This window comes from Micromys minutus (assembly GCF_963924665.1).
Source record: "Micromys minutus genome assembly, chromosome: X".
Taxonomy (NCBI): Eukaryota; Metazoa; Chordata; class Mammalia; order Rodentia; family Muridae; genus Micromys; species Micromys minutus.
In genome coordinates, this window is record NC_137970.1 from 108794204 (window position 1) to 108866292 (window position 72089).

Below are 72089 nucleotides of genomic sequence, written 5' to 3' on the forward strand. Positions count from 1 at the left end.
ACTGAAGAGGGGCAGGGGTGATGAGCAACCAGGTGGGTCAGTGGAGAAGAGTACAAGAAAGGACATGTTAACAAGAGGATAGAAGGAGCACACAGAAGGGGATAGAGGGGGAACAAGCTGAAGAATAATGGTAGGGGAAGCGAGCAGGATTGTCAGGGACAGGGAGAGGGGCAGGGAAGAAGCTGGAAGTGTGAGAGTTCTTTGAGGCTTAGCAGAATTAGAAAGATGTGGACATACAGAAAATGGAGGTCAGGACATGATGTTGGGGTGACAAGATACTAGTGAGACAAGACCAAACGAGATATCAGAAGACAGAAGAGCAGATCACTTGTGAGAAAATAGGAAATTATCACAGATGAGATAAGACCTGGAATGAGGTAGATAGTGTTATGTTTAATAGGGGAGTTCAGGGTGTGTCAGGGACAGAGGAATTCAGTTATTTGGGGGGGGGTTAATAAGTTGATAGTGTGGCAGAATGAAAAGGTCAATTTTATATCATGTTTAGAGAGCCAGTATCTGGGGTTTTAAGAATCTATGTAGAAGCTCAGCACTTTGACACAGTGTGGAAGAGCAAGGCAAAATCAGAGACTGCTCTGGACACAGTACTCCTGATTATGGGCAAGATACACACCAGAACTAAAAAGACGGGAATGTAAGAGGGAATAAGTGGTTCCTGGGGAAAGGAGGAATAGTGGAGCAAGGGAGGGGAGAAATAAGGAAAGCGGTGGTAAGAGAAAGTAGAGGGTAAGAGGAGACAGGAGGACCAAATTGAAAATGTGAATGCTGAATGAAGGGAAAATAAGAGCAAAGAGGGTACAGGAGAGAAGGGGAGAGATGGAAGAGGAAAAATCAGTTGAACAAATGGAAGAAAAAAGATAATGTCAGAAAGATGACAAGGGAAGAACATTAAATAGAAATGGGGAGGGATGAGGCAGAGTCAGGAAAGAAAAGTAAGAAGAAACTGTAGACAGGGAGTAAAAGGAAAAGAAGGGAAATGAGTGAGTGGATTGGGAAGAACAGGGAAAAGGAATAAAAACGGCAGGGGAAAAATAATCGAATGTAAGTTTGAAGAGAAAGGATTATGAAAGAAGATGAAAGAAAGAAGCAGATGAAATAGGGATAAAGAATGAGAGAGAAGAGGAAGAGAGAAGGAAGAAGGTAAGAAGCTCAAAGAAGATTGAAAAGGAAGAAGTAAAAGGAGGAATACAGAAAAAAAGAGATGAGTGGGAAGAGAAATCAGGAAAGAAAATAAAGTTAGGGATAGAAGGGGAAATAAATGTCAGAGTGATGAGGAGGGAATACTGAAGAGAAGTGAAGAAAGTCGATGAAGGTATAAGGTAAGGAGATAAGAAAGTGGTAAGATGAATGTGGAATGACAAAGAAGCATGTAAGGAAATGCTTGACATCCATATTCATCAGGGAAATGCAAATCCAAACAACCCTGAGATTCCACCTTATACCAGTCAGAATGGCTAAGAGCAAAAACATGGATGATAGCAGATGCTGGCAAGGATGAGGTGAAAGAGGAACACTCCTCCACTACTGATAGGGATGCAAGCTTGTAAAACCACTCTGGAAATCAGTCTGGTGGTTCCTCGGAAAACTGGATATAATCCTATTTGAAGACCCAGTTATTCCACTTCTGGGCATATACCACAAAGATGCTCAAACATACAATAAAAACACATGTTCCACCATGTTCATAGCAGCTTTATAATAGCCAGAAGATGGAAAGTACCCAGATGTCCTTCTGTAGATGAATGGATACAGAAATATTGGTACATTTAGACAAAGGAGTACTATGCAACTTTTGAAGAAAATGACTTTATGAAATTCCTAGGGAAATGGATGTATCTAGAGAATATCATCCTGAGTGGGGTAACCCAGTCACAAAAGAAGAGACATAATATGCAGTCACTGATAATTGGATACTAGGCCCAGAAATCTCTGAATACCCAAAAATCAACTAACAGACCATATGAAGCTCAAAAAAAGAAAGCCCAAAATGTGGAAGCCTTGGTCCTCCTTAGAAAAAACCCAATAAGTGTATAGGACCCTCTCAGAGGGGAACACCCAGACTTTAAATATTAGTAACTCAAGAACTAAGAAGATAACCTTGTGGCAATGTTTGGTATTTAAAACTCATTATGTTTAACCTTTACACACCAAGAAAAAATTGACTATTCCCATGTCATGCTTTGTTTTTCAATTTCTGTATGCTCCTTGTAACTTTCAGATTTCAATGCATACTGTCAAACCTTAAAAAGAGTCAATTACAGACCAAAATATATTTATAGATTTTTACGCCAAAATGCTTTTAAAAATCTGTACATGAATCTCTGTTTTTTAATTAAGTTGTAAGAAAAAAAGTAAATGATAAGTAAAGATAGAAAGAGATAGTTGTAAAAGTAAAGAAAGAATAGGATGTAACAGAGTTAGAAGATTAATAGAGAAGAGGAGGGAAATTTATAATGTGGAAAAAGTTTTCATGGAAAGAGAGAAACATAGTGTAGAGTGAAGAGGAATCAAAAGAAGATGGAAAAGAAAGTAAAAGGAAAGGAATTAAGAGGTAAAGATGTGGAGGAGCAACAAAGAACAAGGGAAGCAAAGAAAGTTTTAAAAAGTTGGATGTAAGGGAAGAGCTTGGAAGAATGAAGAAAATAAGAAATTGTAGAGAACTACAGACATGGGCAGATAGAAGAGGAATGACATGAGAATAGGAAGGAAGAGAGATTGTTGACACTGAGATTGAGAAAATGACCATTAAAAGAGAAAGAGGAGGGGGGATAAGAGAAGAAGCATGGAGGAAGCACACAAAAAGCAAAAGAAGAGGGATAGTGGAAGAGAGAAGAGGAGGGTAGAAGAGAGAGTAGTTAAATGAAGGAAAGAGAAAGATGAAAAATAGAAAGGGACAGAATAAGAAAGTTGGAAGTAGATGACAGAGAAAAGGGACAGAGAAAAAAGTAAAAATAGATAAATGTGGAAAGAAAAGAAGTGGAAGGAAATGTGGGAATTGGAATGAGGAAGAAAGAAGATGGAAGAGGATTGAGATAAAAAAGAAGAGAAAAAGAAGTCAATGAAAGAGAGAAGCTAAACAAGGTTTAATCGGGATTGATGTAGAATTTGTAGGATAGATAGAACAGGAAAGAGCAGAAAAGAATGAAGAAAAAAGGAGGAAAGAGTGAACATGAGATAAGGGAAATGAGAAAAGAAGTGAGAAAACAGAGGGTAAAGAATAACTAGAAAAGAATGATGATGAAAGAGGAAGAAAGAAAAAATAGACTGAACAGAAAGTGATACAATTGAAGAGGAAGAGTGGAAAGGAGAAGAAAAGAGTAGGTAATAAATACTTAGAGAGGAGCTATTAGTACTAAATAGGGATGAGTATAAAAGGGAGAAATAGAGGTATGAGAAAGCAGAAACAGAGGAAGAGGGGAGTGAAGAGAGAGGGAAGAAAGGTGGTATGGCTACTAGAAAAAAAGTGTCAAGACCATCTAGGAAGAAAATGGAAAGGATTGAGGAGATACCAGTAGGAATCTTTTTTAATGCAGGTAAGAGATATAAGGGAATAAGATGGAAGACTGAAGAAGATAAAAGAATGTTTGAGAAGAGGATTATAGAGGAAGAAAAAGTAAATAAAAGGCAGCAGGTAGATAAAAGAAGTAAACCCACAGAAGAGTTGTCAAAGAACCGGGGGAGCATGAGGGAAAAGTGATGAGTGATGAGGAAAAGTGAGTAAATTACAAGCAGATAAAGGGAGATGGAGGATAGCAGAGAGAGATGGGGGAAAATAGGAAAGAGAGAAAATGGAAGAGGTGTAGGGAGTAGAAGGTAAAAGAAAGAATGGAAGATCAAGGAGGAGAAAAGTGAGGCGGGAGTAAAGAAGATGGATGAGGAAAGACTAGAAAGGAGGGATTATTAGACAATATAAAAGAATAAAGAAGAGAAATGAGAGAAGTGTAGAAAGAAGAAAATGGAAATAAAAGAAAGTATAGAAACAGATGGGGGTGTATCAGAATGAACATGGAGAGAAGGAATGAAGGAAAAGGAGAAATGAGGGCAGTGAGAAGATAAGAGAATAAGATTGAGTGAAGTGAAGAAAAAATGAGAGCTGGAAATCAGCAGGAAGGGTGGAGGGATGAGACAAAAGGAGGAGTGAAACATAAAAAGTTAGTGAGAGGATTAGAGAGAAGAAAGGGAAGGAATAGAAGAGGAAAGAAAGAAGGTGGCAAGAAAGTTAGCGACAGAGAATAAAAGAGGGAAAAATGAAGAAGGAGGAGGAGAAAAGAATGGAGAGTAGTGAAAGGAATTGGAAGGTAACAACTAAAGTCTCAGAACGGCAATGAGGCAGAACAGGGAAGTGGGGATCTGAGAGATTGGTTGGGTGTGAGGAAGAGAAGATGGGAGAAAGAGGTGTCTGAAGAGATGGTAGACAGATAGAAGTAGGTGGGGAAAGCAGTGTTGTGTGAAGTAGAGGGAGGAGAACATGGAATTATAAAAAAGATTGAGGACAAATGGGCATAAAATGTACAGAGAGTAAGAGAAATTCAGAGAGAAGGAAAAATGAGGGAAGAGGAAGGGAGCTGGATGAGAAGAAATATATGAAGAAAGGGATGAGTGAGTAGACAGAATAAAGAAAGAAAAGAGGAAAAGAAAGAAAGAAGAAGGGGAATTATGAAAGTGAAAGAGGGGACAGAGAAGTAGAGTACAGTGAAATGGAGACAGGGGTAATATAAAAGATTCCTGAGAGTAGGGATGAGGCAGAATGTCAGAAGAAGGGCAAGAGGGAACAGAGGGAATACAAAACAGGGAGACACAAAGTGGGAGGAGGAGGGAGGAACAGTACAGAAGAAGAAATTGAAATGAAGAAAGAAAAAAAATAGAAGACTTTGAGGAGGAAATGAGTAAAGAGCAAAGATGAGAGAGAAAGAAGAAAAGAGGGCAGAGGATAAAAACTGAAATAGTGTTGAAGAAGAGTGATGCATGAAGAGGGAATAATATTAAAAAGAAGGTCAAGTGAAAGAAGAGATAGTATGGACCATGCTGGAGTAGAGGAGATCAGAGGGGGGAGAACCAATAGGATGAAAATTGACTAGGAAGGAGAGAGCAAAGAAGCTGGAAAAGGATATACTGGGGCAAAGGGAAGAGGACGAATGAAGGAAGTTTTAGGAAAATGGCAGAAGGATAGAAGAGAAGAAAGAAGGAAAGAGATAAAGGTGATGGGAGAATACATTAGGAAGGAGAGAAGAAGGAATAGGGATAAACAGGTGTCTGAGATGAGAGTAGAGAAGAAAGGTGGAGACATGAAAGGGAGGAAGTAAGGGAAGAAACAGGAGAGAAGGAAAGAGGTTGAGAAGAAAATGTGAGAAAGCAAAATGATAATGTTATAATTGTGAAGATGTTTATAGGAAGAGGAGGCACTTAAGAAGAGGACAGAAGTGGGAAGAGGAAGAAAGAAAAAGGATGACACTATTGGAAGAGAAGTCAGAAAAAATGGAAGAGAAGAGGGGTGAAATGTAAGAAATATGGAGGATCATGAGAAAGGCAGATGAGGGCTGAGAGAGGAGCTGAAACCCTAAATGGGATGGAAGGGGGAAGTGGAGGGAAAGTATGAGGGAAGATGAAAAAATAGGGGAGAGAAGAAATGAATAAAGAGGGAATTGAGGAAGATAATTAAAGAAGGTAAGAGAAAATTAAAGATAGAAGGGTAGACAAATGTCTAGGAAAAAAACAGTGATTAGGAAAAAAAGGTAAAAATCATGGAGGATGAAGGTATGAGTGTCGCGCTCGCCCCACTTCCCACCAGCAGGAAAAGGCGTGCAACAATAGAATTCTTCCGTGAACAACCTTTATTGTACAGCACCCTTGAGCAGGGCACTCCCGTGGAAGAAAAATGCACTGCTTATATCTGCCTAAGAGACTTGTGTTGCTACCTGATTGGTGCATCCTCCAGTAGCTCATTAGCATGCACCAAGAGTGGGCTATGACTTATGTGGTACAATGTGAGCTCCATAAGGGGAAAGGCTATGTTGGCTGAATATAGGCGGGAAGCTGGCGCCATCTATGGGCACCAACGGCTCCCTACATTTCTGCCTTTTCTCTTAAATAAAAACATAAAACATGGCCGATCAACCATCAGGCTCTTGTTGGACCTTTAGGGTTCAAGACCATGATCAGCAATAAATATGGGTAAAGCACCTTCCTGCGTGCAATGGGAACAAGCCCTGCAGGGTGCAAAGGCTGCCTACGTGTAGGATACCCATTCCTGGTACAATGCCTCAAAGGCTCAGGGTGCAAGGGCTATCCAGACACAGACCCATCAATTTTTTTCAAGCATACTAAGCCAAACAGAGGGAGAGGTGCCCATTTTGAGTGCAGCAAGAGCTTGTGCTATGACCACTTTGTCACATTATTGTTGAGTACAAACTTTGCACACCATCTAGAGCAGAAACAGTCTCTCTGCAAAAAAGCATGCCAAAAATTACTTGATAAGGCAAGAGATTTATAATCTCCTAACCCTGCTATCTCCGTGTCTAAGGGCAAGTATAGTACATCAAAGGTTTTAATGGTGTCAAACAAACAAGAAAATAGTTTTGCATTAAGGCATATGTGCATCGGTTTTAGAAACACCGACAGAATCTTCCATCTCGGTTCTGCTTGAATCGTCATGCAGGGCAGGCTCATCTGAAGCAGGTGGAACAGATTCTTGTTCTGGTAGCACTCGACATGTTAGACGTTCTGGGATCCAAATTGAACATTCTTCTCCCTGTGTAAAAACACAAATAGCTCCCCTGGATTGTATTAAAATAGGATCCAGGACTTTCCAATTACCAGTGAGGACATCTTTCCATTTCACTAACTCTTTAGGTGGCACAGGCCATTGTCCATGGCGCTCAGCAGCTGAATGGCCATGAGCATCCAAATTTAAAAAATTTAAGGTAAGAAGTAGAGTAGAAATGGCCATTTGGGGTGTGGGGGTATCTCTTCAATTCCCCCTTTTTGTTTGTTTAAATAAAACTTTAGGGTGTGATGAGCACGTTCAATGATGCCTTGACCCTGAGGATTATAAGGCAATCCTGTCAGGAGTGAAACTCCCATGTGATGGCAAAATTGCTTGAATTTTGCTGAGGTATAGGCAGGACCATTATCCGTTTTTAACACTTTAGGTATGCCCCATGCACTCCAAGCTTCAAGACAATGAGTAATAACATGAGAAGCCTTTTGTCCTGATAAAGGAGAAGCAAAAATAACTCCTGAGCAAGTATTAATGGACACATGTACATATTTTAATTTTCCGAAGGAGGGAACATGGTGACATTCATTTGCCAAACTTGGAGAGGCTGAATGCCTCATGGGTTTACCCCTATATGTGGGGTGATGACAAAGACGCTACAGCTTCCACAGCGGAGAACTATGTCTCTGGCGTCATTCCTGGTGATGGAGAAACGCCTACGTAAGGTTTCATCTGTCACATGAAACAGAGAATGGAACCGGGTGGTGGCCTCTACAGGGGTCAGGACTGGAAATGCAGTAACTCGGGTGGAAAGATCTGCTAAATTATTACCTTGTGACATTGGGCCAGGTAGGCCTGAGTGGGCACGAATGTGCGTGATGTAGCAAGGAGAATGTCTGGATAACAGCACTTGCTGAATTTGCATAAATATGGAAGCAACTGGGCTCCCAGATTTAATTAGAGAAGCTACCTCTAGGGAATTAACTGCATTAACTACATAAGCGGAATCTGAGACTATATTAATGGGACCAGGGAAAGCAAGTAAAACTTCTAGAACAATTTGACATTCAACCGAGGGGAATTTTGGGCAAACTGTTTGGTTACTACTTTGCCTTCATGCACATATGCACCTAGCCCTGTTTTAGAGCCATCGGTATATACTATGTCACCTTTTGTAAGAGGGACTGCGCTTGTCACATGGGGAAACACAAGAGGCTGACAGCGTGCAAAAGTCAAAATTGGGTTTTTAGGGTAATGGTAGTCAAATGTCCCAGAAAAGGCACATACAAGTATGGCCCAATCATTATTAACAGCACCCAAATTCTGTAACTGTTCTGCAGTATAGGAAATAACTATTTTTTTCTGGATAGGTACCAAAATGAATAACAGAAGCCTTTAATCCTCGCAAGGCAAGTTTGGCTACGGCTGATGGATACCATTCAATAGTTTTGGCTGGAGAAGCCTGTGGATGAATCCACAGCAAAGGACATTTTTGCCATAATACTGCAGTAGGCAACTTCTCAGTCTGTAAGAGACGTAGCTCAAAGGGTTCACCAGGGTGTATTCTGATTAGCTGAGCTTTAGCCAAGGCTTTTACTACCTTTCATAAGGCTGCCACATCCTCTGGGGTCAGAGACCATGGGGATGTTAACAGTGGATCTCCTTCAAGAATACCAAAAGCAATCTACAGATTCAATGCAATCCCCATCAAAATTCCAACCCAGTTCTTCATAGAATTGGAAAGATCAATGTGCAATTTCATATGGAATAACAAAAGACCTAGAATAGCGAAATCCATCCTCAACAACAAGAAAACATCTGCGGGAATCACTATCCCTGACCTCAAGCTATATTACAAGGCAATTGTGCTGAAAACTCCATGGTACTGGTACAGAAATAGGCAAGTGGATCAATGGAATAGAATAGAAGATCCAGAAATGAGCCCTCATGTATGGTCACCTGATTTTTGACAAAGGAGCAGTAAACATTCAATGGAAAAAGGACAGCCTATTCAACAAATGGTGCTGGTCCAACTGGCACTCAACATGCAAAAGAATGAAAATAGACCCGTTCTTATCTCCTTGTACAAAGCTCAAGTGTAAGTGGATTAAAGATCTCCACATTAAACCAGATACACTGGAACTATTAGATGAGAAAGTAGGGAAAACCTTAGAACACATAGGCACAGGAGAAAATTTCCTGAACAAAACACCAATGGCTCAAGCTTTAAGGTCAAAGATTAACAAATGGGACTTAATGAGATTGCAAAGTTTCTGTAAGGCTAAGGACATCGTCAAGAAAACAAAACGGCAGCCAACAGAATGGGAAAAGATCTTTACCAACACCACATCAGATAGAGGCCTAATATCCAAAGTGTACAAGGAACTCAAAAAGCTAGACACCAGAGAATCAAATAACCCTATTAAAAAATGGGGTACAGAGCTAAACAAATCATTTTCAGTTGAGGAACACCGAATGGCCGAAAAACATCTGAGGAAGTGCTCCACATCCTTAGCCATCAGGGAAATGCAAATCAAAACAACCCTAAGATTCCACCTCACACCAGTCAGATTGGCCAAGATCCAAAACTCAGATGACAGCAGATGCTGGCGAGGCTGCGGAGAAATAGGAACACTTCTCCACTGTTGGTGGGGTTGCAAGCTAATACAACCACTCTGGAAATCTGTCTGGCGATACCTCAGAAAATTGGATATAGTACTACCTGAAGACCCAGCTATTCCACTTCTGGGCATATACCCCAGAGACACTTTAATACACAACAAAGATATATGCACCACAATGTTCATAGCGGCTCTATTTATAATAGCCAGAAGCTGGAAGGAACCCAGATGTCCTTCAGAAGACGAATGGATACAAAAATTGTGGTACATATACACAATGGAATACTACTCAGCCACCAGAAACAATGACTTAACCAAATTCTTAAGAAAATGGCTGCATCTAGAGAAGATCATCCTGAGTGAGATAACCCAGTCACCAAAGAACAGACATAATATGCAGTCACTGATAGTGGAATGCTAACCCCAGAGGCTTGCACTCCCCCAGAAACAACTCACAGACTGTATGAAGTCCAAGAAATAAAGAAAACAAAAAATATACATATATTCACAAAATAATAAAAAAAAAAGAATATCAAACAAGGGTTTCAGTTCAGCAGTAGAAATCTTTAGGAAAGGCCTTAGCCAATTAATGTCTCCTAGGAGCTTTTGGAAGTCATTTAATGTCTGTAAATGATCTCTCCTTATTTCTATTTTTTGAGGTACAACAAATTCTGGGTGAATGACGGCTCCTAAGAATGTTCCCACTTGTGATCGCTGAACTTTCTCTGAAGCTATCTTTAGCCCAAAATGTTGTAAGGACTTAACTAAATCATCAAAGGCTATTTCTAAGTCTTGAACATTAGGGCCACATAAAATGATGTCACTCATAAAATGAAAAATTGATAATGACGAGTATTGATTTCTAATAGGGGTTAAAGCTTGTTGTACGTATAGCTGGCACATAGTAGGACTGTTTGCCATTCCTTGTGGGAGAACTTTCCATTGGTATTCATTATCAGGTTCTACATGGTTTATGGCAGGCAGAGTAAAGGCAAACCTCTCTTTATCTCTGGGATGTAATGGTACAGAGAAAAAACAGTCTTTAATATCTATAATAATTATCTTCCACAGCTTGGGTAAAGCTGACAGAAGCGGGAGACCACGTTGAACAGACCCAAACAGTTGCATTTGTGCATTAATAGCTCTGAGGTCATGTAAGAGTCTCCATTTGCCTGAGTTCTTTTTTATGACAAAAATTGGAGTATTCCAAGGGGAGCTAGAAGGCTCCAAATGTCCTAACTGTAATTGCTCCCTTACCAATTGATGGGCAGCCTCTAGTTTTTCAGAGAAAAGAGGCCATTGAGGAACCCACACTGCCTTGTCTGGAAGCCATTGTATGGGCATAGTCTCCTCAATGGCCCCTAAGAAAAACCCAAACCACTTCGATAAGATTTTATGGTGGGCTGTATGGGGTCTGTAGGACCTTGATGATGTTTGCCAATGCCTCTTCTGGGGATATACCCCATATTAGTCATCATCTCTTGTGCATGCAGGGAATAATTATTCATAAGTTTAAGACCTAGTTTTGTTAGAATGTCTCTTCCCCATAGATTAACCGGTAGTGGAAGGACATAAAGTGTAAAAGTTCATTTTTGTCCCTCAGGGGCTTTCCATTTTAATGATTTAGAGCTAATAGCGGGACTGGCTTCATAGCCAAGGCCTTGTAAAGAATGGGAAGATTGGTTAACTGGCCACTTAGCAGGCTACCACTTAGTAGATATGATGCTTTTTTCTGCTCCTGTGTCTAAACGTCCTTCAAAAAGTTTTCCTTCCACCTCCAAATTCAAGGTTGGTCTAGGATTCAAATCTACTATTAGATATGATAAGTCAGTTCCTGAAGAACTAAAGCCTTTGTTTTCCCTTCTCACCCTGTTTGATGCAAATTGGGCATGACAGCTGGGGAGGATGAGCAATTGAGCATTCCGATTTCCTGGGGAGATCAGAAACAAACCCCTTGGGGAGGAGCACATAATCTTTAGTTGGCCTTTATTATCTTGATCAATCACCCTAGGGTGTACTACCAAACATTTAAGGGTGGCAGATGTACATCCCAAAAGCAGCCCTATTGAATTAGCCCGTAATGGCCCATGAAAGTCAGAAGGGATAGGCTGAACTCCCATTTGTGGAGTCAGGACTATTCTGGTGGTGGCATGGAGGTCCAATCCCTAGGAACCTGGAGTGGCTCTCCGTGGGGGTTCTCTTGCTCCCAGACTACTAGGGAGCTGGTTGCCCCATATATTTGAGGGCCCTGAGGACGGGGCCCCGCTGTACATTTTTTGACACTTATAGGGGCCTCCCAGTGATATCTTTTACTGATCTACATTCATTAGCCCAATGCTTCACTTTCTTACACTTAGGGCACAGGTCAGGAATACTCTTAGGGTTGAATCCAGAGCTCTGACTTTTACACTCTCTCTTTATATGACCAGGCTTCCCACATTGAAAGCAAATGACACTCTTTTTAAAAAGACCCAGCCACTGTTGCCCCTGTAGTATGGCAGCAGCTAAACCTGCATTAGTTAAAGGTCATCTGATCTCTATGCAGGCTTTAATCCGGGCTTGCAATCCTTTAGCCTTGCAGGGGATGATGGCATTATGACATTCCTTAGTACATTGTTCAAAAATTAGTTGCTCTATCAAGGGCATAGCCTGTTCTTGTTCTCCAAATATTTTTCCTTCTGTCTCTATCATTCGGGCCACAAAATATGAGAAGGGTTCACTTGGACTCTGAATAATTTTTGTTAGATTTCCTGACACTTCTCCCTTATTAGTGAGCGATTTCCATGCCTTTATGGCACAAAGTGCTATCTGGCCATAGACTTCCACAGCATAGGCGGTTTGATTCATCGCCCACTGTCTCTGTCCCGACAACATCTTGAAATCCCAAGCTGGCTATCCTGCGGATGCATTGGCACGAGCCTGGGCCTGACAAGCGTCATGCCACAAGACTTTCCCCTCAATGTATTGTCCCATACTTGGGAGACAAACTTTGGTAACAAACTGCCAATCATCAGGAGTTATGGCTATTGTACTTAATCTTTCTATCAGGAACATGGTAAAATTAGCAGTGACTCCATAAATTTGGACTGACTCTGCCAACTCTTTGACTTGTTTATGTTCTAGAGGCTGATAACTGCGGATAATGTTATTCTCCTCGAACAACGAAAACATTTGCCTGAGGGTATGGCATGTCTCTGTCGAACAAAAGGAGAATTCACACTTCCTCTCTGCATGAGGCAGAACAGCAGAAACTGCTTTCAGTTTTGATACAGTTTTTTGGCTGAAACTGCTCAGCCCCAAATTCTTTTGCCTCTTCTTTTTCTAAATTTTCTTCCTCAGATTCAAATAATTCAGTCTCTGACCCTTCTTCTGCCAGCTCTAAAGCTTTTTGCTCTTTTAGCGGATACAAAGTTTCCTCTCCGGGAAACTTGTACTTTGTTTCCCCGGGCACAATCCTCTCTTATCCTAGCGGTCTTTCTGACTTTAAATTCACTCCATTTCTGAATTGTTTTGAACATGCCTCTCGGAGCCTACCTCTTTTACTTTTTTCTTGTGCAATCCCTTTTTTTATTACGCTCTGTTTCTGACCCGCCCTCTTGGTGCTGCATGATAACTTTCTGTCTAGATAACTTCCACAACAGTAATGTTACAACAGTTACCACAAATGCAAGCAATAACCCTTCTAATGCCTGAGAAAATCCAAGAAGAGACATGCCTAAGTTTTTGGCATGCTTTCTTTGGCACCCCGTAAAATCCAAAGAGGAACATGTCTGTCGGAACTTACCTATTTGCGTTTTTGAAGTTCTGGATACACTTTCGCGGACTGAAGATTCCGCTTGGCGCCACTGGTGTTCAAAACTTCCCGGGATCCAGCACCACTTGTCAGCTGTCCCACTTCCTGCCGGCAGAAAAAGGCGTTAAACAACAGGATTCTTCCGCAAACAACCTTTATTGTACAGCACTCTTGAGCAGGGGACTCCCGTGGAAGAAAAATCCACTGTTTATATCTGTCTAAGAGACTTGTGTTGCTACCTGATTGGTGCATCCTCCAGTAGCTCATTAGCGTGCCTCAAGAGTGGGCTATGACGTATGTGGTATAATGTGAGCTCCATGAGGGGAAAGGCTATGTTGGCTGAATATAGGCGGGAAGCTGGCGCCAGCTATTGGGACCAACGGCTCCCTATATATGAGGAAGAAGAGGAGAAATGAGTAAAAGAGTTCAGTTAAGATAAATTAGAGAAAAAGAGAAAAAGGATATTTAGAAAGAATCCTGGAAGAAGGAAAGACAGAAAGAAGAAAGTGACTGAAGGATGAGGTGGATGTTAAGAGGAAAGAGGGTATGTATATATGTCTGTGTATGTGTGTTCCCCTGTTTGTGTGTGAGTTTGTGTGTGCCTTTGTGTGTACTTATGTGTGTGTGTGCCAGTGTGTGTGTGTGTGTATGTGACTTTGTGTGTATATGTGCCTATGTATGTATGTGCATTCTTGTGTGTGTTTTTGTATTTGTGCATGTGTGTGCCTATGTGTGTGTAGGTGTGTGTGTATATGTGCCTATGTATGTGTTCCTGTGTGTGTGTGTGTGTGTCTGTGTGTGTGTGTGTGTCCCTGTGTGTGTGTTGGGAAGTTCTATGGTTTGAATGACAACTTAAGGAAAAACTGTGAAATACTTTGGTGTGACTCTAAGCAAGTGAAGGACCTTTATGACTAGAACTTCAAACCTCTAAAGAAGAAAATTGAGGAAGATCTCAGAAAATGGAAAGATCTCCCATTCACATGAATTAGAAGGATCAAAATTTTGTTTTCTCTTTTTGGGATTATTTGAGGAATATTAGAATTAGTTTTCCTGTTATATTCTGATAAAATGCTGTATTAAAACCATCTGGCGGTATTTTCTTTGAGGGGAGGACTTTCAATGAATATTATATTCTCTTGGATTCTAGTATAATTTAACTAATTTATCTGTTTAATTCATTGAATCTCTAAAATACTATAGCTCACAAAATTTGTTACATAATAATATATCATGAATACTCGATTTTTTCTTCTTTTTCTTATTTTTCTGGCCATGTTCTCTATTCTAACCACGAAGTAGACATATTGTCAGTTTTACACTACTTGTGAATTTCCATCAGAATGGAAGGGATGTATGTATTTCCATCACTCACAGTGGCCATTTATTAATGGTATAGCGGAAGCCGTGTTAAATCCATATACCCTGATCCCTTTTCAGTGGTGCCTCTGCCTCTCCTCAGTAGGAGGGTTGTGAGGAATTACAGAAAAGGTGAAAGTGGAAAAATGAGTCATATGCAAATATTAAAAAGAAACCACAGAAACCTATGAACAGGCCTCAGGTGGGCCTGATCTTAGTTACACAGTCGGGTTTGAGAACCAAACAGGGATATGAATTTGTTGCAGAATCAGAGAGTCTGACTTATTACTATACAAATGTGTGCACAAGAATGTCATACACTATTCTGAAACCACACATACACACACATACATGTAAACACACACATATATAAACACACACACACACACACACACACACACACACACACACACACACAAATATGTCCACACACCTTTTCTTTTTTTTTTTATTTAAACGACTTTATTTTGCAAAACAAAGATAAATGTAAAGATTTTAAACATTTTTTGCTTAAAATTATACATTGTTGTCAATACTGTTTTTTCAGACATTAAAATAAATTTTACATAAAACCATGTGAATATGTTTTTTAGTCAGTACTTGATTTTTTTCAAGGGCTTGACAGTATGCATTGAAAACGTACTAGTTGCAATAAGCGTAAAGTACATGCAAAACAAAACTCAACATGGGAATAGTCAAAGTCTTCTTGTTTTGTGAATATATGTATATTTTTTGTTTTCATTATTTCTTGGACTTCATACAGTCTGTGAGTTGTTTCTGGGGGAGTGCAAGCCTCTGGGGTTAGCATCCCACTATCAATGACTGCATATTATGTCTGTTCTTTTGTGACTGGGTTATCTCACTCAGGATGATCTTCTCTAGATGCAGCCATTTTCTTAAGAATTTGGTTAAGTCATTGTTTCTGGTGGCTGAGTAGTATTCCATTGTGTATATGTACCACAATTTTTGTATCCATTCGTTTTCTGAAAGACATCTGGGTTCCTTCCAGCTTCTGGCTATTATAAATAGAGCCGCTATGAACATTGTGGTGCATATATCTTTGTTGTGTATTAAAGTGTCTCTTGGGTATATGCCCAGAAGTGGAATAGCTGGGTCTTCAGGTAGTACTATATCCAATTTTCTGAGGTATCGCCAGACCGATTTCCAGAGTGGTTGTATTAGCTTGCAACCCCACCAACAGTGGAGAAGTGTTCCTATTTCTCCGCTGCCTCGCCAGCATCTGCTGTCATCTGAGTTTTGGATCTTGGCCAATCTGACTGGAGTGAGGTGGAATCTTAGGGTTGTTTTGATTTGCATTTCCCTGATGGCTAAGGATGTCGAGCACTTCCTCAGATGTTTTTCGGCCATTCGGAGTTCCTCAACTGAGAAAGATTTGTTTAGCTCTGTACCCCATTTTTTAATAGGGTTATTTGATTCTCTGGTGTCGAGCTTTTTGAGTTCCTTGTACACCTTAGATATTAGGCCTCTATCTGATGTGGTGTTGGTAAAGATCTTTTCCCATTCTGTTGGTTGCCGTTTTGTATTCTTGACAATGTCCTTAGCCTTACAGAAACTTTGCAATCTCATTAAGTCCCATTTGTTAATCTTTGACCTTAGAGCTTGAGCCATTGGAGTTTTGTTCAGGAAATTTTCTCCTGTGCCTATGTGTTCTAAGGTTTTCCCTACTTTCTCATCTAATAATTCCAGTGTATCAGGATTAATGTGGAGATCTTTAATCCACTTACACTTGAGCTTTGTACAAGGAGATAAGAACGGGTCTATTTTCATTCTTTTGCATGTTGAGTGCCAGTTGGACGAGCACCATTTGTTGAATAAGCTGTCCTTTTTCCATTGAATGTTTACTGCTCCTTTGTCTAAAATCAGGTGACCATATACATGAGGGCTCATTTCTGGATCTTCTATTCTATTCCATTGATCCACTTGCCTATTTCTGTACCAGTACCATGCAGTTTTCAGCACAATTGCCTTGTAATATAGCTTGAGGTCAGGGATAGTGATTCCCGCTGATGTTTTTTTGTTGTTGAGGATGGATTTCGCTATTCTAGGTCTTTTGTTATTCCAGATGAAATTGCACATTGATCTTTCCAATTACATGAAGAACTGGGTTGGAATTTTGATGGGGATTGCATTGAATCTGTAGATTGCTTTTGGTAGGATGGCCATTTTTAAGATGTTGATCTTTCCAATCCATGAGCATGGGAGATCTTTCCATTTTCTGAGATTCTCCTCAATTTCTTTCTTTAGAGGTTTGAAGTTCTTGTCATACAGGTCCTTCACTTCCTTAGTTAGAGTCACACCAAGGTATTTCATAGTTTTTGTAACTATTGTGAAGGGTATCTTTTCCCCAATTTCTTTCTCCACATGTTTGTTTTTTGAGTATAGAAAGGCTACTGATTTGTTTGAGTTAATTTTGTATCCGGCCACTTTGCTGAACTTGTTTATCAGCTGTAGGAGTTCTCTGGTGGAATTTTTGGGGTCACTCAAGTACACTATCATGTCATCGGCAAAGAGTGATGTTTTTATCTCTTCCTTTCCGATTTGTATCCCCTTGATCTCCTTTTGCTGTCTAATTGCTCCAGCCAGGACTTCCAGTACTATGTTGAATAGGTAGGGAGAGAGTGGGCAGCCTTGTCCAGTCACTGATTTTAGTGGGATTGCTTCAAGTTTTTCGCCATTAAGTTTGATGTTGGCTGTTGGTTTGCTTTATATTGCTTTTATTATGTTTAAATATGGGCCTTGGATTTCTGTTCTTTCCAGGACTTTTAACATGAAGGGGTGTTGGATTTTGTGGAATGCTTTCTCAGCGTCTAGTGAGATGACCATGTGATTTTGGTCTTTAAGTTTGTTTATATGGTGGATTACATTGATGGATTTCCTTATGTTAAACCATCCCTGCATCCCAGGGATGAAGCCTACTTGGTCATGATGAATGATGGTTTTGATGTGTTCTTGGATTCGGTTTGCAAGGATTTTGTTGAGTATTTTTGCATCAATGTTCATAAGTGAGATTGGTCTGAAGTTCTCTTTCCTTGTAGGGTCTTTGTGTGGCTTAGGTACGAGGGTTACTGTAGCCTCAAAAAATGAGTTGGGTAATATCCCATCTGATTCTATCTTTTGGAATAGCTTGGTGAATATTGGTGTTATATCCCCAATAAATGTCTGATAAAATTCTGCACTGAACCCGTCTGGACCTGGGCTTTTTTTGGTTGGGAGGCTTTTGATGACTTCTTCTATTTCTTTAGGTGTTATAGGGTTATTTAGATGGTTTACTTGGTCCTGATTCAACTTTGGTACCTTGTATCTGTCTAGGAATTCGTCCATTTCCTCCAGATTTTCCAATTTTGTGGAGTATAAGTTTTTGTAGTAGGATCTGATGATTTCTTGAATTTCCTTAGTTTCAGTTGTTATGTCACCACTTTCCTTTCTGATTTTGTTAATTTGGATACTCTCTCTTTGCCCTTTAGTTAGTCTGGCTAGGGGTTTATCAATCTTGTTGATTTTCTCAAAGAACCAACTCTTTGTTTTGTTGATTTTTTCAATGGTTTTTTTTGTTTCTATTTGGTCTATTTCTGCCCTAATTTTGATTATTTCTTGCTGTCTACTCTTTTTGGGTAAATCTGCTTCCTTTTGTTCTAGGGCTTTTAGCTGTGCTGTCAGGTTGCTGATGTGCGCTCTCTCCAGTTTCTTCTTGGAAGCACTTAGGGCAATGAGTTTTCCTCTCAATACTGCTTTCATTGCATCCCATAGGTTTGGGTATGTTGTGTTTTCGTTTTCGTTGAATTCTAGAAAATCCTTAATTTCTTTCTTTATTTCTTCTTTGACCCTGCTATCCTTTAGCAGAGTGTTGTTTAGTTTCCATGTGTATGTGGGTATTTTGTTGTCTTTGTTGTTGTTAAAGACCAGCCGTAGACAATGGTGATCTGAGAGGATGCATGGGAGTATTTCAATCTTCTTATATCGATGAAGGCTCGTTCTGTGTCCAATTATGTGGTCAATTTTCGAGAAGGTGCCATGGGGTGGTGAGAAAAAGGTGTATTCTTTTAATTTAGGATAGTATGTTCTGTATATATCTATTAATTCTAGTTGGTTCAAAGTCTCTGCTAGTTTTGCAGTGTCCTTGTTCAGTTTTTGTTTCCCTGATCTGTCCATTGGTGAGAGTGGGGTGTTAAAGTCTCCCACTATTATTGTGTGGGGTGAGATGTATTTTTTGAGCTTTAGTAGAGTTTCTTTTATGAATGTGGGTGATTTTTTATTTGGAGCATATATGTTAAGGATTGAGAGTTCCTCCTGACAGATTTCCCCGGTAATGAGTAAAAAGTGTCCTTCTTTATCTTCTTTGATAACTTTTATTTGGAAATTTACTTTATTCGATATTAGAATAGCCACTCCAGCTTGCTTTTTGGAGCTGTTTGCTTGGAAGTTTTTTTCCCACCCTTTTACTGTGAGATAGTGTCTGTCTCTGTCTCTGAGATGAGTTTCCTGTATGCAGCAAAAGGCTGGATTTTGTTTATGTATCCAGTCTGATAGTCTGTGTCTCTTTATTGGGGAGTTGAGCCCATTTATGTTAATAGATATCAAAGAATAGTTTTTTCTGTATCCTCCCATTTTTGCTTTTTTGGTTGAGTTGTGTCCGTCTTTTTTTTTTTTTTTTTTTTTCTTCTTTTAGTTTTCTTGTTTAGGAGTTTTCTTGTTTTTACTAGGCTGTATTTTCCCTCCTTGTATTGGGTTTTCCACCTATAATTCGTTGTAGTGCTGGGTTTGTGGTCAGATATTGTGTGAATTTTGATTTGTCTTGAAATATCTTTGTCTCTCCATCGATGGTGATTGATAGTTTTGCTGGGTATAGCAGCTTGGGCTGGCACTTGTGCTCTCTTAAGGAGTGCATGATGTCTGTCCAGGCTCTTCTAGCTTTCATAGTCTCTGTTGAGAAATCGGGTGTGAGTCTGATTGGTCTGCCTTTATATGTTACCTGACCTTTTTCCCTTACTGCTTTTAGTATTCTTTCTTTACTTTGGGCACTTGATGTTTTTACTATTATGTGTCGGGAGGTATTTCTTTTCTGGTCCAACCTATTTGGAGTTCTGAAGGCTTCTTTTATGCTCGTGGTCATCTCATTCTTGAGGGTAGGGAAGTTTTCTTCTATGATTTTGTTGAAGATATTTACTGTGCCTCTTAGTTGATACTCTTCTCCCTCTTTTATTCCTATTATCCTTAGGTTAGGTCTTCTCATTGTGTCTTGTATTTCCTGGACATTTTGGGTTAGGAGCTTTTTGTTTTTTGCATCTTCTCTGGCTGTTTTGTCTATGTTTGCAATGTTGTCTTCTGCCCCCGAGATTCTCTCCTCGATCTCTTGTAATCTGTTGGAAATGCTTGCTTCTGTGACTCCTGATTTCTTTTTTTGGTGTTCTGACTCTAGGGTTATCTCTTTTAGCGCTTTTTTTATTGTGTCAATTTCTGTTTTAATTTCCCTCTTCCATTCCTTTATTTCCTTGTTTCTGTTTTCGTCTCGTTCTTTGAGTTCTTTGAGTGTTTTTCTTGTTTCTTCTTTAAAAGCTTCTGAATCTTTTTGCTTTTCCTCCCTTTCTTGTTTAAGTAACTCTATCAGTGTCTTGAGGCATGTTTTCAGGTCTGTGTCTTCTTTCTCTGGAGTGTTTGGAATTCCTATGTTTGCTACTATCGGAGAGCTGGGTTCTGGTGTTGCTAGATTGTCTTGGTTTCCTTGGGATATACTCTTTCTCTTTCCTCTTGCCATTTTGTTGTCAGTGATATGTTCTTGCCTTTCCCTTGTATCTGGTCTGTGTCCCTGGTACACTTTCCGTGTGCACTCCTCAGAGATCTCTCTACTCCCCAGCAGCCCAGGTTCCGGGTGGCAGCTGGGCCAGGCTCTGCTCTGCGACCTGAAGTCACCTCCGGGTGGGAACAGATGTTCCTAAGATTTGTTCCTGGTCACAGTAGCTCAGCCTGTACGAGCCGCCTTTCCGGCTGGTGGTTGGGCCAGGCTCTGCTCTGTGACCTGAAGTCCTCTCCGGGTGGGAACAGAAGTTCCTACGATCTGTTCCCAGTTACTGGATCAGGGAGGACAGGGCAGGTCAGGGCAGGGGGTGCCCTTTCTGTGTGCACTCCGCAGAGATCCCTCTGCTCCCCCGCAGCCTAGGTCTCCCACTCACCAGTTGCTCAGCCTGTATGAGCCGCCTTTCTGGCTGGAGCCGCCTTTCTGGCTGGTGGTTGGGCCAGGCTCTGCTCTGCGACCTGAAGTCCTCTCCGGGTGGGAACAGAAGTTCCTAAGATCTGTTCCAGGTCTCAGTAGCTCAGCCTGTACGAGCCGCCTTTCTGGCTGGAGCCGCCTTTACGGCTGGTGGTTGGGCCAGGCTCTGCTCTGTGACCTGAAGTCCTCTCCGGGTGGGATCAGAAGTTCCTAAGATCTGTTCCCGGTTACTGGATCGGGGAGGACAGGGCAGGTCAGGGCAGGGGGTGCCCTTTCCGTGTGCACTCCGCAGAGATCCCTCTGCTCCCCCGCAGCCTAGGTCTCCCACTCACCAGTTGCTCAGCCTGTACCCACACACCTTTTCAAGGGCACCTCTCATTTCCCAAGAATACCCTGGTGGAAGAGACTCACAACCAGCCGGTCAAGCCTGAGCTGACCTACAACCCGGCACTGCCGCTGTGTGGGGCTGAAGAGCCCAGGCCAGAGTGGAGGCTGCTCTTTGCTCCTGGCCTCTTTCCTAATGACCTGGGGCAGACAGGCTTCTGTGCCCAGAGGCCCCCGGATAAGCCCTGAAAACAATTCCTGCCGTCAACCCACTTTAGTGCTGGCTCTTGGGGGTAAATCCGTGTTAGTGTGCCCTGTGTGTACCCCTAACCCAAAGGGGGCAATGACATGAGGCCACCACAGGGCAAATTACTCTGTGGCAGCAAAGCATGCACAGGGGGTGGAGGAGTGTTCTATTAAGACAGCATGAATGGGAGAAACTGTTCTATTAAATGCATGCACAGGGAAAGTGTTCTATTAAAAGCATGCAGGGGGAGAATGTATTCTATTAAGAGCATGCATGGGGAAAGTGTTCTATTAAGAGCTTGTAAGGGGGAAAGTACTCTATTAAGAGTATGTATTGGAGGGGGAAGTATTCTGTTAAGAGCATGCATGGGGGGGGGAGAGTTCTATTAAGAGCATGCACGGGGGAGAATGTTCTATTAAGAGCATGCACAGTGGGGGAAAGTGTTCTATTAAGAGCAAGAATGGGGTAAAGTACTCTATTAAGAGGATGCATGGGGGAAAGTGTTCTATTAAGAACATGTATGGGGGAAAGTGTTCTATTAAATGCATGCACGGGGGAAAGTATTCTATTAAGAGCATGCATGGTGGGGTGTTCTATTAAGAGAATGTGCAGGGGAAAGTTTTCTCTTAAATTCATGCATGACTGGGGGTGTTCTATTAAGAGTATGCACAGGAGGGGGAAAGTATTCTATTAAGAGCTTACACAGGCAAAAGTGTTCTATTAAGACCATGCTTATGAGAGAAGTGTTCTATTAAGAGCCTGCATGGGCGGGGGGGTGTTCTATTAAGAGCATGACGGGCTGAAGTTTTCTATAAAGAGGATGCATGGGGAAGTGTTCTATTAAAAGCATGCACTGGGGGGAAGTGTTCAATTAAGAGCATGTAGGTAGGGAAGTGTTCTACTAAGAACATGCAGAGGGGAAAGTGTTCTACTAAGAACATGCATGGGAGAAAGTGTTCTATTAAGAGCATGCACTGGTAAAAGTGTTCTATTAAATGCATGCATGGAGAAAGTGTTCTATTAAAAGAATGCACAGAGGGGGAGTGTTGTATTAAGAGCTTGCATGTGGGAAAGTGTTCTATTAAGAGCATGCATGGGGGGAAGTGTTCAATTAAGAGCATCCACAGGGGGGTGCTATATTCAGAGAATGCACAGGGGTAGGAACTGTTCTATTAAGGACATTGCATGGGGGAAAGTGTTCAGTTACGAGCATGCATTGGGGGGAAGAATTCTATTAAGAGCCAGCAAGAGTGTTCTATTAAGAGCATGCCGGGGGGATGTCTTCTACTATGAGCATGCACGGGGTAAAGTGTTCTATTAAAAGCATGCATGGAGTAAAGTATTTTATTAAGAGCATGATTGGGGGGTACATGTTCAATTAAGAGCATGCACATAGTGAAAGTGTTCTACTAAGGTCATGCAGAGGGGAAAGGGTTCTATTAAGAGAATGCAATGTGGGGAAGTATTACATTAAGAGAATGCATGGGGGAAAGTGTTCTATCAAGACCATGCATAGGGGTGTTCTATTAATACCATGCACAGGGTAAAGTGTTCTATTAAATGCATACATAGGGGGTAGTGTTATATTAAGAGAATGCACAGGGGAAAGTGTTCTATGAAGAGCATGTATGGGTGGGAAGTGTTCTATAATGAGAATGCACTTGGTAAAGTGTTCTGTTAAAAGCATGCACTGGGGAAAGTGTCCTTTTAAGAGCATGCAAGAGGGAAGTGATCTATTAAGAGCATGTATGGAAGGAAAGTGTTCTACTAAAAGCAAGCACAGTGGAAAAGTATTCAATTAAGAGCATGCAGACAGGAAAGTGTTCTATTAAAAGCATGAACTTTTAAATGCATTCTATTAAGAGCATGCAAGGGGGATAATGTTCTATTAAGGGCATGCATGGGGGGAAGTGTTCTACTAAGAGCATGCACATTTAGAAATTGTTGTATTAAGAGCATGCAGAGGGTTAGGTGTTCTATTAAGAGCATGAATGGCGGAAAATTTTCTATTAAGTGTATGCACAGGAAAAAGGGTTTTATTAAGAGCATGCACTGGGGGGGGGGTGTTTTATTAAGAAAATGCACGGGGGAGTGTTGTGTTAAGAGCATGAACTGGGGAAATGTTCTATTAAGAGCATGCATGGGGGAACTGCTCAATTAAGAGAATGCATGGATGGAACTGTTCTATTAAATGCATGCACGGGAAAAGTATTCTATTAAGAACATGCACAGGAAGAAAGTGTTCTATTAAATGCATGCATGGGGCATAGTGTTCCATTAACGATTGCACAGGTGGGGTGTTCTATTAAGAGCATGCAGAGGGGAAAGTGTTCTTTTAAGAGCTTGCATGGGGGAAGTGTTCTATTAAGAGCAAGCACAGGAGAAAGTGTTTTATTAAAAGCATGCATGTGGAGTATTTTTCTATTAAGAGCATTCACGGGGGGGTTATTAAGAGCATGCATGGGAGAAAGTGTTCTATTAAATGCATGCAAAAGGGAAAATGTTCTATTAAGAGCTTGCATGTGGGGGGGAGTGTTCTATTAAAAGCATGCACAGAGGGAATGTGTTCTATTAAGAGCATGGTCGGGGAGGAAGTGTTATATTAAGAAAGTACATGGGGGGAAAGTGTTCTATTAAGAGCATGAACGGGGGGTTGTTCTATTAAGAGCATGCACTGGGGGCAGAGTGTTATATTAAGAGAATGCACTGGGAAGTGTTCTATTAAGAGCATGAATGGGGGCAATTGTTCTATTAAGAGCATGCAAGGGGGAAAGTGTTCCATTAAGAGCATGCATGGGAGGGGAGTGTTCTATTAAATGCATGCATTGGGAAAGTATTCTATAAAGAGCATGCACGGGAAGAAAAAGTTTTAGTAATTGCATGCATGGGTGGTAGTGTACTATTAAGGGTATGCACAGGGGGGTTCTTTTAAAAGCATGCATGGGTGAAAGTGTTCTTTTAAAAGCATGCATGGTGGAAGTGTTATATTAAGAGCATGAACAGGAGAAATTGTACTACTAAGAGTATGCACTGGGGTGGAAGTGTTATATTAAGAGAATGCACAGGGGTGGGAAGTGTTCTATTAAGATCATGCACGGGGAAAGTGTTCTATTAAGAGCATGCATGGGGAAAAGTGTTCTATTAAGAGCATGCACAGGAGAAAGTGTTCTATTAAGAGCATGCACTGGGGGCATAGTGTTATATTAAGAGAATGCACAGGGGAAAGTGTTCCATTAAGTGCATGAATGGGGGGAAGTGTTCTATTAAATGCATGAAAGTATTCTATAAAGAGCATGTACTGGAAGAAAAAGTTCTAGTAAATGCATGAACGGGGAAATTATTCTATGAAGATCATGCAATGGAAGACAAAGTTCTAGTAAAAGCTTGCATGGGGGTAGTGTACTATTGAGGGTATGCACAGGGGTGTGTTCTTTTAAAAGCATGTATGGGTGAAAGTGTTCTTTTAAAAGCATTCATGGGGGGAGTGTTATATTAAGAGCATGCACAGGAGAAATTGTTCTATTAAGAGCATGCACTGGGGCGGAATTGTTATATTAAGAGAATGCACAGGGGTGGGAAGTGTTCTATTAAGATCATGCACGGGGAAAGTGTTTTATTAAGAGTATGCCCTGGGAAACTATTCTATTAAGAGCAGGCATGGGGTAAGTGTCCTCTTAAACACATTCATGGGGGAGGGGAGTGTACTATTAAGAATATGCACATGGAGGGAAGTGTTTTATTAAGAGCATGCACGGGGAAAGTGTTCTATTAAGATCATGCACGAGAGGGGGGTTTTCTATTAACAGCATGCTCGGGTGGGGAGTGTTTTATTAGGGCATGCATGGGGAAAGTGTTCTCTTAAATGCATGCACTGGGGGTGTTCTATTAATAGCATGCATGAGGGAAAGTGTTTTATTAAGAGCATTCATGGGAGAAAGTGTTCTATTAAGAGCATGCTTGGTGGGGAAAGTGTTCTATATTACCACAAACGGAAGGAAAATATTCTATTATGAGGTTGCAGAGAGAAAAGTGTTCTATTAATAGCATGCACTGTGGGGTGTGTTATATTAAGGGAATGAACGGGGGGGGGGGAGTGTTCTATTAAGAACATGCATGGTGGAAAGTTTTCTATTAAGAGCATGCTTGGGGGGGTTCTATTAAGAGCATACATGGGGGATAAGTGTGCTATTAAGATCATGCATTGAAGGAAAGTGTTCTATTAAGAGCATGCACGGGGGCAAAGTGTTCTACTAAATGCATGCATGGGAGAAAGTGTTCTATTAAGAGCAGGCACGGGGGCAAAGTGTTCTACTAAATGCATGCATGGGAGAAAGTGTTCTATTAAGAGCAGGCACGGGGGAAAATGTTCTCTTAAATGCATGCACTGGAGGGAGGTGTTCGTTTAAGAGCAAGCATGCGTGCAGAAGTGTTTTATTAAGAGCATGCACAGCGGAAAGTGTACTATTAAGAGCTTGCACAGGAGGGGGAAAGTGTTCAATTAAGAGCATGAAAGGGGGACAGAGAAGTGTTCTATTAAGAGCATGTACAGGCAAAAGTGTTCTAGTAAGAGCATGCACAGGGAGGACATGTTCTATTAATAGTATACATGGGGACAGTGTTCTATTAAAAGCATGCATGGGGGAAAGTGTTCTATTAAGAGCATTCATGGGAAATGTGTTCTATTAAGAGCTAGCACAGGGAAAGTATTCTCTTAAATGCATGCATGGGGTGGGTGGAGTGTTCTATTAAAAGCATAAACAGGGGGGTGTTCTACTAACAGCATGCTCAGGTGGGGAGTGTTCAATTAGGAGCATGCATGGGGAAATTGTTCTCTTAAATGCATGCACGGGGGGGGTGTTCTTTAAGAGCATGCATGGGGGGCAGAGTGTTCTATTAAGAGCATGCATGGGGGAAAATGTTTTATTAATAGCATGCACGGGGGAAAGTTTTCTATTAAGAGCATGCTCTGGGGGTGGGAAGTGTTCTATTAAGACCATGCACAGAAGGAAAGTATTCTATTAATAGCATGCAGAGGGGAAAGTGTTCTATTAAGTTAATGCATGGGAGTAAATGTTCTATTAAGAGCATGCATGGTGGGGAAGTGTTCTATTAAAAGCATGAACTGGGGAAAGTGTTTTATTAAGAGCTTGCAAGGAAGAAAGTGTTCTAGTAATAGCATGCACGGGGGAAAGTGTTCTATTAAGAGCATGCATGGGAGGGTAGTGTTCTACTAATACCAGAGACAGAGGGAAAGTGTTCTATTAAGAACATTCAGAGGGGGCAAGTGTTCTTTAAAAGCATGCACTGGCGGGGAAGTCTTACATTAACAGAATGCATGGCGGGAAAGTGTTCTGTTAAGAGCATGAACGGGGGGGGGGGATATTCTTTTAAGAGCATGCTTTGGGGAAAGTGTTCTATTAAGAGCATGCACAGGGGAAAGTGTTCTATTAAGAGCATGCACAGGGGCGATTGTTCTAGTAAAGGTATGCTGGGGGCGTGTTCTATTAGGAGCATGCATGGGTAAAGTGTTCTCTTAAATGCATGCACGGTCGGGTGTTCTATTCACAGCTTGCATGACGGAAAGTGTTTTATTAAGTGCATTCATGAGGGAAAGTGTTCTATTAAGAGCATGCATGGGGGAAAGTGTTCTATTAAGCGCATGCACGGCAGGGGGAAAGTGTTCTATCAAGAGCATGCACATGGGGGAGTGTTCTATGAAGAGCATGCACAGGGAATATGTTTTCTTAAATGCCTTCCTGGGGGGAGTGTTCTATTAAGATCATGCATGTGGGGGGAAGTGTTCTATTAAAAGCATGCATGGGGAAATTGTTCTAATAAGAGCATGCATATATTTATGTATGTATGTGTATATGTGTATATGTATGTATATATGTGTATATGTATGTGTATATGTGTATATGTATGTATATATACATGATTTTTTATTTTCCTTTTACTTTTATTTATTCAAATCACATTACAGTCACTGCTTCTTTTTCCCCTTTGGTGAATCACGTGTTTCTGTTCGTGGTCCATGTTCTGTGTAGAAACTTGGAACCCCAGTTTAATGCTCACTGCTCCAGAGCCTCACCAAACTTTGAGTAAAGAGACTCTGGAGATTTGAACATGTGAAGTGACATGAGTTGTGTGTGAATCACGCCAGGGAATTTGCCAGCAGGAAAAGGGTACATGGCTTTAATCAGAACAAACAGCTATTTTCTTTTTGCTTCTGCTCTTATGGGGGTGCAGAGGCCAACATGCAAGTGGTCAAAAGGTAACTGGACATGCAAGTGAGCAGCAGGCTGCTACATGCTGACTTGTGGCTGTGTGTTGAGTGTTGACATGCCAGCAACACGCTGTGTTGACATGACTCATAGAAGCTGCGAGGAAGCTGGTCTCATACCAAGTAGAGGTCTAGGAGAAGCTGGGCAGATAACACCAGTCATACCCTGGAATGGACGAAGTCTGGCACCCTGAGCACAGACACTTGCACACTTACACACTTGCACACTTGCCATGCTCTGCATATACTGCTTAGGGAGGTGAGCCTGGTGCCCTTCTTAGTGCCTATCTGAAGAAACATAGAGTGGCTTCTGCAGGGGATGAGATTTTTCACAGAAAGTTCCACACCCTGGTATATGGGGATCCAATGTTGCTTCATCTGCTCAGATCTGCGCTTAAGTTCCATCTGCTGTTCCCCTGCTTTCTGAGCTCAACCAACATAAATGTGTTTGTTGTTCAAAAATAAGATCGTCATGCTTAATTTATACCCAACAAGAAAATGGTTTCCATGTTACGTTCTGTCCTACCTGTACTTCATGCTTATGGTAACTAGTGGGATTTCAATGCATGCTATCAAACCTCTAAAATAATTAAGTACTGACAAAAGTATTCACATAATGTTATGCCAAAAATGCCTTTAAAAATCTTTACATGTATTTCTCTATTTTTTTAAATAAAGTGTAAGAAAAAAATGTGTTTTGCATTGAGTTCCTTTCCCTTCATCTCACCCACAGGATTCTGCGCATCTTCCTACCTTTCAAGTTGACAAATCCAAAGGTGTCATTGGCCCAAACTTGCAGAAGCACTCTCTCATCATCCATGTCTTCTTCAAAGCTCCTAAGAGAAACCCTGCTGAGCTCTTTCACTCTGGCTCCAAGCTCTGCTTCTTGCTCCTTCCAGGATGTAAATCATCTGATGGACACTCTACTGCCATTTTAAAAGCATTCCCTTTATTTTCCAAATAGCCCTTTTGTGTTTCAAAATGTACAAACCCAAAGACCCTAGAGCCCTTTTCATCACAAGCCACCATACATGAAAGGGTGTCATTACCAAATGCAGAAAAGGTACCAAGTTTTTTAGGAGGTGGGGGATATTCAAAGGACTTTTAGATTTTTTTTTTTTTTTTGATTTTTTAATGGCAAATGTGTGTTCTGAGCCCAGAGCACACTCTCCGCACCCTGCCAGGGAGAAGGGGATGTTGTTACTCTTTTAAAATGAGAAATGATTTTATTCTTAATGATGTAATAATTCCTACAATTGTGACAAGGAACAACTCTTTGTCTTCATCTCAATCATAAGTATTTTCAATACTCTTATCTTTATTAAACTATTGTGCATCAATTATCATATACAACTCAAATAACACTAGAAATATTATGTTTAAAAGTCTCTCTTAAGCAGCATTATTTTTGACTTCACCCACCCCCCCTGGGGTAATCAGTGATTGTTAGCAATTCAGTGAGCAAACTGCCAGGTAACCCAGTGCCTTCTGTGTCTCTTACTGTGACTCTAAAATCATGCCAAGCTGTCTCTCTTCTTCCAGCACCGCTTCTTCATACTGAGAAGGAAAGGCAGTAGGGTCTGACCCATGAACCTTGGCCACAAACTCCAACACCCTCATCTTACTAGTTTCTGCCTTAGCCCGCGGCCCCCACACAAATGCACACTGCATGGGATCTGTGTTGCCCAGTGGCTGGCGTGCCAGGTACCCCTCCATCACAAACTCATGCGTGATCAGCTCTCTGGGTTCACCAAACATGAAATGATCCATCCCAGGATAGATGCCCATCGGGCTCAACGCTTCCCAAATGTCCTCCTCGGTCACATGGTTGCCCTTCATGAAGACGACGCCCAGGATGAGGATTAGGAGACCGGTCTTGGGGAAGCTGAACTCATGGCTACGCATCCCATCATAGGTGAGGCCTAATTTGATGAAGATGGTGTAGAAGTGGTTGATAGCGTCCACCTCCCTCACACCCAGGCCAAAGACCATCTCCATGCGCTCAGAGGCTCTCACAAAGATTTCCTGATAATGGTCTAAATCTTCTCTGACAATGAGCGACATGATGTCACTCATACTCAGCATCTCCCTTGCCTGGTACTTTACCAGCATGTAATTCACCAAGAAATTAACTTTGCCGTCTATGGCCATGACAGACAAATCTGGATGATGTGGCGGGACGGCCGGGCCACCCTGTAACTCTCCATGACCCAGGCCCTCAGCACAGTCCCCTGAAGAGGCACAGGGGAGCTGAAGACCCCTGGAAGTACTGGGCCTCCCATGTGCAAGATCTTTCTGGTTGTCAGCCATGATAAGTTGACAGGAGTTACATGGTTCCTCTGAAGCCTTGGGGACCTGGGCCTCTTCACCGGTCTGACCCTTCAGACTTCCAGCCATAGGGAGAAGAGAAGAGGAACGTGGCTCCTCAACATGTCCGGAGCCTGCTGTGGTCTGGACTTGCTTGGTTTCTTCACAGGTCTGGCCTTGGTTAGCTGTATGTTCTGGACTCTTCTGAAGTTTGGACATGGCAGGTGTGGAGGTGGGAAGGCAGCAAAACGAGGAACTGTTTGGAAGAGAAAGGAAGGAGATGGGGGTTATCTGCCTATAAAATTCGTTCTTCCAGCAGAGTTGTGAAAGTTATACTATACAAGTTCACAAGGAAGACCTGATGTGTGCAAATTAAAAGACATGCTGAGTGCCAGGCCACCCAACATGGAATGATCAGAGGGCAGTGAGGACACATATGTGGCTCTGTAGAAGTCACTCCTTTTCTAAATGAGGAAAAAAAATCTCCTTAATCTTCACTACTTTAATCAACATTAAGCCACATTTGTTTTGCCATAACAAAACCTTTTCCCCACAAGATGGGTCTGAACTTCTGTTTGTGGCCGAAGAATTGCACATAGCTGCTGATATGGAGAAACTGAATTTTCTCTAATGTTGTAACACTTTGTGGGTTGAGCACGCTCTGATACATAGACACACACACACACCAAACTACTTGGGGAGTAAAAGTAGAACTTAATAGATTAACAAAACAAAACTAAGTGGGTAGGAATAAAAGGAGGTGAGATTGAGGAGAAGTGTGGCAAAGAAGGTGGATATGATCAAAATTTTATGAAAACTTATAATAATAATAATAATGATAATAATAATAATAATGATAATAATAATAATAATAATAATAATAATAATAATAATAATACAACCATGCTCCCAAGACTAAAACAGTAAGGCCCCTGCTTATTTAAAATGCTCAGGCAACCTGCACACAGGCCCCTGGATGCTCCGAAGAATGGCAGGGACACTTTTCATCCTAAGTGGAAATATTTGTATATTTAAAAATCTGCTCATTAATAATTCAAAAGGTAGGAGGATAGCCTTATGGCAACTTTTATTCATTAAAATCAATATGTTTATTTAACCTTTACACACCAAGAAAACTCTATTTCCTATGTTACATTTTGTTCTACATGTACTTTATGATCATTGTAAATAGTAAGGTTTCAATGCATAATATCAAACATATAAAAATTAAGTACTGGCAAAAATATATTCATATATTTTTATAATAAAATGCTTTTAACAATCTGTACATGTATCTCTGTTTTTGTTTTAAATAACATTGTAAGGGGGCAAAAACCCTGAGCCCTCAGAGGAGCCTTTCAAGTGTTCTACCACATGAGCCCACACAAGAGAGCCTGGAGATGGCCATCAGGGAAATGAAAATCAAAACAACCCTGAGATTCCACCTCACACAAGTCAGAATGGCTAAGATCAAAAATGCAGATGACAGCAGATGCTGGCTAGAAGGTGGAGAAAGAGGAACACTCCTCCACTGAGGGTGGGGTTGTAAGGTGGTACAACCACTCCAGAAATCAGTCTGGCGATTCCTCAGAAAATTGGACATGGTACTACCTGAAGACCCAGTTATTCCATTTCTGGACATGTACCCCAGAGAAGCTCCAACATACAACAAAGACATATGCACCACAATGTTCATAGCAGACCTATTTATAATAGCCAGAAGCTGGAAAGAACCCAGATGTCCTTCAGTAGATGAATGGATACAAAAATAGTGGTACATTTACACAATGGAGTACTACTCAGCAGTCAGAAACAATAACTTTATGAAATTCTTAAAAAAAAAAATGGATGCATCTAGAGAATATCATCCTGAATGAGATAACCCAGTCACAAAAGAACAGACATAATATGCAGTCACTGATAATTGGACACAAACCCTAGAAAGTACTGAATACCCCAGAATCAACTCACCTGCCACATGAAGCTCAAAAAGAAGGAAGGCCAAAATGGGGATGCCTCAGTCCTTCTTAGAAAAGAGAACAAAACTCTCATGGGAGGAAACACAAGGTTAAATAGAGAAACAGGGATTGAAGAAAAGATCACTCAGAAGCTGCCTCACCTGGGGATCCTCCACATATGCAGTCACCAAATCCAAGCACTATAGCTGGTCCCAAAAAGTACTTAAGGGCAGGAACCAGACAGGGAATCCCCCTCAAGTACTTTGCTAAAGTCATACAGATACAGCTGAGCATGCTTGCAGCTACCCAGTGGTCTGAACTTGGGGATCCCAATAAGGTTGCTAAAGAAAAGATCTAAGGAAGAGAAAGGTGTTGAAACCTCATGGGAAGATAACAACATTATCAACCAGCCAAACCCTCCAAACCTCCCATAGCCTGAAACACCAACCTCTGTGGGCACTTTGAGAGAACCATTGATCCAGTTGCATATGTAGCTGAAGAAAGCAGTGTCTGGCATCAATTTGAGAAGAGACTTTTGGTCTAGGGAGGGCATGTTGTCCCAGTGTAGGGGAATGATAAGACAATGGGTGGGGAGGGGGATCAGAAGGGAGTGCACATTTGTGAAGGCAACTGGAGGGGGAGGGGAGATGAGAGCAGGCCAGGGTAAAGGGATAACATCTGAAATGTAAGTCAGAGTATCTAATAAAAAATTATACATTAAAATAAAGAAAAAGAAAATGCTCTAGGACAAGGGCAAGAACTAAAGACCACAGATTTGTGTGTGTTTGTGTTTGTGTGTGTGTGTGTGTGTGTGTGTGTGTGTGTGGGTGGGTGTGGGTGGGTGGGTGGTATTGACCTACTCAATGCTTAGGAACCTTATTAGAACCAAAAAGTATGTGTGTCCCCTTCATTGGAAGTTCACCTAAATAAATATTCAACTACTGGCCATCCTAGACCCAGTATACAGAGTGAAGTGTTGTGAGTTTGACTGAATTTATCTGAGTTATCTACAGGGAAGAACAGAGTATATGGGTAGTTAATAGTTAATTTGTGGTCATTCCTGTACTTAACTTTATGGATGGTTCATTCATGCTATAGACCAAACACTTTGATAATATTTGAGACCCTTTCCTGCTGTTGGTTGTATCACACCAACTATTTGTGTCTTGTCAGCACCAGGGAGGAACTTGAAGGCACTCAATTCATCTAGCTTTTTTCCTCATGCTACCATTTGTAACCATTATGGGTATAGCTGTGTTGAGATCACTCATTTTGGGGTATCAATCACCGTCAATAAATGTCCTTCCTTTTTCCAATAGGAATGTCTGGGATATGATTTAATTTTCTCAGAACAAATTATCTATTATCACATCTTCAATCTTCAGGAATAAGGAATAACCACATATCACAGTTTGTCTTACCAAGGGTCTCCTCAGACATGTTGGGAAACCAAGTACTGCTATATTAATTAATTCAGATATTCTAATGCCTTTGGGCCATGGGTTGTAGTTTTTATTTGGAGTATTGATTGAAATGTACTTTCTACATTTCCATAACTACTAGTTCAATTCCCTTCCAGAACCAGGGTCCATGTCCCCGGACAACTGTGGGTTCTAAGAAATCTGTCTGGCAAACCCAGCTTTTCTCTGTGACAACCATCTCTTGGAGACCTGTGCTCTTGGGAAGGGAGATCTCTTAGATTTCATTCAGGATTCTGCCTCAGATTTTGGATGTTTTATGCCACGTGACATGTCATGGGTCTATGACCACAAACCTTTGCCCCTAAAACTCCCATCAGGAAGAGGACGAACATTTACCCAAACATAACATACACTTGCTAAAACTATGGAAGGCACATCAATGTTGCTAGTCTGTTACTTCTTGTACTAATGACTCAAGACTATGAAAAAAATTAATTAATTAAAAATGACTCAAGATTAGGAATTAATTAAAAAAGTATCCTTCACTAGTATCGAGGTTCTAACATTACAGGTGTGTATTGCAAAGCCACCTGCTTCTAAAGTGAGTGGGTCTTTTAATGCTGATCTAGAATACTTACCTTAAAAACCGGAAAAGCACCTGTCTATCTTCCCTCTTAATTATCTGGTTTCCCATCAAAGGCCACAGGTCACTAAAGCAAAGTAAGAAAGAAAGGGATGGGACAAAGCTTATATTTTGTAGCTGCTCCTTCCAGGTTTCTCTAGGGCTAAGAACATAGACAAAAAAAAAAAGCACCATGATATTCATTTCCTTTGGACAATGTAGGACATGGGGACCTCTGTCTCTCAAAGAGAGGTTCCTTAATATTCGCAAGCCTACAATTCTTAATCTAAAATTCACAACCTCATTTTAAAAAAAACCTTCCAAATAAATGCGATGAAATATTTGTGCAAGTCTGCTTCTTTTATGCCATGATAAAATCCAGATGAAAGGACATTTAGGAAGAAAGGGTTTAGTTCACACTGCAGGTAAATTTCACCACTCAAAGCAGTTGGAACCTGAGCTGAAGGCAGCAACCTGGAGACAGGATTCTAAATGACTAACAGGCCAAACAGGGCAATGGTTTTATTTGGGGGAGGGAGAAGGAAGGGAATCACAGAGGGGGAGAGATAGTACAGAGAAAGAACCTTAAGAGGAAAAATGAAAAATACCCGGGGAAACATTATTTTATGGTAAATTAAATTATATATACATGTACACAAATTAAATTATATACACATGTACACAAATACACATAGTCATACATGTCCATACACATACATATAAGCACACACACATACACACAAACATACACACATACACATACACAAACATACAGTCATACACTCACACATTTATATATACACATACACACACATACACTCATAAACACATATACATATATATATATAAACACACACATATATATATATATAAACACACATATATAAACACACATATATAAACACACACATACACACACATATATACACAAACACACACATACATACACACATACACAAACACATACACACATACACACACATGTATAATTTGAATGGAATTATGCTGGTAAGGTGTTAATGGTCATCCCAAGAGTCAAAGATTATTTTACAGACTATTTTCTGTATTGGAACATACAATGAATGCACCAGACACATCAAGAGGCACATACTATCTAAACCCTAGCACTGTGCATGGAAAACCTATCTGTGAATTGTAGGTCAAGGAGGTTGTGATAGATTCATATGCTTGGCCCAGGGAGTGGCACTAGTAGAAGCTGTGGCCTTGTTGGAGGAAATGTGTGTCACCCTGGGGATTGGCTTGAAGACATTCCTCCTAGTTGCCTGAGGATGCTCAGTCTGTTCCTGGCTTACTTTGCATGGAAATGTAGTGCTCTCAGCTCCTCCTGCACCATGCCTGCTTGGATGCTGCCATGTTCTCACCTTCATGTTAATGGACTGACCCTGTAAGCCAGTCCCAATTACAGGTTGTCATTTATAAGACTTGCCTTGTTCATGGTGTCTCTCCACAGTGGTAAAACCCTGATGAACACAGAGGTCTATGCAACTCTTCCAACGGCATTGGTCATTGTCATTGCCCGTTATTCTATACTCAGACTTGAAAGTGAGACCCTATTTGTAAAGACACTGCACATTTCAGACATGGGACACAGAACTGGGCACCAACTGACCTACATGCCTCCTACCTGAGGACCTGTTCTCATGTCATCTGAAAGGCCTTCGTCACACGCCAAAGGAGAGAAGCAATCAAATCGCTCTGTACAGCTGTGAATTCTACGAACAGCACCAATGACCAGCAATCATAAGCTACAGTCCAAGGCAGACTTTACAAATTACATTTGTAATTTGGCCGTGGCTGACAGCAATGTCACAGGAAAAAAAAAGTCTGCTCAAACAGAGGGACTCCACAACTGGCATCATTGATTTGTTTTACAACACAGACCAACAGATAAACCCAAAATTGGCCACACTACATTCATAACGAATTCACTAATAAACCACACTGTGGTGTCGAGCTCCAACCGGTGCATCTACAACATAATCAATAAACCTATGTCTCTGAGAACTTTGAAGAAAATAAACCAAAAACTTTCATCAGGGACAGACGGGCTGCCTTACCCTCAAGACGACCAACTTGGCCTACAGGCAAAGGAAAGCTACAAGGTAGGACCTTATCAAACATGCAAAAAAAAAAAAAAACAAAACACAAAAACAAACAAAATACAACTAAAAATCTCTATTTGAAGAACTATTGGTAAGAAATGCCAACTCGAGATGGAAAGTCAGTTTGGCCTGATAGACTATACCCGTGATCTAGAACATGGTCCAACAGTCATGCACACAACACACACATGGGGAGCATGAAGTGGGCTTCAGTTATTAAAGAGAAGGAAGGATAATCTGCAACAGGAAGTCAGGAAGACAGGTGTTGCTTAAGATGCCATGCACTTCACGAAGAGGCTACAGCAATGACACAGCTGGAATATATCTATCACCCACAGTTATCAAAGGGCTGGGTGAACAACAGCCCTGCCCTGCCATGACACCTGTGAACCACAGTCAGAACAAAAGGATACTGAAGCTTCAGTTGTGAAACATACACTTGGCACTAGCCAACAGCTGTCTACTTGGGCTTAAGACACACCTAACAATAGGAAGGCCAGGCTTGAAAACCTAGATAGCATCCCTGTGACAGTGAAGTCATCATCCATATTGGACGGGAACATGCAACCAGCTTAGTAACATAACTCCTAAGGACAATTTTAACATTTGTCCTTAAACCCACCGATTGAGTTTCATCTTCGCCCCTTAACAAGCCAACTTATCTTTGTAGTAGATGGAAAACCATACAGAAAACTCCAACCAATGAACAACATGACCATCTACAAACTGCCCCCGCACCTAAAGGTAAGGGCACATTATGGAGCCGGGAGAAGAAAGATTTTAAGAGTTAGAAGATCAGAGAGTTTTCTGTGGGCTTTGATCTCCTAGTAGTGTCAGAGGCCCATAAATTGTCACCAATAAGAGCTTAATAAGATGAAACCTAGAGACGTGCATGAGTGAGTGGGGAAAAGCCTATGGGCCACACCATTGCACAGAGGTGACTAAGGAATGCTGAGCAGGAAAAATCATCTTCTCCAGGGAAAAGGGCATCAACAGGTTTTTCAATTGTAACTGGTTAGTGATGAAAACGTATATATTATTATGTCTATACAAAGCAACATTACATTATAGAGCCTAAGTAGAATATACATATATATATATATATATATATACATATATATATATGTGTATATATATATGTATATATATATATGTGTGTGTATATATATATATTCACAAGTAACATTGACTAAGTAGAATTTATATATCATAATATATATATATTATAATATATCTACTTCAACCTTTGTCTTGGATTGTTTCGTTTGATCTGGTTTTTTAATTTGTTTTCAGGACAGAGTCTCTTTGGAACAGACTTGGCTGTCCTGAACTCCAGTCTGTACACAAGGACATTCTCTAACTCAGAAAGGCCTGTCTGCTTCCCAAGTGCATGTACCATCCCCACCCGGCTAAATAAATCTGTTTTAAAAATTATTTAAAAAGGAAACACTACAATGTCAACTGTACAGAACAAAAGCATAAGATATTGTGGCTACTTTCAGCAGACAGAACCCCAATAATCACCTGGGACTTATATTTGTACAATATTTTATTATGAAAGCTTATATTTTATCATTAAAGCTTTTATTTTGACTTCTATAAGTATTAGCAAAGCTTATATATGAACTCCTATAAGCATTATCAAAGCTTATATATTTGGACTTCTATAAGAATTATCAAAGCTTATATTTTGACTCATATAATATTTATCAAAGCTTATATATGTGGACTTCTATAAGTATTATCAAAGCTTATATTTTGACTCCTATAAGCATTATCAAAGCTTGTATTCGGAATTCTATAAGCATTATCCAAGCTTATATTCTGACTTCTATAATCATTATCAAAGCTTATATTTTGACTTCAATAAGCATTATCAAAGCTTATATATTTTGACTTCTATAAGCATTATCAAAGCTTATATGTTTGGACTTCTATAAGCATTATCAAAACTTATATTTTGACTCCTATAAGCATTATCAAAGCTTATATTTTGACTCCCATAGCATTACCAAAGCTTATATTTTGACTCCTATAAGCATGAACAAAGCTTATATTTGGATTTCTATAAGCATTATTAAAGTTTATATATTTTGTCTCCTATAAGCATTATCAAAGCTTATATTTGGAATTCTATAAGCATTATCAAAGCTTATATTCTGACTTCCATATAAGCATTATCAATGCTTATATTCTAACTTCTATATGCATTATCAAAGCTTACACTCTGATGCCTATAAGCATTAGCAAAGCTTATATTCTGATTACTATAAGCATCAAGGTTTATATTCTGACTCCTATAAGCATTATGAAAGCTTATATTTTGACTTTTATGAGCATTATCAAAGCTTATGGCTGTACGAAATCCTACTCCTTAATCCTTCCCCAGAAGACATCTTCTAAAGTTGACTCCTCCGTTATAGCCAGGCCTCCAACCACATCCCATATTTTATTACAAATTGACATTTTACCACAGTCCACAGATGGCCCGATGAAACCCTCCTGGAGAAAGTTAGATTCGGGTCAGCTCCCTGCAGGTGCCTGTTCAATGCACGAGAATCCTGCACACACTAATTTAGGGTTTGTTCACAGCCATCAGCAGTACCTGAAACAACCCGCCTCTCTTCCAACTTTGCTGCACACCAGCCTCAGCAGCTTCCTAGGTCTCCACGCACCGCTTCTGCCCTCCGTGACCTCACTTCCGGTGGGACGGACCACCAGAGCGCATGTCCCCAGGCTCCCTTGCAGAGGTGTAGCTTCTTTCTTCTGCATTGTCACATGGGCTTCTGCAAAACCCGCGGATTTTTATATGTCTTTGGTTCTTTGTCTGCAGGATTCTTCATTGTGTGTATCTTAATTTTTTTTTAACCTTATAGGTAGAGATTCCTGGGGAATGTTCTAGTAAAGATTTGACTACCGTGTTGCTTCAGGGTATGTGTTAAGTGTCATGGTTTAGCCATGGTTTGAGAAATATGCGCAGTAGAATTAATATGTAGACATGTACCTGGGTAGTGGGGGAGTGTCAGCTACAACACATACTGATAATTTGTTCTCTTCATCTTCCTGGTTTACCACTTTGTGCCACCTTTATTGTTAACATACTTTCTACATGTCAAAGATCGAGATAATAATTTTATGAGGTTTAAATGATATCCTGTATATAGATGGGCATCCTGGCATTAAGTATTTTCTCCTTTTATTATTTATTCCATTAGTTTATTTATTTATTTTTTGTATTGCACTCTGGGCTGTTTTTAAGTTTAGTTTTGAAAAATAGGATTCATAATATATATATTATTTTTTACTCCCTAACTTTGGTGAACATCGTGACATTTCATTTCTTATGTTTTACTTTTCTAATTAATTACTGTGATTGACATATTAGAATAAGTATATCACAACCTAACATAACACATTTTTAATATATGAAGGAGATACAGACCACACAAGAAGTCAACGAACATGGAACCTTGGGAGTTCTTAGAGACAGAAACACGAAAGAGGAGGATGGGCTCGGCCTGGGTTATCTCAGCATATCATAGCAGATTTGCAGCATGGTCTTTATTTGGGTCCCCCAAAAACTGGAGTGGGGCTAACCCAACATTGCTGCTTGTATACAGACCCTGTTCCTATAACTGTGTTGTCCTTGTCTGGCGTCAATGGAGCAGTGAAGGGGAGACTGGGAGGAGTGGAGGAAGTCAATGCTGATGGAAATAAAATTAATTAATTGATGGAAAGAAAAGTGCCTGAATATAAAAGTCATTCTACATGCTGTTATGAGTGATGGGTAGCAGAACCAGTTCAATCCTCTTTTTAACAAAAGACTAGTTACCATTGCACCTGTACCCAGTCTTGGAGCTGGCCCAGCCCCATCAGGACTCATGCCCTGCCCAAAGAGATTTGAGCACTCAGAATCCTTCTCTCTTACGAGCCCGTGGGCCCACAGGAGAGAAAAGGTTGAGTCAGAGACAACAAGTTCACCTAACATCACAGATAATGAGATGGCAAAGACAAGCACAAGAACCTAAGCAACAGAAACCAAGACACCCTGGCAACATCAGAACCCACAAAGGCAAGTAATGGATATCCCAACATAGCAGAAAAAAAAAAAAACAAAAAAAAAACCAAAATTTTGACTTAAAATTATACCTCATGTTGATGATAGAGGGCCTCAAAAAGCACATGAATAACTTGTATAAAGAAACACAGGAGGACACATGGAAAAAATTACAAGCCCTTTGTAAATTACAGCAAAACATGAGGAAAAAGAGGAGGGAACTGAACAAATCCATACAGGATCTAAAAATGGAAGTAGAAAGAATTAAGAAATCACAAAGGGAGAAAACCCAGGAGATAGAAAACCAAGGAAATAGATCAGGAGTCACAGATGCAAGTGTCACCACGAGAATACAAGGTATAGAAAAGGGTGCAGAAACCCAAATGAAAGGCCCTAGTAAGTACCTTCAACAACATTATAGAAGAAAATATCTCTAACCTAAAGAAAGAGATGACCATGGACAAACAAAGAGCCTACAGAACTCCAAGTAGATTATATGAGAATAAAAAAATCCTCATAATAGTCAACACACCAAATGTTCAAAGCAAAGATAGAATACTAAAAGCAGTAAGGGAAAAATGTCATGTAATATATAAAGGCAGACCAATCAGAATCACTCTGGACTTCTCAACAGAGACTATGAAAGCTATATGGTCCTGGACAGACATCATGTAGACCCTAGGAGAACACAAGTGACAGCCCAAGCTGCTATACCCAGCAAAACTCTCAATAATCATAGATGGAGAGACCAAGATATTCCAAGAAAAAGCAAATTAACACAGTATTTGTCCACAAATCCAGCCATACAAAGGATAATGGATGAAAAACTCCAACACAAAAGTAAAACTACACCTAGGAAAAGCAAGAAAGTAATCTTCTTGCAAGAAACCCCCCCCAAAAAAACATACAAACATAATTCTACCTCTAACAACAAGAACAACAACAACAAAAACAGGAAACAACAATCACTATTCCATAAGAATTCTTTATATTAATGAACTCAGTTACCCAATAAAAAGATATAAACTATCAGAATGAATATTTAAATCAGACCCAGCATTTTACTGCATACAGGAAACTCATCCCAAGAATAAAGTCAGAACCTTCCTCAGGGTAAAGGCTTGGAAATTCTTTTCAAAAAAATGGTTCCAAGAAACAAGCTGGTTTGGCCATTCTAATATCTAATAATATAGACTTTCAACAAAAAGTTATCAAAAAGCTAAGGAAGGGCACACTTTTCTAATCAAAGAAAATATCTATTAAGAAGAACTCTCAATCCTGAACATCTATTCTTCAAATGCAAGTCCACCCACATTGATAAAGATAACTTTACTAAAGTTCAAAACATATATTACACCACACACAATAATAGTTGGAGACTTCAACACCCCACTCAAATCAGTGGACAGATCATGAAAGCAGAAGATGAAAAGAGACACAGTGAAACTAACAGAAGTTATAAAACAAATGGATTTAAGAGACATCATAGAAAATTTCATCCTAAAAGAACAGAGTCAGAGCTGGCCTGTAATATTGCTTTTAGGAGTCCCCCATGAAGACCAAGATGCACAAACATTGCCTGTTACACAGGGCCTAGGTGGGTCGAACACATACTCTTTGGTTGGGAAACTCAGTGTCTGGGCCACTTGACACTGTAGACTGTTCCCTTGATCTCTGTCCAAGACTTTTTGCTGCACATATTGTAGGCAGCACAGATTCTTGGTTAAATGTTTTGTGTCTGGGCTGGTGTCCCAGTCTCTCTACTGGAAGTCAAGCCAGTTACAGGCTCCAGGTCCCCCATTTCTAGGCATCTACTGAGTCTTTCCTTGGTCTGAGGATTCTAGATCATTCGAGAGATCCTCTGGCCCCAACCATTATCCTTACCTTACAGTGAATATACACTGATCGATGAGAACAGACTGTGTTTGTGTTTCAGCTCCTGTGCTGGTTCCTTCATTGCTCAAGCCACAGGTCCTATTGCATCTGTGCAAGTGCAGAATATTGATTAAATTTCTCTCCTTCTTTAGAATGTAGATCAAATATTGATTAAATTTCTCTTTAGAATGCCTTGGTTTGTTGCCTCTGTCTATTTATCTCTGTTTTACTTTCTCTCCTCAGGTGTCACCAGACAGGGGCACCCTAATGATTGCCACTATCTCCGAATATAGCCAGAGTTTTGACTTTTATCTACATTTTATTTTGATGTGATACAGTTCACCTTTTAAACACATGGGTAACCATTCCATGTCAGTTGAAATCCAAAAGAGCTCACTGAATCCTGGGTGCCTTCTAGGCTAAGCTATGCATACCAAAACTCCACAGTCCTGTCTCTAAAATCAGGAACTGTTTGATCTTTACAGTTGTATGTTATTTGTGTTGACTAGACCTAGTGTAGTTAGATGTACAGACAAATGATGCTGTAGGCCTGGATTCCTCAATCTTCTGTCCTCAGGGCTCTCTCCTCCACATACATTGCAGGGTAGGTCTCTTGAATTCTTCTTTATCTAGCCTTCATCTCAGAGCAGAGGTACACCTTGTATAATTGTAGATTAGCATTCAAACAAAGAAAGTAACAGAACAATGCTTGTATAGACTTCTTCCACTCTATCTCATGGCTAAGCAGATCTGCATGTAAATCACACTCAAGATACATTTTGGACAGACTGACTCATGCCTGAAATCTCAGGGTTGTTTGAGAGCTTGGGGCCAGTCTAGGCTGTGTATTAAGTTTCATGCTAGTCGAAATGAAAACAAAATAAAAAAATAAAACACTTCAAAAGTCTATGATAAATAGGGGCTCTAATAAGCTTTTTATAAGTATGTTATGTGCATTCAAACATATTCAAAGTTATATTCAAAATCATGTTCATTTGAAATCTTCAAAAGATATTCCTGTCTTAGTTAATATTCTGGTACTGTAGAGCGCCATCATCACCAGAACAATCCTGTTCAAGAAAACATTTAACTGGAGGCTTGATTTTAGTTTCTGATGCTTAGTCTGTTATTATTAGTAGTATTATTTTTGTTGTTGTTGTTGTTGTTGCTGCTGATTCTGCAGTTGGGAGCATGGCGGCAATCACAAACATACTCCTGGAGTGGAGAGCTTTAAATCCTGATCCACAGGGAGCAGGGAGAGAACCTGGGAGGACATGAGCTTTGGAACCTTTGAATCTCACCCCCAATGATGCACTTCCTCCATAAAGTCCACACATACTCATCCTTCTAACTCTTCTCAAACAATGCCCTTCTCTGATGACTAAGCAGTCAAATATATTAGCCTGTTGGCCACTGTTATTCAAACCACCAAACTGTTAATTTTCTATTTTAATTCTTAATTCAGACAATTCAGAAATCTAACAAGTTGATTGAAGAATGCCAGGCATTGCAACTCAGAGCTATCTGAGGCAGAAGAGTCAACACAAGTCTGATGCTAGCCTGGTCTACAGGGTGAGAGCCTGTCTTCAAACAAATAAACATCGACAAAACAAAACCCAGCATGCTGTTGTACACTCATAATTTTTTGAATTAAAATTTTGTACGTATTGCTAATTTATATGCAGGAGTAGACTGGAAAATACTAAGAATCTTACCAGATTGGTATTCTCCAAGTGGTACTATAGGTAACCTTCTGATTCCTATAACATCATACTTTGAGTGAAGACATCGTTTTGCCTTCCACTGAGTGAGATATTGTAGCTTCTTAAATTCTCCAGCATAGAAATATGAGGTGCATTGTACCTAACCCTCAAATAAACATATATCCAGGGGTTGGGCAATAGGAAAGAAAGTAACTAGTCTCAGTAGGTATCTAGTGAAATAAAATTCAAAACCCATCGTGGTGTCCAGGTCTCTATACCAATATGGAAAAATCATCATTTTTGTTAAGATAGCAAGTAAAAGAATGTCTTGATGAATGGTTGTATGTGAGGGGCTTGTAAGATAGCTAGCTCAGTGTGTAAGGACATTTGCCACCAAGCCTAACTACCTGCATTCAATCTTCAGAACCCACCATGAGAATAAACTCCTTAAAGTTGTTTTATGACAAGTGAATGAACACATGAACACACACACACACACACACACACACACACACACACACACACACACACAGATAAACACACACGCACACACAATGAATGAATAATGAATCAATGTAAAGAAAAGCTTAAAAGAAGCTAAGAGCATATTGTCCCCATATTAGTATTGTAAATGTAGCAGTCAGAGTTCAAAACTAATACTCTCCTAGGACATCGGCAGAGTTACATGTCGTAACTACTTGTAAAATTAGAATGTTCTACCCTGAGGTCATACCCTCAGTAGTATTTGCTCTGCAATCTAGATTACAGCATCGGTCCCTCAGACTACAATTAGACATTTTTATGGCCAGCAAGATAGCTCTGTGGGCAAAAGGTTGCTTTTCATCCCTGATGATCTGAGTTGAAATTCTGGGACCTACATTGTGGAAGGATAAAACCAACTCTTAGTTATCCTCTGACCTCCAGGAAGAACATGCAAGATATGTGTTCTTGTGTATGATTATAGCATGTGTACACACACACACACACACAAACACACACACACACACACACCACAAAGATTTTTGAAGAGGTGTTAATAAAGTAATCTCTAGTTCAGCCACAAGATGGCAGAGCTGCACAACTTTAGAACATTTTATTAACTTCTGTAACTAAATTGTGTAACATTTTCATAATACTTGCAAAGCAAATATCAAATTCACATGACATATGGAACCATGAATAGACACCCAAAATATCACATTAGTTGTTTCATGTTAATTTGCATTTACTTTAATGTAATTAAAATTTTAAAGTATAAACTTACCTGCACAATATCTTGTTTCTATTTTGTAACAAAATCTTGTGAATGTCTTTTCAAAATACTAAATATTTTTATGACATTCTCTTAATTTTCATCCTTGGAAATTTTATATATGTAAATTGTATGCCTTGAACATATTTACCCCTAATTTCTTCTTACTGACCCCTCATGGAACCCCAAATTCCTCCTCCAGTTCTCCTCAAGTAACACAAACCTGGCATGACTGCCCTTATTTCATATTATTACCTTTATTAATTTATTTTGAGTGAACCTGAGGTGGGATATTCACATGTCGCAGCAGCACAAGCATACAGGTCAGAATGCAAACTTTGAAAGTGTTTTTTTCCTTCCATTAGGGTCTTAGGGGTATAATTCTGGTTGTCAGTCTTTGTGGCAATCCCATTACCCACTGAGCCATCTATTACCTCATCCACTCTTCTGAAATATAGTTTTATTAAGTTTAAAATGTTTGCACAAATTTGTATCTGTGCACATGAGTAAAGTTACCAGAGCAAGTCAGGGGAAGTAAGAAGTGTTAGATTACTTGGAATTTCTGTGAAGGTATTTTAGGATGTAGCCAATGTGGGTGCTTGGACTTGACCTTGTGGGTACTCAGAATTGAGTTAGGATCCCTGGAGCTGGGGTCTTCTGTAAGAAAAATATATGATCTTAATTAATCACTGAGCCATTTTTTCCAGGCCATTCCTCTTTTTAGAAGATACCCTAGGTAATCCAGGACCAATTCACCCTCTAGCAGATCTTGAGCTCCTAAGCCTCTTGCTTCCCCTTATGCAACTGCTTGAAATAGAAGCATGATGATCCACACTTGACTCTAGTGTATTATTTTCTAATGCATAATTGTTACTATTTTTTTGAAATATAAATTCTGTGATAAAAGATGGTGGTAGAACCCTTATAAGCACAAAGCCCTGGCTTTATCCCCCAGGCACAGAAAAGGAAGCTGGATAGGGACTGTGACAAGTGTATAAACACACACACACACACACACACACACACACACACAAACACACACTCACTCACTCATTAAGAGAAACAGAGACAGAGAGACACACTAATGAATAAATGAATCAATGTAAATAAAACTTGAAAGGAGCTAAGATAACATTGTTGCCATGTATAGTATTGTACAAGTCTCAATTAGAGTTCTAAACTACTACTCTTTTAGGACAGGAGAAAAACCAACAGGAAGGATGGAGGAGTTGGAGGTTAAGCCAGAGCTATACATGAAAATTATTAGAAATACCCGACAACAGTCAAACCAAAAATTCAATATGTAAATTGTCATGTTTAGATTGTTTTCCATGTAAATAATCAACCCTTTGGCTTAATGTACTCATTACTAAAACAGGTACTGTAAGGATGATGTAATTGTTTGAATAGGGCACACACTTTCAAGTTGTTTTCCAGACAGAAAGAGAAGATATTTCAAGCAGTCTTGTGATAAGATGCTATGATGAATGCTCTCTCCCTTGCAATATTTATTATTCCAATTTTGGAAGTTTTAAAACTAAATAAAAGTTGCGCCTCTTCAACAATCAAATCTAAAGGCAACACCAGGACTGAATTTTGAACATCAACTGTGCTAAGCACTTGTAAGCCAGAAGTGAGTGAAACAGATATTCCATTTCTCATGTTGGGAGGCCATGGGATGGGCCAAAAATCTAAACTTATTAAGCCAGTAGATATGGAGAAGTGCTGCAGAGAGAGAAAGATTGGGTAGCATGGGATTAGTGGCTATTGATGAGCCATGTTTTTCTGAGCTCCTCAGCAGCTGTGTTTCTTTGTGTGTGAAGGGGAGTGGATATGAAGGGAAGGGTATGGGATACTTACAGCCCTAGTGCTGATATCCTACATTCTGAAAATTTACATTGATTTCCTTCATCCCTCTCTCCCAGTCAGAAATTCTGGAACTCTGAGGTTTACCCATACTGTTTCTTCTCTCACTGCACAACAAGATTACAGGTGCAGACTGACATCCAGAGCCAAGATAAGGTTATTGGAGATGGAAACGCAGCAACTATCTCACTGGTCCCTAAACAGAACTGGGTCCATCATCCTTGCTTGCACAGAATTGTTAGCATATCTTATTGCAAATGTATTACGTGTCCTAAATGAGGAGTAAATAGAACAAATTGAAAAGTCTTTCAGCTGATTCATGTTTTTAAAGCATAACAGGATCTTTTAATGACCACAGTGGACTAAACCCAGGTCTAACTCAAGGAATATAGTAAGCTCCAGTAGTCGGTGAAGTTAACCCAAGATAGTGGCTCTGAGTTCTTGTCTCACGACAATGAAAATTAAAGTTGCAAACTCTTGTAGGAGTAAGCAAAGTAAAAACAGACGTAACAAGAGTTATTTAAGAACTACATGATGGAGAGAAAGTTAGATAAAACCTTAAATTTGAAAGGGTTTCCAAAAAGGAAATTCATCAAGCTCCTTTGTCTAGGCATTTTTAACAATCTTGGCAGAAACTGGGCAAAGGTTGTGGTAATATCTTTTGAGATTGGCTACCTATTTATTCTTAGTTGCTTTGTTAATTATTGACCTTGACTGTATGTAAACTGTCAGTCTTTGGCCAACTTTACCACCCTCTGAACATGGAAGTGTCTTGCATTATACAAAATTATTTTCAGACTCACATTTATATAAACAGCCTGGGGTTTTACCTCAGCAGAAAGCTAACTCTGTCATGGTTCAAGATGCACCTGTGCTATTTCTTGGTTATAACATAGTTGGATCCTCAATTATGAGGTTGTAAAGTGCCACCCCCAAAGCAGAAGCTTTTTAGAAGCCATCCTAGTACATTCTAAAGGTCTTCACTGGTTTTTTTCTCTTTAAGTTAAAGAAGTAAGAGGCAGTTAAAAACAAAAAAAAAATTCCCTCAAACATGACAGGCAGGATCATGTAGAATCTCAGACATAACAGATAAAGTAAATAGATGAAAAATACCTTTATAACAGATGAAAAAAGCATATACACCCTGTCACACACTCACATTTAAACATGACCACACATACAGAAAGAGAGGCAAAGCCCTCTCCTGAAAAGTAGGAGGTGCTGAGCAAGTTGAAATCAGATTTTTTCTGGAGGCCTGAGGGTTGTAAGTATCTTTAGTAGATTTGAATGTAAGGCCTTTGATCATAATTAGAGTTGGTCAATGTATATAAAGAAAGAGAACCTGGTGGGCCCACTGCTTTGGATAAATGTGTCATGGTCCATATTGAATCATTCTTCTGGTAAGGATCCCTCTGACAGAAGGAGATGCCTTCCAGGACTTTGTTTTAACCTGCCAAACCTTTGTTTCCATGAGGAGGGTGAGGAAGAAGCCAGAAGTTGGTTATCTTCAGTATCTACCTGTGTCCCTTTTCCTGTTTGGCACCTCATCAGGAATCTAAATTCTAGTTCTTCAATTCTTACTTCCAGTTTAGTCTGTTATAACAAGAAGGCAAAGTTGGGTAGTGGTTCTCTACATTTTTAGTCCCAGAACTTGAGGACAGGTAGGTGGGTCTCTGAGTTTTAAGGCCAGCCTGGTCTAGCCTAGACTACAAAAGGGGGTTCTAGGACAGCTAGAGAAACACAGAAAATCCATGTCTTGAAACAACCTCCTAGACAAAGGAGAAGGAAAAGGAGAATGAATATGAGAAGGAGAAGGAGAAGAAGAAGAAGAAGAAGAAGAAGAAGAAGAAGAAGAAGAAGAAGAAGAAGAAGAAGAAGAAGAAGAAGAAGAAGAAGAAGAAGAAGAAGAAGAAGAAGAAGAAGAAGAAGAAGAAGAAGAAGAAGAAGAAGAAGAAGAAGAAGAAGAAGAAGAAGAAGAAGAAGAAGAAGAAGAAGAAGAAGAAGAAGAAGAAGAAGAAGAAGAAGAAGAAAAGGAATATTGTGACTATTGTTCATCAAGGACTTTCTGGGTTGAGGGAGTAAACTGGTCTTCTATCACTGGCCCAAAACCCTGTCCTTCTTCTTATTTTTCTAGCTTGGTTATTTCAAAACCAACTATAAGCCTTCTTATGTATTGGCGTGGTTTAAATAAGAATGTTCTCTGTACGCTCATATATTGAAAGTTTGCTTCCCAGTTGATGGACTATTTAATAATAATTGAGTGACAGGTTTTTGGAGGTTTCTAAAACCCTACCAGACCCAATCTCCCCCCCACACCCACCTTCCCTCTCTCTCTCTCTCTCTCTCTCTCTCTCTCTCTCTCTCTCTCTCTCTATATATATATATATATATATATATACATATATATATATACATATATATATATATACATACACACACAAACACACACACACACACATATATATATATATATATATATATATATATATATATATATATATATATACATGCACACATATATTTATATGTATATATATAAATATATCCATCCATATATATATATATATATATATATATATATATATATATATATATATATATATGTGTGTGTGTGTGTGTGTGTGTGTGTGTGTGTGTGTGTGCACATATGTGTACACAGTTACATTATTTCTTGGCTTTCTAAGCATTCAAGAGACAAGGGGAGAACTGTGGGTCCAACTATATCTTTGAAGGATTACCTCTGATATGTATTATGATTAGTACAATATGGGTCATCAGAGACTGTATTGGGTGTGGAAGAATCCCTTAAGGTAGGAATAGTTTTTCATACTAGCACATTTCTCTCAACTGCTCTTAAAAATTCTCAGATGTTAGGGATTAAGGGGAAACTGAGATTGATTGTTTGATAGCAATTCATTTATTTCAAAAGCTATTACTCAGGCATAGTGACACACACATGTTAATTCCAGCACTTGAGAGGCAGAGACCAGCATAGTTCTGTGTGATCAAAGAGAGCCTGGTGTACATAGTGAATCCCAGGCCAACCAGGGCTATATAGTGAAACCCTGTCTCAAAATAACCAAGTTATCAATGCCCTGGACAGACAGACAGAAAACAGAATTTCAGAGGCTTCTAGGAGTAGAAACAGAAGTCTTTTATAACAGTATGAGCATGGGGGGTTACATCTTGGAGCATACTTTTAGACTTTGAGTCTCAGGCAGGAGCAGAAATGGGGTGGAGAGCAAGCAAGTAGTCACCAATAATCTCTTTCATGAAACCTCATTTTCCCAGATGAGAAAGCCAGTCACCTAGAAGTCTGTTGCTAAGGATCCATAGGCAATACCTCAGTGAACTGCCTGTCCATAACTGTGAGAGAAGAAGGCCCTCTGTGGTTACTATGGCCTGAGCAACAGTTTGGTCTGAATTCTAATGTTATATCCCCACAGCTATCCATTAACTTCCAAAGTAATTATGGGAAGACAGAGCAAATAGTTCCAATCTAATTCCACACATATTTCAAGTCCATTCAGATTTCTTCCCCTTCATTTGAGACATGCCTTTATGCAATATGAGTCACAAAACATGTAGCTGATAGATTACTGGGGGGCACAGGAATTGGTAGTGGCCTTTAATCTCAGCATTTGAAAGGTAGGAGCTGATAAGCCTCTGAGTTCAAGAGCAGTCAAGGCTACACAGAGAACCCCATCTCAAAAAGCAAAGCAAAGCAAAGCTGAATAAAATCTATCCCTGTGGGGCTATTTAAATTGTGAGGAATCATTGGGTAATGGGTTTACCATGAGACACAATTTCACAAGACACAGTGGATAAGAATTTATAGGCCAAGACCTGAGATGTGAGGGATAAAACAGGGGTTCAGAAGTGACACAACCAGGACACAACCAAGTCCACTCTTCTTCTCATTCCTGACTACTTAAGTAGTAGATTTCTACACAACATATTTGTGATGAAAGTTAACCATCCAGACATCTTGGCCAGGAGTTAAGGTTTTAAAACATGACTTATAGGCCACAGAATGCAGTATGTTAGTAGAGGCCTCTAATACCTTATTTACAAGGTCACAGTCATCTTAGGTGAGGAGTGGGCATCTGGAGAGTTCCACCAAGTTTTTTCCATTAGAGAGATACAGATTTGTTAGTTCTTAAAATAATACAAATGCAGAGACAGCTAAGTCACCAGATTAGAGGGAAGTTATAGCCACTAACAAAAGGAAAGTGAAGGGGCAGGTAGAGCAGTCAAGGGCTGCAGATTCAGGGACTATGAGGGCAGTTGCTGCCAGAAAGCAAAACAACAGAGATCTTGGGTTTCACAGACCCAGAGAGCAAGTGGCTAGTATCCCAAAATGAAATCTACAGTTGGAGCTCATGGGGCCCTTGACACAGAAGTTTGAGAAACACCAACCAGAGAGAGAAACAAGAAAAAAATCAGCAAATGTTATAAGAACAAAAATAACAGCTCCACTAATCTTGATGGGGATATCACCAGAGATGGGAGTCTTCTGAAGGCTCTGTGTTAGACTTCTAGGCTCCGTGGGACTCTGCCATTTCCAGTCCTTTCCCCCTTCTCCATCATTTTACTGACCTCTAGCAATTTGCACTTTCTAATTGTTACAACCTTTAACTGTTGCAAGGAGCAACCTCTCTTAAGGGGCCAGTCCCTGTTTTCTAAATTAGTTCTATATCCTCTTATCCTCATCTATTTCCTTCTCTCAGAGATCAAGGATTGACACCCACAGACATTCGAGATCGTGGCATAACCACTATGGCTTCTTCCTGATGAGAGGAGAAAGTGTTTTATGGTTTCTGGCAGAAACAGAGAGCTCTTATGAGTGTTAGGACCAAGATAAAGGACTGTGATAGAATTCAGATGGCTGCATAGATTCAGAATGTAGGAGAGCCATTTGACATTGAAGATATGTCCAGTGATATTCTGTGGGAACAAGGTAGATATTCTGGATAACTGTACCTAATCCTATGCCAGTGATGGCTAGAAACGTAGATGCCTCACTGGAATGGGGATCATAGGCAATTAGAACACGGCAATTTATATTATAGATAAAGAAGTGATTTTTTTACAGAACAGATGTTCTACAAGATTCAAAGATATATTTATATTTTCTCTTCAGGTTCAGAAGGTTGGCCATTGGCCTATGAGCAAACAGCTCTTCCAAGTTCACAGTGGAGGCACATTCTTGGGAAATTCATTGTGTTTGCCTTACCTATTACCCCTACTCTTATTTTCCTCCCTTAATACATTTCAGCCTTTATTCCACCCCATAATAATAAGCTGACTTTATATTTATGACAGATAGAGAAGCCTTTTCCATCTGAAGTGTCCTAGAGACTTCAGGGCCTCCCCTTTTCCTCTGGTATGGTGGGTCTTCCGTGAATATTTCCACACCCTGGCACTTCAAGGCTCTTGTCAGTTCCTCTGTACATAATAGAAGGTCTTACTAGGGTCACTTCTGATTCAGGACTACATGTGTGCAGTCACCCTCCAGTGCCGTTCCTGGTCTCCATGCATTTCTTCACCATTTCATCCTTCTTTGGCTGCCAGAGTTGACACATTAAAATACAACCAGATTCTTAAATCATTCTTTGTTTAAAAAACACTTTTATTATTTATACATGTGTGTTTCTGTGTGTAGAAAACCTTGGAGCACAGATAACCTGAACTGGGAGTTACAAGCAGTTATGAGATATGTGACAAGGGTACTAGAAACTAAATTTAAATCCTCTTAAAGAGCAAGAAGTCCTTTGAACTGGTGTCCCATCTCTCCAGTCACCAATATCCTTACTTTATTTCAAACTAAATGTGACCTCCATATTCAGCCAGCCAGGCCTGTGTGGTCAGGGATATTCCTGCTTCTTTAATGTATCACCACATCATACTTTGTATATGCAGCTTTTTACATGCCACTGCCTCTTTCAGTCCTTTGCTCTACTTTGTGGCATCTAAGATTGCTCTGTGGTCTGAAACTCAAGCACTGGCACTACCACACTTCTTAGAAATTCAAATTCTCAAAATGGCTCCAGATCTAATGTATTACAGCCTCTTTTGGATATGATCTGAACAGGGTAGGTTCCTGTCTTAGTTAGGGATTTACTACTGTGAACAGAAACCATGACCCATGTAAGTCTTATAAGGGCAACACTTGATTGGGGTTCTCTTATAGGTTCAGATATTTGGTCCATTATTATCAAGGCAGGAGCATAGCATGCCAATGTCTAAGCAGGCAAGATGAAGGAGGAACTAAGTATTCCACCTCTTCATATGATAGAAGACTGGCTCTCTTGTGGCTACAAGGACGGACTCATTTTCCATCCTCCCAGTGACACATTTCCTCTAACAAGGCCATACATCCTAATAGCACCACTCACTAGGCCAAACATATTCAAACCACCACAGTTCTCTTCTTTATCCAATAAACATTCTGGGAATCAGCCAAGGCTAATTGAAAGTAACAGGGTGTTAAGAGGTTCCAGAAAGATATCCTTTAACAATGCCAATGGAGGTGTCTTCCATGGGGTTTCCCTAGACATATACTCTAACTGCACACAAGGAAACTGGTAATATTTCCTAGCTAGGTCTCCATTACTTCCGGGAATCCTTTCATTTCATGCATGTCCTCAGCTGATTTGACTGCTTCTCTGAACAAATCTCCCTTACTCTACAATGTTACTAAAATCTTTTCAAGAATGAGTGGCCAAAGATCACATGCATGCAGCTATTGGGTGACACCTACTTGGGACTGGTTAATATGGGACATGTGAATAAACAAAACCAAACAAGGTAAATGAAACCAAATGTATTTAACTCTAAGACAGAAAACAAAGCTTCCAGTTTAATGGCTCCACTAATGGAGTAATTTGTTGATCCATATCATCTTAATCATTTTCTCATCGTACTATAGGCCAAGGCCAACTCTATCCTGGTGGTGTTGTGTTAATAAGTACAGCCATTCCCATCTCTCTAGCCACCAAGCATTAAATGTTCTTTTGAAAGTTTCCTTGGTCATTGTTTTTTTTTTTTTTTTTTTTTTTTTTTTTTTTTTTTTAATCTTCTTTTTTTACTATTTGATATTCTGCATTAAGGTCTTACTAGTTACAATGAGAGAAAAGTACATTTGAAACAGGATGTAACCCAGAATTAGTCAACGTTTTCTTGGTGTGTTAGGATTGAGCATAATGAATGTTTTGTTTTGTTTTCTTTTTTTCTTGAGATTCACAAAGTCTGTGAGTTGTTTCTGGGGCAGTCTGAGATTCTGGGGTTAGCATCCCACTATCAGTGACTACATATTATGTCTGTTCTTTTGTAACTGGGTTATCTCACTCAGGATGATATTCTTTAGAGGCAACCATTTTTTTAAGAATTTGGTTAAGTCATTGTTTCTGATAGATGAGTAGTAGGTACACCATTGTGTAAATGTACCACTGTATTTGTAACCATTCATCTACTGAAGGACATCTGGGTTCTTTCCATCTTCTGGCTAATATAAATAGAGCTGCTATGAACATTGTGGTGCATGTATCATTGTTGTATATTGGAGTGTCTCTGGGGTATATGCCCAGAAGTGGAATAGCTGGATCTTCATGTAGTACTATGTCCAATTTTCTGAGGAATCGCCAGACTGATTGCCAGAGTGGTTGTATCAGTTTACAATCCCACCAACAGTGGAGAAGTGTTACTCTTTCACCACATCCTCGCCAACATCTGATGTCATCTGAGATTTGGATCTTGGCCAATCTGACTGGTGTGAGGTAGAATCTCAGGGTTGTTTTGATTTACGTTTCCCTGATGGCTAAGGATGTTGAGAACTTTTTTAGATGTTTCTCAGCCATTCAATATTGCTCAATATAGAACATTTTGTTTAGCTCTGTACCCTGTTTTTGAATAGGGTTGTTTGATTCTCTGGTGTCTAGCTTTTTGAGTTCTTTGTATACCTTAGATATTAAGCCTCTATCAGATGTGGAGCTGGTAAAGATCTTTTCCCATTCTGTTGGCTGCCGTTTTGTTTCTTGACAATGTCCTTAGCCTTACAGAAGCTTTGCAATCTCATTAAGTCCCATTTGTTAATCTTTGACCTTAGAGCTTGAGCCAATGGTGTTTTGTTCAGAAAATTTTCTCCTGTGCCTATGTATTCTAAGGTTTTCCCTATTTTCTCATCTAATAGTTTCAGTGTATCTGTTTTAATTTGGAGATCTTTGATCCACTCAAAATTGAGCTTTGTATAAGGAGATAGGAAAGCGTCTATTTTCATTCTTCTGCATGATAAGTGCCAGTTGGACCAACTACATTTGTTGAATAGGCTCCTTCGTCAAAAATCAGGTGACCATATACTTGAGGGTTCATTTCTGGATCTTCTATTCTATTCCATTGATCCACGTACCAATTTCTGTACCAGTACCATGCAGTTTTCAGCACAATTGCCTTGTAATATAGCTTGAGGACAGGGATAGTGATTCCCGCAGATGTTTTTTTGTTGTTTAGGATGGATTTCACTTTTCTAGGTCTTTTGTTATTCCAGATGAAATTGCACATTGTTCTTTCGAACTCAATGAAGAACTGGGTTGGAATTTTGATTGGGATTGCATTGAATCTGTAGATTACTTTTGGTAGGATGGCCATTTTTAAAATGTTGATCCTTCCAATCCATGAGCAAGGGAGACCTTTTCATTTTCTGAGATCTTCCTCCATTTTCTTCTTTAGAGGTTTGAATTTCTTGTCATACAGGTCTTTAACTTGTTTAGTTATAGTCACACCAAGGTATTTCATAGTTTTTGTGACTATTGTGAAGGGTATATTTTTTCCTAATTTCTTTCTCAACATGTTTGTCCTTTAAATATAGGAAGGCTATTAATTTTTTTGAGTTAATTTTATATCCAACCACTTTGTTGAACTTGTTTATCAGCTGTAGGAGTTCTCTGGTGGAATTTGAGGGGTCACTTAAGTACACTATCATGTCATCTGCAAAGAGTGATGTTTTTACTTCTTCCTTTCCCAAATTGTATCTCTTTGAGTTCCATTTGCTTTCTAATTGCTCCAGCCAGGACTTCCATTACTATGTTGAATAGGTAGGGGGAGAGTGAGCAGCCTTGTCGAGTCCCTGATTTTAGTGGAATTATACAAGTTTCCCACCATTAAGCTTGATGTTGGCTGTTGGTTTGCTGCATATTGCTTTTATTATGTTTGGGTATGGACCTTGGATTCCTTTTCTTTCCAGGACTTTTAACATGAAGGGGTGTTGAATTTGTCAAATCCTTTCTCAGCATCTAGTGAAATGTCCATGTCTTTTTGTTCTTTGAATTTGTTTATCTGGTGGATTACATTGATGGATTTTATTATATTAAACCATCCCTGCATCCCAGGGAAGAAGCCTACTTGGTCATGGTGAATGATCATTTTGATATGTTCTTGGATTTATTTTTCAAGGATTTTGTTGAGCATTTTTGCTCAACACCTCTGTTCAAGTTGCTGATCCTCTGTATATCATCCCAATTATCTCCTCTCATACCTGATCTTGTCCCCTTCCTCCACCATTCCTCACTTCCTTCCAAGTATATCCCACGCTGTACCTCCTGCGAGTATTTTGTTCCCCCTACTAAGAAGGACTGAAGTGTTTTGTTTAGTTCTGTACCCCATTTTTAATATTGTTGTTTGATTCTCTGGTGTCTAGCTTTTTGAGTTCTTTGTATACCACAGATATTAGGCCTCTAACTGATGTGGAGTTGGTAAAGATCTTTTCTCATTCTGTTGGCTGCAGTTTTGTTTTCTCGACAATGTCCTTAGCCTTACAGAAACTTTGCAATCTTTTTAAGTCCCATTTGTTAATCTTTGACCTTAGAGCTTGAGCCGTTGGTGTTTTGTTCTGAAAATATTTTCCTGTACCTATGTGTTCTAAGGTTTTCGCTACTTTCTCTTCTAATAGGTTCATTGTAACTGGTTTAATGTGGAGATCTTTGATCCACTTAGACTTGAGTTTGTACAAGGAGATAAGAAAGGGTCTGTTTTCATTCTTTTGCATACTGAGTGCCAGTTAGACCAGCCCCATTTGTTGAATATGCTATCCTTTTTCCATTGAATGTTTCCCACTCCTTTGTCAAAAATCAGGTGGCCATATATGTGAGGGCTCATTTCTGGATCTTCCATTCTATTCCATTGATCCACGTGCCTATTTTGGTACCAGTACCAAAAAACCAAACAAACAAAAAAGTTCTCAATTGAGGAATATTGAATGGCTGAGAAACATCTAAGGAAGTGCTCAACATCCATAGCCATCAGGGAAATTCAAATCAAAACAACCCTGAGATTCCACCTCACACCAGTCAGATTTGCCAAGACCCAAAACTCAGATGACAGCAGATGCTGGGGAGGTTGTGGAGAAAGAGGAATAGTTCTCCACTGTTGGTGGGGTAATAAACTGATACAACCACTCTGGAAAAAAGTCTGGCGATAACTCAGAAAATTGGACATAGTACTACCTGAAGACCCAGCTATTCCATTTCTGGGCATGTAACCCAGATACACTTTAATATACAACAAAGATACATGCACCACAATGTTCATGGCAACTCTGTTTATAATAGCCAGAAGCTGGAAAGAACCCAAATGTCCTTAAGGTATGTGAATGGATACAAATATTGTGGTACATTTACACAATGGAATACTACTCAGCCACCGGAAACCATGACTTAACCAAATTCTTAAGAAAATGGATGTATCTAGAGAATATCATCCTGAGTGTGATAACTCAGTCACAAAAGAACAGACATAATATGCAGTCACTGATAGTGGGATGCTAACCCCAGAGGCTCAGACTGCCCCGGAAACAACTCACAGACTGTGTGAAGTTCAAGAATAAAAAAAAACAAAATGAAACAAAACAAAACAAAAATCATGCTCAATACTTACACACCAAGAACACATTGACAAATTCCGGGTTACACCCTGTTTTACAAGTACTTTTTTGATCATTCTAAAAAAAAAAAAAAAAAAAAAAAGAAAAGAAAAAAAAAGAAAAAAAAATAAAGCAAAGCACTGACACAATTGTATTTGTTTACATTTATGCAAAAATGTTTAAAATTTTTATCTATGTATTTAAAATATACTTTAAAAAAAACAGAAATTGCAGTAAGATTCATTTTCTCTCTTTGCATTAGCATGGCAGAAAATTACAGATTACAACCACATCTTTTTGTAAGAACATTAAATTATTCCAGAAAATTTCTGTGAGCTCTAGAAGATAGATACATATTAAAACTTGAGAGCTTACTAGTTATATCATAAGACAGAGACAAGAAAGAAAAGGTGGTCTTTAAGTAACCACTATTCTTGTACATAGTCAGAAGCAAGGATATGATTTGTTAATGTAATGCTTCATATGGTAAGATCATTAACTGCCAAACAAGCGTAGCCTAGAATCACTTAAAAAAGAAATCTCACTTGGAGATTTGCCTCCATTATATTGTCCAGAGGATTGTCTTGATTATTAATTGATGAGGTAGGTCTTAGCCTATGGATTTGTGGGATGTCTGGACTATATAAAATTGTTTGTGAGTGAGCCAGCAAGTACCATTCCTCTGTTGTTCCTGCTTTCATGATTTTTCTGTATATCCTGCCCTGCCTTCACTTGCACTAGCTCCCACAATCAGTCAATTAGCTTCATCTTAAGAAATAGATTTCTTGTCCAACTGCCTTGCCCATAGTGGGCTTGGCCTTCCTACATTAAACAACCTCCAAGACAATGTCCCACAGACATATCTACAGGCCAATCTCAACTAGGAAATCTATCCCAGAAGCTGCTCCTTCCTATGTAGCTCTGGTTTGGGTCAAATGGACAATAAAACCCAACTGCATACCCTGTAAGTAGCTTTTATAGTAGAAAAATATATTACAACAAGACTGGCTATGAGTAATATGTCATGAATAAAGGACAGTTACTAAGTTCTGCTAGGTGTCAGATGAGATCCTATATGTTCTCAAATTTAACGCTCAACAGAGATTAGGAATCAGGCATTGTGGTGTGATTTACCTTGGGATAATGTGAAAGGAACATTAAACCAATTCAGACAATACCACATCATAAATGGTTTTTATTGTATTTATGTTCAGCTGCTGGATGTAAGATATACCAACCATGCAATGATGATGTGATAAGAAAAAACAACGTTATTTGAAAAGCCAGCTGAACTAGAAAAGATAGACCTCTTTTTCAAAGTCAGCCATGTACCTTCAATACAGTGAAAGATTTAAAGAAAATGCTTGTTTTGATTTTAAGTCTATTTGAATTTTGTCAACAAGTATTCCTGTGCACCATATGCATGCCTGGAGTACATGAAGGTCAGCAACACCAGTTATAACCCTTGAAACTGGAGTTGCACATGATTGTGACCCACTTTAAGAGTGTGGTCATCAAACCCAAGTCTTCTGGATGACCAACAAGTGCTCATAACCACTGAGCCCCCTCTCCAGAGCAAAAAGGCTTTTGTAGACATGGGAGTTTTAAAGAATTGGGATCAACTGGGTAAAAGTCTTAAGTTGCAGGTCATGGCTAGTATGAGGGCTATATTGCTGGGATTTCAGCTAGATTTTTGAATGTTTCTGTAACTTAGAAATCATTCTTGTGAGTATAGATGGCCTTCTGTTCTAGTATCCTGTTGCTGTGATAAATTACACTGACAAAATCAACTTGGGGAGGAAAGGTCTTGTTTGGCTTACAAGTACAGGATGCATCATCTTGCTAATCAGCAGTATTTTGTGGTTTCTTACTGAGATTCCTTCCATGACACTCTGCATTGGCTTTCCTTCATGGTGGACCTTAAATTGTATTGAGGAAATAAATTATTTCTCCCCAAAGTTGCATTGATGGTGATGTGTATCACACAGGAAGATAAGGCCATAGAGTATTGTGTGGGGGTCTCTAGCTCAGAAGTAGCCTCTGGTCAAAAGACTGAGGAGTAAAGGATTTGTTGTCTTTAGAGACTGTGGCTTCGGCACAAGTCTATTAAATAGAAGGCTATTAGGGGACACTCAAGACAAGAGAGTTTGTTGATGTATGTTCAGGGGGATTGTAGATGGTTTTCACTCATTCTTCTGGAGTGTTCATGAACGTCAAACACAAGATTAATATTACTTTAATGGAGTGAGGTGTGGACCTCTTGAAAAAGGAGTCCCCTCCTGAGGTCCATGGGAACACTCAAGCTGAGATGTGCAATAACAGGTACTAATATTCCATAGTGCCCACAGAGCAGGGCAAATAGAACAAGAAAACAGACTCTGGATTTCCTCAATGTCCACTTCAGTATCCAAAGGGAGTCAGAAGTGAGCAAGTGCCTAACTTACAGAAAGGATAGGTCCAGGGAGAATGTCAATGGGCTGGACACTTTAGCAAACAGAATTCATATTTGTTCAGATGATGGAGCTACTAGCCACAAGTAAATCATGAGTACCTCAGATGGGGCTCATGTCATTGAGAAACTTAAATTTTATTTGAGTAATTTTCAGTAATCTTAACTATATTTTACTTTAAGAAAGACCCATTAAATGTTAAGCAGAATGCCATTGACTATCATATGATTGAGAACAGCTCGAGGTATTGAGGAGTGGAACATATTTCTGAACCTTTGGTTGTAACAGCTTGAAAATCCAGAGAACCATAGCACTCATCATATTTACCCATAGTGAAAATATCTACCCAAAGTGAGGCATGAAGACTTAGTCCTTAGGCCTTTTCTTCATATAGAGGGAAAAGAGGATAGCAACCTGTTCATTTCATGAATGTGACATGCTTTTTCCAAACTTATACTTTTCTTCTCATTTACCTCTGAACAATTGGTAGAAGGTACAAGGAGCATGCAGCATGGGGGTCACACAAATATAAGCAACTGCCATATCCCTTGTTAGCCACCCCATTCTAGTTATTGAAAAGAAAATTAAGCCCTGTTCGTTTGCTCATTCATTCATTCATTCATTCATTCTTTCTTTCTTTCATTCTTTCATTCTTCCCTTAGTGGGAGTAAGGAACTGTCACTTCTCTTCACCAAGTATAAGCAAATATCTTTGTTCTTCAACATTGGTGAAGCAGCAAAATGCTAGCTGAATAGATAATTCATTCCTTGGCAGTCACTCTTCTGCCTCATGTTTAATCTGATCAATAGACATGTAACTACACAATCTATATGTACTTAACTTGCTGGATTACCCCAAAGAATTTCTATTCATATGGAGATAATGAACCACCTACCATATTTCTAATTTTAAGAGACAGACAATTTCTGGGTTGACAATGTGGCTCATAAAGTTACAGGGACTTGATGCCAAGCCAGATAACATGAGATCAGACTGCAGGACCCACATAATAGAAGGAGAGAACTGATTCGTGACAAATAGTCCTGAGAATTTGATATGTGTTTACAAATGCATGTGCCCATGTAAACAAATAAATAAAGGAGTAAGCAAAAAAATTATTCAAATAATATAATATCAAATGAAAGTAACTATTTCCATTTAGTTGTGACTATCTAAAATCCCTTAGCATCCTCTGTATGTAACACACTGCATATATATTTTTTTAAACATTCCCAAAATATATTTAGTACTGCTACTAAGGATTGTCTTCATACCAACATACATTGAGACAAAGGTATACCACAATGTTCATATTTAGTCCAAGCACAATCCCTCTGAGGTCCATTTATATGTTTTCTTTACCACAGCTTTCTGGAACTTTGAACTGTGTTTAGGACGTGGGCTTTTTGTTGAGAAGAATGAGTGCTTTACAGGCAGTTTAAGGGCCCTTGATCATCTTCCTTGCCATCAAGAAACTGCAGTCATACATGCTTCAAAAGGAAGGTTGTAGATTCAGAGTCTCTTAGGTTACCAGCAGAAGAGGACATAAGCCTAGAGACGTGGCAGGAGTCTGGACAGGAAAGGCTGAATGTCAGCAAGAGGTGAGAAACTCAGAAAGAGCATGTGAGTCTGAGAACAGTATGCTTAGCTTGATAATGGCAGGGTACATGAAGACATGAAGCTTGTGGGGGGTAGAAGACAGGGAGGAGGTTTATAATCAGGCAGGAGGTTAAAAATACAGATACCAGGCTGGGCTGTTGGGGTAAGTGGAGGCTGGGAAGGAGTGGGAATCGAGGGGCATCTCACAGTAAAGGGTAGTAAGCTCAGAGAAAGCTGAAGCTTGCTGAGATGGAATGCTGAAGGAGCAGATTGGAGGCTAGAGAAAGATAAAAACCATTGTAATAAAAAGATAAGATGGAAGGACATGGGAGACAGATGAGATAAGCAGGGAAGGAACCCCAGTATCTAGGAGAGGGTGAGAGAATCACAAAATCTGGCAGGAAAAGATAGGCTGAATGATGACAAAAATAGTTCAGGGCTGGGAGAAACCATAAAGACTGTGGGAAGATAAGGTGGAAAGGTCCTCTGAGGAGGCTGAAGGAAGACAAAAGACTAGGAACAAAGGTCAGAGAGCAGGTGACACTTGGAGGATGGGCAAGAGTAGGAGGGTAGGTTGGACTTTAGAACAGAAGGTTTGGAGAGAACAGAAAAAGAGAGGGTCGGAGAAGATAGTAGCTCCACTGGTGCCCCTGAAGCCTATCGAAGCTGAGAAACTAAAAGGTAAGCAAGGCTTTCCCATGTTCCCTGGTAGTGTAATTCCTTAATATTGTGAGTGGGGCCATGGTATCTTGGAGGGTAAGCTCATCACCCATACACAAGCAGGGAGCCCCCTCACAGAACCAAACAGCAGGCCTATCCCTTCTTGGCAGGGAGGCCAAAGACTATTCCCTGTATCTCTGCACAGCTCTTCCCAAATTGCCTCCAACACTCTCGGCAATTGGGCCTGGGACTGAACTCTACTGCTTGCTTCCCTAACTCAGTCTGAGGACATTCTTGAGGCTTTGCATCTGCAGAGAACAGGAAATAGTTGATTCTGTCCATTTCCCTTGTCCCAAAACCTGAGTGTCCCATTCTCCCCATTTTCCAATGGTTCCCTGAGGCACCTGTAAAGACACTCCTGAGACCCAGAAGCCCATCCACCAGTCATGAACAGCATGGCTGCTGTGTGCCACTGGACGTGGAGAAGTGGGAAAGGCTCAAGAAACAGGCAGCTGCTCTTAGAATAGGGTCGAGAGAAGGAATGCACAGGAGGCCAATCTGAAGTCTCTTTATTTCTCAGTCATTGGTCTTCTGGGTGATGGCTCAGCCCTTTACTAAACATTTCAACTTGGATCCTAAGGTGTCACTGTTCAGGTATCAATCCAGGTAGCAGCTGAGTGAAGAGCCTACCTAGAAGAAGGTCCTTCCAGTTGAGCCAAAAGTGGTGAGGTGGTTCAGGTATCCTGGTCCTTCCACAAAAAAATATGGAGCCATGAACACTGCTATATCGTAGACACACTGTGGGGGAGATGTGTTCTCCCACCTCATGAACTGGATGGGGCTCAAAGAATTGTGATTTCCCTTGTTACACAGAGAAGTGGAGAGAGATCAGGCTGATCTAAACGAGCATTCCTCCATCCTCTCTGCAATTTTTTCATGACCTGGTAAGACAATAGTGTTGGGAGGGAGTAGAAAGCTACCAAGGGGCCAAGGGAGAAAGATAGGTCAAGCTATAGGAGACCAGGACCTATGCATTTTTTGGAGTTCTCTGGAAGACAGGTGAGAAGTTGATTTTATAAATAGAGGGGAATGTCCATGCGTTTACAAAAATGTCTAATCCCCCAGAATAACCAAGTCCCCAAATTCTCTGGTCCTTGACCAAGGTCTCCTGAGCAGTATTGTGGTATAGAGTACAGTGATGATAGCTCTGGGGCTTATAAGATCATAAAGTCACTGGAAGTTTGAGAGATGTGGGCTTAGACCCATGGTATGTCCTTGTTTATTTGTTCTCAGACTTTCAGGCTCACCGCTGGACTCACTTGAAAAATCTCATCCATATATGTCAAGGAAAACCTGTCCAGGAGGCCCTATGTAGGCTAGAACCTATGGTCACTAAATGCCCAGGAATGGCCCAAGGGAGACTTTTATTACTTATCCCAAACTCTTGCAGCTCCTCTGACACTTGTGTCTCAAGGTCTACTCATTCAATTTCTGATATAGAAAGCTTTGGCCTGCCAGCCTGCACCAGGAACAGAGTAGTCAAACTGCCCACTCAGAGGCAGTGACCCAGATGAAAATCTCAGTTTGTCTCACCCAAATGGTACAAACTGAATGGTGGCTATCACACAGCCTCTGCTGATCATCATAGAGCAGGACTGTTTGCATCCTTCACCTTAGTTTTATTAATAATTCATGTGTGTATGTTTGAATGCATATGTGTATTTGAATGCATGTATGTGCATTTGTATCTATCTGTGTGTGATGGGGCTGGGGCCATTGGGTAGGGAGAAGTGCTCCTGAGAATTTCCCGTATTCTAGGTACAGGAAAGATCATGGACTACTGGGAGAAATTCAGTCTGATTTCCCTTCATCTTAGACCTCACCCTACAGGGAAACCCATCCTTGTCCATGCTCAGGGCTATGGTGTGAGATCAGAGGAAGTGATATTAGGCCTTTGGGCCCAGTGGTGTCAGCCATCAGAGAGGCAGAGCTAGTACTTAGCTTTGACTTCATGTCCCATTTTGACTCTGATTAGTCTGTGAGCTTCTTCTTTCCTGTCCCCTTCGCTACTTTGATTCTTCTATGTGTCCTCACTGTATAATGTCATTGTGCACTTTATTTGAGGTTTGTATTTCTCACAGGAGAGCTTCAACGAATTCAGAAATTTAATCCTGATGATGTTTCCATGTGATGAGACTCTGTGTGACCAGCTCAGTTTGATCAGAGGTGTGGTTTCTAGAGTTTTCATGTGTTGCTATCCTATCTCACAAAGTTAAAAGAAACTCCTTGAGTTCTGTACAGAGAACACTGCCTGGTTCCTCCTGGTTTCTGCTGGGTACCATACCTCTTCCTGGGTGGGACATGGGAGAACAAGCTCCAAACCAAGAGGGTTATCCAAGGCTGAGCAAGGAACCTCCTCTCTTCAGAACCTCCTTCCAGATAACCCTTGACAGGACAACAACACTCTGATACCCCACACACAAAATCTCTCTCTCTCTCTCTCTCTCTCTCTCTCTCTCTCTCTCTCTCTCTCTAAATGGGCAACAGTGGATCCTGTCTCAGAAGGTTCCCGTTGGTCTAATTCACAATATTCAGAGAAAGAAACTGAATCAAAGACTTCTCTCTCATTCCAGGGTCTGGAGTCAAGAAGTTGAATACAACTTCAGCTTAGAGAGTAGGAGGAAAAGAAACCCAACCCTACAGGCCACTGTGTGCATTCAATAGTCATTTCTGCAATATCAGGTATAAAGGGCTTTCTGCCTTTTTGCAGTTGAACAATTGCAGGTACTGAATCTGGATACTGTATAAACTGAAGACATGACTGTTTTCTACTCTGTGTGTAAGAAAAAGGTCTTTATTGTTGATTGAAAAAGGAAAGAATAGCAAGAGGCTTCTGGATAAGGAAGAAGAGTAAGGTAAGAAAGAATTAGATTGAGCACAGCCAGCATCCTGGAAATCACAGGGCTCTCTGAAAGAGAGGGTGAGAGCAGGCCAAAGAGAATACTGAAAAAATACAAAGTGAAGAAGGAGGAGGAAGAGGAGAGAGAGAGAAAGAGAGAGAGAGAGACAGAGACAGAGACAGAGACAGAGAGAGAGGTACAGAGGGACAGAGAGACAAAGACAGAGAGGCAGGACAGAGAGACAGAGAGAATGCATAGCAATAATAGCAAGATTGAGGAGCTCGGTGCAGGGAAGCCTTTGAGCTGCAGGGATTGTGAGGTAGGGAAGGTTGGTAGAATCTGCTTGGAATGTGTAATAACTGTGTGCGTGTTGAGATTCCAGACACAACAGGTAATTATCTGTCCAGTAGGCCACAGGTCTTGAACCTGCTTCACAAGTTCCTGAGGAATGCAGGAATTTATCCAACTAATAGAAACCCTCCTATAGGTTGAGGTCATTTCCAGACATTTGAACCACCTTTTGGAATTGAGGGAATCTGAGTTTTGTTTGAAACTGAGGGAAGTCTGCTTTTCTCTCTCCACCTCTGGTTTGTGTTCTCAGAACTCCATTCGGAAAAATTAGCTGAGAAGCCAGAAACTCTAATACTGAGGTGAGGTGTGGCTTAGTAAGAGTGCAGGAGACTCAGGTTGTAGGAGCCTGGGGACTTAGGGCAGCAGAATTAAATAGAAGAATTCCATTTAAGGGCTGGAGGATAGAAAAATACGCAGGAGGAAACCAACAGATTGGGAAGGAAGGGAGAAAGAAAGCTTGGGAAAGGCACAGAGAGCATAAAACTCACACATAATTAGGGAGATTGGAGAAAGTCAGGAGATTTTTATGGGAGGGTATAATCACTAGGAACAGGGTCATATGTTCATGTTCGGGCTTCCTGTAGAACAGGTCAGGAAGCTCAGGTAAACTGTAGATGCCTTGGAAGGTAGAGATTTCAGGAAAAAGACAAAAATCTGAAGACCTTCTTGGAGTAGAATAGGAGGCTGGGCTGGGGGTGGGGGAGTACAGGCAGCAAAGGAAGGCAGATGAAATGAGGAGGCAGGGAGCTCAAAAAAAAATCACCGGTTCTGGAGAGGGGGATAGTGGGCTGTAGACATTGTAGAATGTGTGTACACTTGTAGGATATTGGGCACAGAAAACCCTAAAAAGTGGAGGAACCTTGAAAAGCATATATTAGGAAGCAGGCAGGAGGTTCATAAAGAAAGGTCAAAGATCAGAGGGGCAGGCCAGCAGCTCAAGAGGAAGTCACAGATAAGAGGAAGTAGTTGGAGTAGGGCATGTTACAGGACGCCCAGAGTTTCACAAGGTCATAAGACTCAGGAAGAATGCAGGATGCTCAGGAAGTATAGATCCTCAGCCAGGACAGAGGATCAGAAGAGAGTATGAATCTGTTATCAGAGAATGAGGTTCACAGGTCATATCAAAAGCTGGAGGCAGGGAGGAGGCAGACAGAGCCAGAGAACATTACCTTAGGGGGAGCAGAAATCCAGGACTGAAAGCCATGCTTTTCTGGGAATATGGTATACAACGGAAAAGACAAAGCACTGAGAAAGAAGCTGAGAGGTTCAGGGTGCTGGGAAAGGTGATTGTTTGGGAGGTACATAACAGGCTGCAGGAGAGAGTGGGAGGCACAGAGGGAGGGAAGAGAGAAAAGCAGCCCTAGGGATGGAGGCCTAGCAGAAAGCTGATCTGGACAGAGAATATCCTGTTGGTTGTGAAGGTAGTGGACTCTAGAGAGAGGCATAGTGTCTTGGAGGATATCAGGCTGGGCTCCAGTACGAGTAAGAGGGCTGGAGAACAGAGGATAGAAGGGAGAAATTGAGGAGTCTGCTGGACAGACAGCATTTAACAGGAAAATACCTGTGGAGAGGTGGCAGATTAGATGTAAACAAACACTGCGGACAATCAAAGGCTTTGGAGAAGAGCACATGGGCTGGGAGGGCAAGACACAAGAAGGACGAGAGAGGCAGAAGACTAGGTAGGAGAAGGCTACTGGGGGCAGTCCATAGGCACTAGGATAGTAGCAAAGTTTGACTGAGGAGGTCGGGGTTTTCTGGGAAAGGAATGCAGCTGTGGGAGGGCTTAAGACTACCTTGGGGAGCAAGAGAGTCATGGGAGAAGGGCAGAAGGCTGAGGCAATGTGCTGGAGGCTATGTTGTACTGTAGTAGTGGGATTGGTGTTCGAAGTAGGACAGGAGTAAGGGGAGGACCCTAGAGGGGAGGAGAAGACTGTGGAGCGGGCAGGGACAGAGTAGAAAGGTGGACTATGGCCAGAGGCCTATACAAGCAGAAGAGTCTGATTGACCTAGAAGGCAGAGGAAGCTGGCGTCCTGCTCAGAAGTAAGGCAGAAAGAAAATAAATGGCTAAAGGAAGATGGACAGTTAAGGGAATATACCTGGCTCCAGGAGGTAAGAAATCTGGGAGTGTAAAGTATAAAGTCCAGGAAGTAAGACAGGAGGCAATGGGGAAATATATGATAGTCCACATTAGAGATGTGAAAGGAGGTAGAAGAGGAGGCTTCAGGGAGGGCAGGACCAAATAAGAGCCTTGAGAGGAGGGCGGGACACTGAAAGAGCTCAGATGTGCACTTGTAGGCTAGGAAGCTGACGAGAAATGTGAGATACTCAAAAACAAATTAGCAAATTAACAGCAAGTCCCTAGATGGGGCAATAAGAATAAAAGGTCTGAGGATGGAGGTCTCGGGAATTCTAGGATTCCTAGAGATTTAGAAAGAATAAGGAGTGACCAATCTCTGGGGAGGGCAGTGGCAGTTAGAGGACAGAATACCTGAGAATGAGAACTCAGGGGTGTAGGAGACAGAGGAGGGGGTCAGAGACTCAGCATAAGGGGAGAAAGCAGAGAACAATGTCTACAGAGGGTGAGAGAGAGTAAGAAGTATATGGGGAGGTGAAGGGGCATCAATAGAAAACCAAAAACCAACAAAAGGCTTATGTCTTAGGTAGAGTTCAAGAGACTCTGAAAATGGACAGATTTCTGGTGACAGAACAAAATGAATTCTGAAGGTGAGTGTGGAGGCCACAGAAGGTTGTCCAGAAACAGCATACTGAAGAGGGGCAGGGGTGATAAGCAGCCAGGTGGTTCAGTGAAGAAGAGTACAAGAGAGGAAATGTGAACAAGAGGAGAAAAGGAGCACACAGAGGGCGATACTGGTGAGCAAGCTAAAGAATTAAGATTCAGGAAAAGAGCAGGAATGTCAGGGACAGGGCAGAGGGGCAGGAAAGAAGCTGGAAGTATAAGATGTGCAGGATGCTTAGCAGATTTGGAAGGATATGGACAGGCCGAAAATGGAGGTGAGGAAGAGTAGGGGGAGGCAATTGAAAAGAAAGGAAGAAAGTGATAAGGGGATAAGGAGAGCATGGAGGAAGGAGAAAATATAAGGGAGAAGAAAACAGTAAAGAAAAGAGGAAGAAGGCAGGAATTTGGAAATTAGAGGAAAATTAAGAATAAGTAAAGAAGAGAAAGGAAGGCAGGGGAAGAGGAAAGAGAGAGAATAGAACGAAAGAAGTTGGAGTTAAATAATTGAAGATGGGAAATAGAAACAAGAGAACCAAAGAAACAGGTAAAGAAAAACAGGCAAAAGAAAAGAAAAGGAAACAAGTGGGAGAATAGAATAGATAGAAGGAGAGAGATACATTGTTTTTAAAGATGGAGAAGGGAAGAGGAGAGAAGAAAATTCGAGATAGAGAGGAGTGAAGAAGTGGAAGTGGGAATAATGGAAGTGGGGGGAAGCTGGTGTAGAAAAAAATAGGTGGAAGAGGGAAGTTGATGGAGGAAGGAGAAGGGAAGATGAGCAAAAGCAGTGAAATAGGAAGAATGGGGAGTGAGGGAAAGGCAGAGAAGAGAGATTAAGTAGGAATGGGGTAAGATCAGGGAAGAAGAAAGAGCAACAAAGCAAGAAGAGTTGGGAAGAAAGGAGGGATTTGAAGTGGGAAAGGGAGGTAATGGGGATGAAAATGGAAGAACAGGAAAGCAGAGGAGAAAGAGGAAATTGAGAGTAAAAGGAATGAAGTTTATCTGTGGGCAGAGGAAGAAAGGGGAAATAAAAAGAAAAAAAGATAGAAAAAGAATTATTGAAGAAGAAGGTGGGAGAATAAAAATGAAAATGGACAAAGAAAAATGGAGGAAAGAGTAAATCTGGAAAGAGGAGTAAGGAAGGAAATAGAGGGAAAATAATATGAAACAGTTGAAAAGAGAGAAAAGGGGAAAAGAAAGAAGAACTAAGGAAAAGAGAATGGAAAAAATATGAAAAACATGGAAATAAGGGTGTAGAATAGAGGGAGTAGTAATAGGACAGAAGAGCAATAAGGGGGAAGGAAGATGGAGGAACATAAAATGAAGAGAAGAGGGATCTGAGGAAAGAGAACAAGAGGAAAGAGCATAGATGAGGGAGGAGAGAAAGGAGGGAAGTTGAGAGAAGACATAGGAAGAGGAGAAGAGTAAATTAATGGAAAGTGAAGAATTAGGAAAGAAAATAGTGGAGTTCATTATTCCATATTATCAGTCTTGTTTCCATCTCCAACATGTTTTCTCATCTATCCGTTCTCCTTTTGCCTTTTCTAGGAAAACAGATGAATTTGAAAGAGGGAATAATTGAAAGGAAGAAATGGGAAGGGAAAGAGAAAAGAGAGAGAAGGAAAATGGATAAAAACACATGAGGAAAAAAAAGAAAGAGGGAATAGCAGGGAATATGGATGAGGGTAGGATGGAATGGAATTTCAGGTAAAAGAAAAGAATAGGCAGACAGAAAAGTGGGTAATAAGGGTAGAAGAAAAATGGAAAAGGAAAGAGAAAAGAAGATGTTGAGGGAAGAAGAGGAAAGATGAAGATAATAAAGGAAAAGTGGAAGAAGAGATAGGGAGGAAAAGGATTTGGGTGATAAAGAGAAAAAGGAAAATGATGCTGACAAGAAGAATAAAGAGGAAAGAGTAGGGAATAAGAAGGTCAAGTGAAGTGAGAATGTGAGTAAAGGGAAGGGAAGAGACTGGAAGAAGAGGGAGGGTTAAATGGAGAGAAGGAGGGTGGAAGAGCAAAGAGGTGGAAGGGAGCATGGAGGAGGCAAAGAGGAAAATGGTCAGAATATGAAGAGGAAAGAAGAAAGATTTGAAAAGAAGGACTGAATAAAAAGAAAGAGGAGAGAATTGGAGAGTGACCTGAGTAAGTAATCACATGGAAGAAGAAAAAGGAAGGAGGAAAGGGTGGAGAGAATAAAAGAACATGTACGAGATAAGTGGTGCTATGGAGGATCAAGGGATAAAAGGTAGAGGATGGAGGAGAGAGGGGAGATAAAGGAATAGGGTGACAGAAGAGAAAGCAAAGGGAAGAAAATAAGCAGGAATAGAGGATGGAAGAGTGTAAAGGGCACAGGAGAGAATATGAGGGAAGAAAAAAGAGCAGAGAAAAGTAAAAGTGGATTGCAGTACAAGGGGCTATAACAATAAAATAGAAGGTGAGAGGGAAGAGAGGGGAAGAGAAGAAATGTAGGAAGGAGAGGTAGGAAGAAAGGAAGAGGGAAGAGAAGAAAATAGAGGGAATGAAGCATGGCCACAAGATAGAAATAGAAGAAAGAACAAAGTAAAGAAGAAAGAGAAGGAAAGAGAAGAGAGGAAAAGTGAAGGGAAAGGGGGAAGATGTTGGTGTGAAGAGAGAGGAACGAAGAGAAATTGGGAGGGTAAAAGAAAGTGATTTGAGTAAGGAAATCAATAAAAGAAAATAGAAGAGCGAGGAAAAGAAGATGAAAGGAAGAAAATTGGGAATGGTAGAGAGTTAAGAGTAGGAAGAGGGAAAGTTAAGAAAGAAAAATAAAGTATGATGGAAGAAGAATTGGAGTCAGAAGATGAATATATAGGAGGAAGGAGGTTAGAGAAAGGAATGCAAAGCAAGAGGAGAATGAATGGAAGATGGATGAAGATATGAGAATGGAAGAAGGCATAGGAAAGGAATGATGAAAAAGAAGAATAAAGGAAAGAGAAAAATTGTCCTGAAGAGAGGGATAAGCAAAGAGAGAAGATGAGAAATATGAGGCAGGGAAAATGGAGGAGAGTAGAGAGAAGAGGAAAGTTGAGAGAAGAGGACAGAGGTAGGAAGAAAAGGAAGAAGACACAGATGGAGAAATAGAAGGGGAATAGGAAAAATTAGTGAAAATGGTAAATGGTCCAAGGACAAAAACCACGGGAAAAGAGTAGAAGAAGGAGAGAGAAAGCAAGGGAAGAGTGAGTAGGGCACAGGGAATGGAAGAAGTGGAATTAAGGAGAAAGAGAATGGATGATAGAAGTGATGGGGAAACAAAAGTAGAAGTTAGAGAGAAAATGGAAGAGTGAAGAGAAGTGGTGAAGAAAAGGAAGGGGGTGGTAAATAAAAAAGGAGAAGGGAGGGGTTGTGACTAGGAGAAGAAAAATTGAGAGATAAGATATGGCAAGAAAAATTAGTTAAAAGAGAGAAGAGAATAATAGAGGAACACAAAAAAAAGGGGAGGGAAGATTAGAAAAAGAATTTTAAGCAGAAGGAAAGGGGTGGAGAGAATAGAGAATGGTAGGGAGACAGGGAAAGATAAAAAAGAGAAGAAAAATAGAATGTAAGAGTGATTAGAACAGAAGAGGGAAGAGATAAGTGTGTTGCCCTGTATGGTAGTTTGAATATTCTTGGCACTATTAAGAGATATAGCCTTCCTATAATGGCTGTTGCCTTGTTGAAGGAAGTACATCACTGTCAGAAATAGCTTTGAGCT

General features: G+C 40.3%; 1 protein-coding gene across 1 annotated transcript; it reads right to left on the minus strand.

The window, feature by feature from the left end:
* Positions 1 to 29080: 29080 nt before the first annotated feature.
* On the minus strand, positions 29081 to 30109 carry LOC308415189 (melanoma-associated antigen B16-like; the record flags this gene model as incomplete). Its single annotated transcript, XM_080910212.1, has 1 exon — positions 29081 to 30109. The coding sequence occupies one exon, from the start codon at positions 30107 to 30109 to the stop codon at positions 29081 to 29083; it is 1029 nt and encodes a 342-aa protein (XP_080766338.1).
* Positions 30110 to 72089: the final 41980 nt, after the last annotated feature.